The sequence below is a fragment of the Hyla sarda genome, chromosome 8, assembly GCF_029499605.1.
Source record: "Hyla sarda isolate aHylSar1 chromosome 8, aHylSar1.hap1, whole genome shotgun sequence".
NCBI classification, from domain to species: Eukaryota; Metazoa; Chordata; class Amphibia; order Anura; family Hylidae; genus Hyla; species Hyla sarda.
In genome coordinates, this window is record NC_079196.1 from 226,692,302 (window position 1) to 226,749,608 (window position 57,307).

Below are 57,307 nucleotides of genomic sequence, written 5' to 3' on the forward strand. Positions count from 1 at the left end.
GCTGCTGTATCTCAGTCTCTTATGTGTGATACCGTCTGCTTAGCTGCTGTATCTCAGTCTATTGGTCAATACTGTCAGCTGATATATAATGTATCATACACTAACTACTAATCACCCCCCAATAATTAGTTAACCAGGGTGTGAATGTTGGGTAGAGTTCCTCTATACACCTGGGTCGGCGCCCCCTGCTGGCTCAGATCTGTCAATGAAGGAGACATCAGGCAAATGTTTCAGCTTCAGGTTTTATTTTGGAAGTGATTCACACAGATTAAGAGATTGTAGAACAGGGTTCATGGTGCCGACTCTGCCCGGGGCATCGGGGGAACAGAGTCAGGAAACCAGGTGTAATGCTCTGCAGCCAGTGTGATGCTCTGACTCATTACTTGGCACAGTGTACACAGTTACTGCTGGCGTAGTCCCAGTGAAAGCTGATGGCATCGATCACAGATCCGGAGCTGCCGCTGATGTATCGCAGCACAGTGTTGGGGTACAGGGGGGCGGCATTAAAACTGATCCCATAATCCTTTCCGATGGTGAATTGACGGTTTTTATTTGTGGAAAACACCAACTTCCTGACGTAAGAGGAATATTTCCCCGATACCATGGTAAAGGTCTCCCCCGGGTGCAAGAAGATCTCCTCCAAGTCACCTGAGGAGCCCCCCTTATACTCCGACCAAGTGGTCCCATAACGGACCTGTATCCTGGGAACAAAATACATGAAAAAAGAGATTTACAAACGTATACATAGCAGGCGGTATTATAGCATCGTATTACAGCATACTAAGGCAATTGGTTCCAGGCGGACCATCATATGTTGAAACCATCGTATGTTGAGAGACATAGATACTCAATGGTACTTACATGTCCCCGCCGCTCCGGCCCGTCAGTTCGCCGCTCCTCTGCTGCCCTATCACTACGTCACCGCTGCCCTGCACACTCACTCTCCGTCGCCGTCATCACGTCGCTGCTAAAGCCGCTGCTATTGGACAATGGGGCGGCGTAAACGACGACCTGATGACGGTCACTGAGAGCGAAGACGCAGGGCAGCAGCGACATAGTGATACGGCAGCAGAGGAGCGGCGAACTGACGGGCCGGAGCGGCGGGGTCATGTGAGTATTATTGAGCGAAGCACATGGGGCACATTAAACAGCTATCCAGAGGCAGCGGAAGCATTCAACTCTACCGGATAGGCGCTCTTGTGATGGCCGACACACAGAAGCATCGTATGTTGAAATGATCATACAATATGTCGGGGGTCCACTGTATTATAGTAGTTCTATTCTTGTATATAGGGGCAGTATTATAGTAGTTATATTCTTGTATATAGGAGCAGTATTATAGTAGTTATATTCTTGTATATAGGAGCAGTATTATAGTAGTTATATTCTTGTATATAGGGAGCAGTATTATAGTAGTTATATTCTTGTATATAGGAGCGGTATTATAGTAGTTATATTTTTGTATATAGGAGCAGTATTATAGTAGTTATATTCTTGTATATAGGGGACAGTATTATAGTAGTTATATTCTTGTATATAGGAGCAGTATTATAGTAGTTATATTCTTGTATATAGGGGCAGTATTATAGTAGTTATATTCTTGTATATAGGAGGCAGTATTATAGTAGTTATATTCTTGTATATAGGAGGCAGTATTATAGTAGTTATATTCTTGTATATAGGAGGCAGTATTATGGTAGTTATATTCTTGTATATAGGAGCAGTATTATAGCAGTTCTATTCTTGTATATAGGAGGAGTATTATAGTAGTTATATTCTTGTATATAGGGAGCAGTATTATAGCAGTTATATTCTTGTATATAGGAGGAGTATTATAGTAGTTATATTCTTGTATATAGGAGCAGTATTATAGTAGTTATATTCTTGTATATAGGAACAGTATTATAGTAGTTATATTCTTGTATATAGGAGCAGTATTATAGTAGTTATATTCTTGTATATAGGAGCAGTGTTATAGTAGATATATTCTTGCATATAGGAGCAGTATTATAGTAGTTATATTCTTGTATATAGGAGCAGTATTATAGTAGTTATATTCTTGTATATAGGAGCAGTATTATAGTAGTTATATTCTTGTATATAAGAGCAGTATTATAGTAGATATATTCTTGTATATAGGAGAAGTATTATAGTAGTTATATTCTTGTATATAGGAGCAGTATTATAGTAGTTATATTCTTGTATATAGGAGCAGTATTGTAGTAGTTATATTCTTGTATATAGGAGCAGTATTATAGTAGTTATATTCTTGTATATAGGAGCAGTGTTATAGTAGTTATATTCTTGTATATAGGAGCAGTATTATAGTAGTTATATTCTTGTATATAGGAGCAGTATTATAGTAGTTATATTCTTGTATATAGGAGCAGTATTATAGTAGTTATATTCTTGTATATAGGAGCAGTATTATAGTAGTTATATTCTTGTATATAGGAGCAGTATTATAGTAGTAATATTCTTGTATATATGTGGCAGTATTATAGTAGTTATATTCTTGTATATAGGAGCAGTATTATAGTAGTTATATTATTGTATATAGGGGCAGTAGTATAGTAGTTATATTCTTGTATATAGGGGCAGTAGTATAGTAGTTATATTCTTGTATATAGGGGCAGTAGTATAGTAGTTATATTCTTGTATATAGGAGCAGTATTATAGTAGTTATATTCTTGTATATAGGAGCAGTATTATAGTAGTTATATTCTTGTATATAGGAGCAGTATTATAGTAGTTATATTCTTGTATATATGTGGCAGTATTATAGTAGTTATATTCTTGTATATAGGAGCAGTATTATAGTAGTTATATTCTTGTATATGTGTGGCAGAAGTATAGTAGTTATATTCTTGTATATAGGAGCAGTATTATAGTAGTTATATTCTTGTATATAGGAGCAGTATTATAGTAGTTATATTCTTGTATATAGGAGCAGTATTATAGTAGTTATATTCTTGTATATAGGAGCAGTATTATAGTAGTTATATTCTTGTATATAGGAGGCAGTATTATAGTAGTTATATTCTTGTATATAGGAGCAGTATTATAGTAGTTATATTCTTGTATATAGGAGCAGTATTATAGTAGTTATATTCTTGTATATATGTGGCAGTATTATAGTAGTTATATTCTTGTATATAGGGGCAGTATTATAGTAGTTATATTCTTGTATATAGGAGCAGTATTATAGTAGTTATATTCTTGTATATAGGAGCAGTATTATAGAAGTTATATTCTTGTACATAGGAGCAGTATTATAGTAGTTATATTCTTGTATATGTGTGGCAGAAGTATAGTAGTTATATTCTTGTATATAGGAGCAGTATTATAGTAGTTATATTCTTGTATATAGGAGCAGTATTATAGTAGTTATATTCTTGTATATAGGAGCAGTATTATAGTAGTTATATTCTTGTATATAGGAGCAGTATTATAGTAGTTATATTCTTGTATATAGGAGGCAGTATTATAGTAGTTATATTCTTGTATATAGGAGGCAGTATTATAGTAGTTATATTCTTGTATATAGGAGCAGTATTATAGTAGTTATATTCTTGTATATAGGAGCAGTATTATAGTAGTTATATTCTTGTATATATGTGGCAGTATTATAGTAGTTATATTCTTGTATATAGGGGCAGTATTATAGTAGTTATATTCTTGTATATAGGAGCAGTATTATAGTAGTTATATTCTTGTATATAGGAGCAGTATTATAGAAGTTATATTCTTGTACATAGGAGCAGTATTATAGTAGTTATATTCTTGTATATATGTGGCAGAAGTATAGTAGTAGTGTTTTCTTACCCTGTGATGTAGTTCCTGTTTGCACGAACCCTCACGGCCGTGATTGGTCCATCCAGCTGGTTTCCAGAGTGTGAAAAGCGTTTACCGCCACCACCGCCATATTCTCCAGAGTAAGAGGAGCTGCGCTGCTGAGCTGGAAGAAGAATAGAGTTTACTACAATTATCTGTATACAGGGGTCTCCCCATTATCTGTATACAGCGGTCTCCCCATTATCTGTATACAGGGGTCTCACCATTATCTGTATACAGGGGTCTCCTCATTATCTGTATACAGGGGTCTCCCCATTATCTGTATAGATCGGTCTCCCCATTATCTGTATAGATCGGTCTCCCCATTATCTGTATACAGGGGTCTCCCCATTATCTTTATACAGGGGTCTCCCCATTATCTATATACAGTGGTCTCCTCATTATCTGTATACAGAGGTCTCCCCTTTATCTTTTCCTTATGCCAGCTTCTCATACCCTAGTATGGGGGGGGGGGGGGGTAATGTGTTACCTGCAGCGATACAGAAGATCCCGAGAAAGATCCAGAGCAACATTCTGCAAAGAGATGGGAAAGACTCCATGTTAGGATCTGCAGCACATCCCACCTCACAGTGTTGTTCTATAGAAGGACCCCGATATCTCACCCATCGTTTCTTCATACAAAATGTATAATCTCTTTATATCCTTACATTTTATGGAAGGTTAGACCTGGTCATACATCACCATTGCCCCCCACATCACCATTGCCCCCCCACATCATCAGTGCCCCCCCCCCCCACATCCTCATTGCCCCCCACATCCTCATTGCCCCCCACATCCTCATTGCCCCCCACATCCTCATTGTCCTCCACATCCATTTCCTCATTGCCCCCTCACATCCTCATTTCCTCATTGCCCCCCACATCCTCATTGCCCCCCACATCACCATTGCCCCCCCCACATCATTAGTGCCCTCCCCCACATCACCATTGCCCCCCACATCACCATTGCCCCCCCCACATCATCAGTGCCCCCCCACATCCTCATTGCCCCCACATCCTCATTGCCCCCACATCCTCATTGCCCCCACATCCTCATTGCCCCCCACATCCTCATTGTCCCCCTCCATCCTCATTGCCCCCCACATCCTCATTGCCCCCCACATCCTCATTGTCCCCCTCCATGCTCATTGCCCCCCACATCCTCATTGCCCCCCACATCCATTTCCTCATTACCCCCACATCCTCACTCACCTGTCGAGTACCAGGTCTCTGGGATGAGCTCAGGATTTTGGGTCCTATATATATGGGGCAGGTTTGGTTTGTGGGAAGGGATCCACCTTCTGAATAAACACCATGGACGGGGCAGGACAGCTGGGGGGCAGGAGGGTGGGGCAGATAACCGGGATCTCCTGGGGTCATGGGCAATTCTCTCCGCCATCACGGCAGAGCTTCTTATCTGTGTTTGTTTTCTCTAAATATAGAAAAGAACCTACAGAGTGTCAGCTCTGCAGCCAAGAGATAACAAGCTCTGGCACCATCACCAAATACTGCCCCGAGGTCAGTGGGAGAGACATAAAGATACCGTATGAGGGTACATGGATCGGTACTGCGCCGAGCAATGAGGGTCCTGCACCTGGTACGTGCCCCCCAATCCTGGGAAAGAGGTTCTGCAGTTCCTCCTACTTATCCCAGTGAGAGGCTGTAACTATAAACCCAAATGATACCTGTGGTCATGTGACATTCTGTATTATCAGACAGATCCATGCTGGACTATTGAAAGCAGACAACGAAACAACAAAAAGGTTCTAACCAATGAAATGACATATAGGTTACTGATCTGTACTGATCCTTATATCCTGTAGATACAGTATCATAACAATAATACAAACAACATACACCTGTACAATAGATACAAAAATAGCCTCATCCTCACCAAACACCTCTATAATAACAACCCCACACGTGTAAAGCAAACAATACTTATCATAACATTATAATAATCATCATAACAACAACAATGAAAATCATAATGTTAATCTTAAAGGGGCACTCCACTGACCCAGCGTTCGGAACAGGCTGCGGGGGTCGTGATATCACGGCCATGCCCTCGTTTTCTGTCTGACCACAGTGCTCTCTGCTGACACCTCTGTCCATGTCAGGAACTGTCCAGAGTAGGAGAGGTTTTCTATGGGGATTTGCTCCTGCTCTGGACAGTTCCTGACATGGACAGAGGTGTCAGCAGAGAGCACTGTGGTCAGACAGAGAGGAAATTCAAAAAGAAAAGAACTTCCTCTGGAGCATACAGCAGCTGATAAGTACTGGAAGAATTAAGATTTTTAAACAGAAGTAATTTACAAATTTGTTTAACTTTCTGGCACCAGTTGATTTAAAAAAATAAAATAGTTTTTCACCGGAGTACCCCTTTAAGAAAGGAATTCACTAAGAATACCACAAGGTTGACCATACACAACCCCCCTTGTCTCCTCGTACGGTAAGTAACCTCCCTCTTCACTAGGTTCAGTCTGTTCCCCCATAACATTTGGAAGAACACACTGTAGACCCGGGTCCAAAGAGGTTCCCACAACATATAGATATATCAGCAAAGGGAGCAGGAATGTTTTGATCAGGTTAACCCTTTCCCAGAGGGTCAAAGACCAACCCTTCCACTGATCCACCTTCTGAGCGGCGATCTTAAGCCTGCTGTCCCAGTTTTGTTTGGGGTAATCCCCTTGACCAAATTCGATGCCGAGGACTTTTGCAGATTCCTGGGGCTCTGGGAGGGCGTCCGGGAGATCAAAACTAGGATCTCCCCCTCCCAGCCAGAGACTCTCACACTTATCCTGATTGATCTTGGACCCGGATGCCTCCGAGTAGCGGTCCACCTCTGACATCACCCATTGGCCTTCCTCTTGTGAGGAGACAAACACGGTGACATCATCAGCGTACGCTACCGCCCTCAGAGCCAAATCCGGCACCGCCAGGTCCATTCTAACCCCCACCTAGGGTCCACAATTAATCCTCCTAAGGAAAGGATCGATTGCAAACACGTACAGCAAAGGGCTCAAAGGACAACCCTGACGGACGCCAGACCCAACCTCAAAGGAGCGGCCAATCCAACCATTCACAAGCGGGAAACTCTCTGCCCCTACATACAAGGTCTTAAGCCAATCAATAAAACCCTCTTTCTCCTCCAATTTGAGCCAATTTGAGCTTCCAATAGCCTCTGCCCATCCGGGGGGTCTCTTTAACATTCAGAGAAAACAAAATTAAACAGTGATCGGAGAATTCCACCTCAACAACAGACACTGCAGAAGAGACGGCCTCCTCCTTCAAATAAAACCTGTCTATCCTAGACCTACAACTACCCCTATGATAGGTGAATCCCGCGTGGCCTGGGGTGTGCCGGATGTGGACATCCACCAGACGAGCCTCACTCGCTACGCATTTAAGGGCGACGCTATCATAGGTCTGCTTGTCTCTGGGGCCTCGTAACTAGTGATGAGCGACAGGGGCCATATATGAATTTGTGATATTTCGCAAATATATATGGACGAATATTTGTCCTATGTTCGCGAAATTCACATATTCGCTATGTTCGTTCACTTTTCTTTTTCCGTGCGAAAATCGTAATGAAATTCATATAGTGCGCATGCGTCATTATATCTTTCAACTAACACTACACCCTACACTAGAACTTACCTGCTACACTAACCTACCCTATCTAAAGCTAAAAGAAGGGAGGGATCAGTAAATAATAATGGAGCCTTCTTTGGACCACAAGCTGGAAGCAGGGGGGGGGGGGGGGGAGAGATCACTTTTTTTTTTACATAGTCCACATCATCATCATCATTGTTGTGAAGAAATAAACAACTAATATGCGTCATTGCGAATCATTAGCACATTATTCTAGATATTCACAAAACCGTGAAGTGCCAATATTTGCATTTCGAATATTCATGCTCAACACTACTCGTAACAGACGTCCCCTCCAAAGACCATTGAGGGTGATTGAAGTCGATGGTTTTCCTCTTCCCACCCCCCTTCTCGTCCTTTCCCTTCTGAAGAATAGGAAGAGATGTCATTGGGACTTGGAATCAATTGAAAAGAGAAGAGAGTCAGATTCGTCTTCCTTCGCATATGGCCCAGGGTGGAAGAAGATCTTAAGGCTCCCTTTTTGTACTTGTACCCCACCCTCTTTTGCCCTCCTTCCCCCACCATCCTCATCCACCCTCTCACAATAGGAGGACTCGGAGGAGATGACACCTACCTCATTCCCGATATTCCTGACCTCATTCAACTTGTCATCCCTTAGGGCCTCAGCAGCTCGGTTAGCCTCTAGGCCAGGATCAGAGGTTGTCTCGGTAACTTTCCGCATCACCCTATCCCTTTGGTGTTTATTGGCATTCAGCCACCAGCAAACATACCACCTACCTTCCCACCTAGCAAATGTACCAACAGGCTAATCACCTAGCAAATGTACCACCGGGCTACCCACCTAACAAATGTACCACCTAGGTAACCACCTAAGAAACATTCCAGCAGGCTACCCACCTACCAAACATACCACCAGGCTTTCCACCTAGTAAACTTACCATGTAGTTACCCACCCAGCAAACATACCAGCTAGCTAACCACGAGGCTACCCACATAGAAAATGTACCACCAGGCTACCCACTTAGTAAACATACCACCTAACTAACCAACTAGCAAACGTACCACAAGGCTATCCACTTAGTATACCTACCACCTAGAAACATACCACAAGGCTATCCACCTAGTAAACTTACCATGTAGCTACCCACCTAGTAAAAGTACCATCTAGCTACCCACCTAGCAAACATACCAGCTAGCTAACCACGAGGCTACCCACATAGCAAATGTACCATCAGGCTACCCACCTAGTAAACGTACCACCTAACTAACCAACTAGAAAATGTACCACAAGGCTATCCACTTAGTATACCTACCACCTAGCAAACATTCCACCAGGCTACCCACCTAATATACATACCACCTAGCTACCCACCTAGTAAACATACCACCAGGCTACCCACCTAGTAAACATACCACCAGGCTACCCACCTAGTAAACATACCACCAGGCTAACCACCTAGCAAACATCACCAGGCTACCCACCTAGTAAACATATCACCAGGCTACCCACCTAGTAAACATATCACCAGCCTATCCACCTAGTAAACATACCACCAGGCTACCCACCTAGTAAACATACCACCAGGCTAACCACCTAGCAAACATATCACCAGGCTACCCACCTAGTAAACATATCACCAGGCTACCCACCTAGTAAACATACCACCAGGCTACCCACCTAGTAAACATATCACCAGGCTACCCACCTAGTAAACATACCACAAGGCTACCCACCTAGTAAACATACCACCAGGCTACCCACCTAGTAAACATACCACCAGACTAACCACCTAGCAAACATACCACCAGGCTAACCACCTAGTAAACATACCACCAGGCTACCCACCTAGTAAACATATCACCAGGCTACCCACCTAGTAAACATACCACAAGGCTACCCACCTAGTAAACATACCACCAGGCTACCCACCTAGTAAACATACCACCAGACTAACCACCTAGCAAACATACCACCAGGCTAACCACCTAGCAAACATATCACCAGGCTACCCACCTAGTAAACATACCACCAGGCTACCCACCTAATGTACATATCACCAGGCTACCCTCCTAGCAAACATACCACCAGGCTACCCACCTAGTAAAGATACCACCAGGCTACCCACCTAGTAAACATACCACCAGGCTACCCACCTAATATACATATCACCAGGCTACCCATCTAGCAAACATACCACCAGGCTATACACCTAGTAAACATACCACCGGGATACCCACCTAGCAAACATACCACAAGGCTACCCACCTAGTAAACATACCACCAGGCTACCCACCTAATATACATACCACCAGGCTACCCACCTAATATACATACCACCAGGCTACCCACCTAATATACATACCACCAGGCTACCCACCTAATATACATACCACCAGGCTACCCACCTAGTAAACATACCACCAGGCTACCCACCTAATATACATACCACCAGGCTACCCACCTAATATACATACCACCAGGCTACCCACCTAATATACATACCACCAGGCTACCCACCTAGTAAACATACCACCAGGCTACCCACCTAATATACATATCAACAGGCTACCCACCTAGCAAACATACCACCAGGCTACCCACCTAGCAAACATTCCACCAGGCTACCCACCTAATATACATACCACCAGGCTACCCACCTAGTAAACATTCCACCAGGCTACCCACCTAATATACATACCACCAGGCTACCCACCTAGTAAACATACCACCAGGCTACCCACCTAATATACATACCACCAGGCTACCCACCTAATATACATACCACCAGGCTACCCACCTAATATACATACCACCAGGCTACCCACCTAGTAAACATACCACAAGGCTACCCACCTAGTAAACATACCACCAGGCTACCCACCTAATATACATATCACCAGGCTACCCACCTAGCAAACATACCACCAGGCTACCCACCTAATATACATACCACCAGGCTACCCACCTAATATACATACCACCAGGCTACCCACCTAGTAAACATACCACCAGGCTACCCACCTAGTAAACATTCCATCAGGCTACCCACCTAATATACATACCACCAGGCTACCCACCTAATATACATACCATCAGGCTACCCACCTAATATACATACCACCAGGCTACCCACCTAATATACATACCACCAGGCTACCCACCTAGTATACATACCACCAGGCTACCCACCTAGTAAACATACCACCAGGCTACCCACTTAATATACATATCACCAGGCTACCCACCTAGTAAACATACCACCAGGCTACCCACCTAATATACATACCACCAGGCTACCCACCTAGAATACATACCACCAGGTTACCCACCTAGTAAACATACCACCAGGCTACCCACCTAATATACATACCACCAGGCTACCCACCTAGTAAACATACCACCAGGCTACCCACCTAATATACATATCACCAGGCTACCCACCTAGCAAACATACCACCAGGCTACCCACCTAATATACATACCACCAGGCTACCCACCTAGTAAACATACCACCAGGCTACCCACCTAGTAAACATTCCACCAGGCTACCCACCAAATATACATACCACCAGGCTACCCACCTAGTAAACATACCACCAGGCTACCCACCTAGTAAATATACCACCAGGCTACCCACCTAATATACATACCACCAGGCTACCCACCTAATATACATACCACCAGGCTACCCACCTAGCAAACATACCACTAGGCTACCCACATAGTAAACATTCCACCAGGCTACCCACCTAATATACATACCACCAGGCTACCCACCTAGTAAACATACCACCAGGCTACCCACCTAGTAAATATACCACCAGGCTACCCACCTAATATACATACCACCAGGCTACCCACCTAATATACATACCACCAGGCTACCCACCTAATATACATACCACCAGGCATCCCACCTAATATACATATCACCAGGCTACCCACCTAATATACATACCACCAGGCTACCCACCTAGCAAACATACCACCAGGCTACCCACCTAGTAAACATTCCACCAGGCTACCCACCTAATATACATACCACCAGGCTACCCACCCAGTAAACATACCACCAGGCTACCCACCTAGTAAATATACCACCAGGCTACCCACCTAATATACATACCACCAGGCTACCCACCTAATATACATATCACCAGGCTACCCACCTAATATACATACCACCAGGCTACCCACCTAGCAAACATACCACCAGGCTACCCACCTAATATACATACCACCAGGCTACCCACCTAATATACATACCACCAGGCTACCCACCTAAAATACATACCACCAGGCTACCCACCTAGTAAACATACCACCAGGCTACCCACCTAGTAAACATACCACCAGGCTACCCACCTAGTAAACATGCCACCAGGCTACCCACCTAGTAAACATACCACCAGGCTACCCACCTAGTAAACATACCACCAGGCTACCCACCTAGTAAACATGCCACCAGGCTACCCACCTAATATACATACCACCAGGCTACCCACCTAATATACATACCACCAGGCTACCCACCTAGTAAACATACCACCAGGCTACCCACCTAGTAAACATACCACCAGGCTACCCACCTAATATACATACCACCAGGCTACCCACCTAATATACATACCACCAGGCTACCCACCTAGTAAACATTCCACCAGGCTACCCACCTAGTAAACATACCACCAGGCTACCCACCTAGTAAACATACCACCAGGCTACCCACCTAATATACATACCACCAGGCTACCCACCTAATATACATACCACCAGGCTACCCACCTAATATACATACCACCAGGCTGCCCACCTAATATACATACCACCAGGCTACCCACCTAGTAAACAGACCACCAGGCTACCCACCTAGTAAACATACCACCAGGCTACCCACCTAATATACATACCACCAGGCTACCCACCTAGTAAACAGACCACCAGGCTACCCACCTAGTAAACATACCACCAGGCTACCCACCTAATATACATACCACCAGGCTACCCACCTAATATACATACCACCAGGCTACCCACCTAATATACATACCACCAGGCTACCCACCTAGTAAACATTCCACCAGGCTACCCACCTAGTAAACATACCACCAGGCTACCCACCTAGTAAACATACCACCAGGCTACCCACCTAATATACATACCACCAGGCTACCCACCTAATATACATACCACCAGGCTACCCACCTAATATACATACCACCAGGCTGCCCACCTAATATACATACCACCAGGCTACCCACCTAGTAAACAGACCACCAGGCTACCCACCTAGTAAACATACCACCAGGCTACCCACCTAATATACATACCACCAGGCTACCCACGTAGTAAACATACCACCAGGCTACCCACCTAGTAAACATACCACCAGGCTGCCCACCTAATATACATACCACCAGGCTACCCACCTAATATACATATCACCAGGCTACCCACCTAATATACATACCACCAGGCTACCCACCTAATATACATATCACCAGGCTACCCACCTAATATACATACCACCAGGCTACCCACCTAATATACATACCACCAGGCTACCCACCTAGTAAACATACCACCAGGCTACCCACCTAATATACATATCACCAGGCTACCCACCTAATATACATACCACCAGGCTACCCACCTAATATACATACCACCAGGCTACCCACCTAGTAAACATACCACCAGGCTACCCACCTAATATACATACCACCAGGCTACCCACCTAGTAAACATACCACCAGGCTACCCACCTAATATACATATCACCAGGCTACCCACCTAGCAAACATACCACCAGGCTACCCACCTAATATACATACCACCAGGCTACCCACCTAATATACATACCAACAGGCTACCCACCTAGTAAACATACCACCAGGCTACCCACCTAGTAAACATTCCATCAGGCTACCCACCTAATATACATACCACCAGGCTACCCACCTAATATACATACCATCAGGCTACCCACCTAATATACATACCACCAGGCTACCCACCTAATATACATACCACCAGGCTACCCACCTAGTATACATACCACCAGGCTACCCACCTAGTAAACATACCACCAGGCTACCCACTTAATATACATATCACCAGGCTACCCACCTAGTAAACATACCACCAGGCTACCCACCTAATATACATACCACCAGGCTACCCACCTAGTAAACATACCACCAGGCTACCCACCTAATATACATACCACCAGGCTACCCACCTAGTAAACATACCACCAGGCTACCCACCTAATATACATATCACCAGGCTACCCACCTAGCAAACATACCACCAGGCTACCCACCTAATATACATACCACCAGGCTACCCACCTAGTAAACATACCACCAGGCTACCCACCTAGTAAACATTCCACCAGGCTACCCACCTAATATACATACCACCAGGCTACCCACCTAGTAAACATACGCCCAGGCTACCCACCTAGTAAATATACCACCAGGCTACCCACCTAATATACATACCACCAGGCTACCCACCTAATATACATACCACCAGGCTACCCACCTAGCAAACATACCACCAGGCTACCCACATAGTAAACATTCCACCAGGCTACCCACCTAATATACATACCACCAGGCTACCCACCTAATATACATACCACCAGGCTACCCACCTAGTAAATATACCACCAGGCTACCCACCTAATATACATACCACCAGGCTACCCACCTAATATACATACCACCAGGCTACCCACCTAATATACATACCACCAGGCATCCCACCTAATATACATATCACCAGGCTACCCACCTAGCAAACATACCACCAGGCTACCCACCTAATATACATACCACCAGGCTACCCACCTAATATACATACCACCAGGCTACCCACCTAGTAAACATACCACCAGGCTACCCACCTAATATACATATCACCAGGCTACCCACCTAGCAAACATACCACCAGGCTACCCACCTAATATACATACCACCAGGCTACCCACCTAATATACATACCACCAGGCTACCCACCTAATATACATACCATCAGGCTACCCACCTAATATACATACCACCAGGCTACCCACCTAATATACATACCACCAGGCTACCCACCTAGTATACATACCACCAGGCTACCCACCTAGTAAACATACCACCAGGCTACCCACTTAATATACATATCACCAGGCTACCCACCTAGTAAACATACCACCAGGCTACCCACCTAATATACATACCACCAGGCTACCCACCTAGAATACATACCACCAGGCTACCCACCTAGTAAACATACCACCAGGCTACCCACCTAATATACATACCACCAGGCTACCCACCTAGTAAACATACCACCAGGCTACCCACCTAATATACATATCACCAGGCTATCCACCTAGCAAACATACCACCAGGCTACCCACCTAGAATACATACCACCAGGCTACCCACCTAGTAAACATACCACCAGGCTACCCACCTAATATACATACCACCAGGCTACCCACCTAGTAAACATACCACCAGGCTACCCACCTAATATACATATCACCAGGCTATCCACCTAGCAAACATACCACCAGGCTACCCACCTAATATACATACCACCAGGCTACCCACCTAGTAAACATACCACCAGGCTACCCACCTAGTAAACATACCACCAGGCTACCCACCTAATATACATACCACCAGGCTACCCACCTAGTAAACATACGCCCAGGCTACCCACCTAGTAAATATACCACCAGGCTACCCACCTAATATACATACCACCAGGCTACCCACCTAATATACATACCACCAGGCTACCCACCTAATATACATACCACCAGGCTACCCACCTAATATACATACCATCAGGCTACCCACCTAATATACATACCACCAGGCTACCCACCTAATATACATACCACCAGGCTACCCACCTAGTATACATACCACCAGGCTACCCACCTAGTAAACATACCACCAGGCTACCCACTTAATATACATATCACCAGGCTACCCACCTAGTAAACATACCACCAGGCTACCCACCTAATATACATACCACCAGGCTACCCACCTAGAATACATACCACCAGGCTACCCACCTAGTAAACATACCACCAGGCTACCCACCTAATATACATACCACCAGGCTACCCACCTAGTAAACATACCACCAGGCTACCCACCTAATATACATATCACCAGGCTATCCACCTAGCAAACATACCACCAGGCTACCCACCTAATATACATACCACCAGGCTACCCACCTAGTAAACATACCACCAGGCTACCCACCTAGTAAACATACCACCAGGCTACCCACCTAATATACATACCACCAGGCTACCCACCTAGTAAACATACGCCCAGGCTACCCACCTAGTAAATATACCACCAGGCTACCCACCTAATATACATACCACCAGGCTACCCACCTAATATACATACCACCAGGCTACCCACCTAGCAAACATACCACCAGGCTACCCACATAGTAAACATTCCACCAGGCTACCCACCTAATATACATACCACCAGGCTACCCACCTAGTAAACATACCACCAGGCTACCCACCTAGTAAATATACCACCAGGCTACCCACCTAATATACATACCACCAGGCTACCCACCTAATATACATACCACCAGGCATCCCACCTAATATACATATCACCAGGCTAGCCACCTAATATACATACCACCAGGCTACCCACCTAGCAAACATACCACCAGGCTACCCACCTAGTAAACATACCACCAGGCTACCCACCTAATATACATACCACCAGGCTACCCACCTAATATACATACCACCAGGCATCCCACCTAATATACATATCACCAGGCTACCCACCTAATATACATACCACCAGGCTACCCACCTAGCAAACATACCACCAGGCTACCCACCTAGTAAACATTCCACCAGGCTACCCACCTAATATACATACCACCAGGCTACCCACCTAGTAAACATACCACCAGGCTACCCACCTAGTAAATATACCACCAGGCTACCCACCTAATATACATACCACCAGGCTACCCACCTAATATACATATCACCAGGCTACCCACCTAATATACATACCACCAGGCTACCCACCTAGCAAACATACCACCAGGCTACCCACCTAATATACATACCACCAGGCTACCCACCTAATATACATACCACCAGGCTACCCACCTAATATACATACCACCAGGCTACCCACCTAGTAAACATGCCACCAGGCTACCCACCTAGTAAACATACCACCAGGCTACCCACCTAGTAAACATACCACCAGGCTACCCACCTAGTAAACATGCCACCAGGCTACCCACCTAGTAAACATACCACCAGGCTACCCACCTAGTAAACATACCACCAGGCTACCCACCTAGTAAACATGCCACCAGGCTACCCACCTAATATACATACCACCAGGCTACCCACCTAATATACATACCACCAGGCTACCCACCTAGTAAACATACCACCAGGCTACCCACCTAGTAAACATACCACCAGGCTACCCACCTAATATACATACCACCAGGCTACCCACCTAATATACATACCACCAGGCTACCCACCTAGTAAACATTCCACCAGGCTACCCACCTAGTAAACATACCACCAGGCTACCCACCTAGTAAACATACCACCAGGCTACCCACCTAATATACATACCACCAGGCTACCCACCTAATATACATACCACCAGGCTACCCACCTAATATACATACCACCAGGCTGCCCACCTAATATACATACCACCAGGCTACCCACCTAGTAAACAGACCACCAGGCTACCCACCTAGTAAACATACCACCAGGCTACCCACCTAATATACATACCACCAGGCTACCCACCTAGTAAACAGACCACCAGGCTACCCACCTAGTAAACATACCACCAGGCTACCCACCTAATATACATACCACCAGGCTACCCACCTAATATACATACCACCAGGCTACCCACCTAATATACATACCACCAGGCTACCCACCTAGTAAACATTCCACCAGGCTACCCACCTAGTAAACATACCACCAGGCTACCCACCTAGTAAACATACCACCAGGCTACCCACCTAATATACATACCACCAGGCTACCCACCTAATATACATACCACCAGGCTACCCACCTAGTAAACATACCACCAGGCTACCCACCTAGTAAACATACCACCAGGCTACCCATCTAATATACATACCACCAGGCTACCCACCTAATATACATACCACCAGGCTGCCCACCTAATATACATACCACCAGGCTACCCACCTAGTAAACAGACCACCAGGCTACCCACCTAGTAAACATACCACCAGGCTACCCACCTAATATACATATCACCAGGCTACCCACCTAGTAAACATACCACCAGGCTACCCACCTAATATACATACCACCAGGCTACCCACCTAATATACATACCACCAGGCTACCCACCTAGTAAACATACCACCAGGCTACCCACCTAGTAAACATACCACCAGGCTGCCCACCTAATATACATACCACCAGGCTACCCACCTAATATACATATCACCAGGCTACCCACCTAATATACATACCACCAGGCTACCCACCTAATATACATATCACCAGGCTACCCACCTAATATACATACCACCAGGCTACCCACCTAATATACATACCACCAGGCTACCCATCTAGTAAACATACCACCAGGCTACCCACCTAATATACATATCACCAGGCTACCCACCTAATATACATACCACCAGGCTACCCACCTAATATACATATCACCAGGCTACCCACCTAATATACATACCACCAGGCTACCCACCTAATATACATATCACCAGGCTACCCACCTAATATACATACCACCAGGCTACCCACCTAATATACATACCACCAGGCTACCCATCTAGTAAACATACCACCAGGCTACCCACCTAATATACATATCACCAGGCTACCCACCTAATATACATACCACCAGGCTACCCACCTAATATACATACCATCAGGCTACCCACCTAATATACATACCACCAGGCTACCCACCTAATATACATATCACCAGGCTACCCACCTAGTAAACATACCACCAGGCTACCCACCTAGTAAACATACCACCAGGCTACCCACCTAATATACATATCACCAGGCTACCCACCTAGTAAACATACCACCAGGCTACCCACCTAATATACATATCACCAGGCTACCCACCTAGTAAACATACCACCAGGCTACCCACCTAGTAAACATACCACCAGGCTACCCACCTAATATACATATCACCAGGCTACCCACCTAGTAAACATACCACCAGGCTACCCACCTAGTAAACATACCACCAGGCTACCCACCTAATATACATACCACCAGGCTACCCACCTAATATACATACCACCAGGCTACCCACCTAGTAAACATACCACCAGGCTACCCACCTAGTAAACATACCACCAGGCTACCCACCCAAGGACAACACGTTTTCGTGGAGGAAGAAAGAATGAAAACCTCCTTTAAAACATGTCCGACATTCATTCTTTAAACAGTTTGTCAGCAGGTCGCAACGATAAAGCTTGTTTGTTGCATCCGAATACCAGACAACGCGTTGCAATGGAGGATTTACTTATTTCTTCCTCCTCCGAAACGCCTTGCCCGCTATTCCTTTTCTCCATTTTACGCCCACGTCTTGATTCTCGCACTATACGGGCCAAAATAGTTCTGGGTGAGGATGCGGACCCCCTGGATTGCGTCGTTGTTACGTTATTTTATTTTTGCGCTCTAGTGCCAGCTATCCGGTCGACGCTTACGTTTTGCGGTAGGATTTTGGAAAAATCAGGACTGCGAAGTGTTTGGTTTCTGCGGTCACCTGACTGTAGTATATGGCGGCACACGGCTGCTCACCCCTCACACACAACCGTATACCAGGATACAGTGAGTCACAGGATGATAATGACACACGGGTCGGCCGGCCAGCTGTGCGCGCGGCAGGGCGGGGGCTTTATGGGATCAGATCACTGGACACACAACGCGCCCGATGGTCGGCGCCAAACTTTACAACCCCGTCATAAATACCGAGAGATGACGGCGCAGCCCTGCAGCTGTTGTGTGACTACAGATCCCAGCATGCCCTGACAGCAACAGTTAAGGGACTACTAGATTATTCCTACATTCTGCATCTCTCGAGCTGTTGCAAAACTACAACTCCCAGCATGCCCGGACAGCCAACGGCTGTCCGGGCATGCTGGGAGTTGTAGTTTTGCAACAGCTGGAGGCACCCTGGGAGGGAAACACTCCCCCCCCCCCATAGCTTATCATAGTGTACACACAGTGCAGCATAGACTATTAGAGAATAATGTAGAGGTTCTTGTGTATGCCTTGTGCTAACCTGTTTCAGCTGATGTGGCAGGCGTGGGTTGTCAGCCATACTGATTGCAATTCTGTCACTGAAATGATTTTCTTATGCAGCCTACGTTTCTGTCCGGGCATGCTGAGAGTTGTAGTTTTGCAACAGCTGGAGGTTGGGAAACACTGGTTTAGATACAAGCAGCAGAGAAATGTTATAGAATTCGGATGAAAATGTCAGCGGTGCGTGAAGCGACGGCGGCGCGGAGATGGCGGGTGATGAATGGCGGGTGGCGTGGAGCGGAGATGGCGATGATGTGATACATATTTAATCCCGACAGCCAGATATAGAAACACAGATAAAAAATGGATAGAAGGGGGCGCAACGTGGGCAGAGAGGCGCTGAAAAAATGTATAACCGGCAGAAACGTGTGCAAACAGCGCCCCCTGGTGGTGATGTACGGAAGTGAGCGAAACAGGATGGGGACTAGTCACTGACTACTCTGCAGAACATCGCTCTCGCCTCTCCACCTCCTGACAGATACATAGATATCCTGCAGATTATTACACCACTGACCACTGTAGACATCTGCAGGCTCCTGACAGATACAGAGTGATATATCCTGCAGATTATTACACCGCTGACCTCTACAGATCTGCAGAACATCGCTCTTTCCACTCCACCTCCTGACAGATACAGAGTGATATATCCTGCAGGTTATTACACCACTGATCTCTGTATAGATCTGCAGAACATCGCTCTGTCCACTCCACCTCCTGACAGATACATAGTGATATGTTCTGCAGATTATTACACCACTGACCTCTGTACAGATATGCAGAACATCGCTCTGTCCTCTACCTACCTCCTGACACATCCATAGTGATATATCCTGCAGATTATTACACCACTGACCTCTTTAGAGAACTGCAGAACATCGCTCTGTCCTCTCTACAGATCTGCAGAACATCGCTCTGTCCTCTCTACCTCCTGATACATAGTGATATATCCTGCAGATTATTACACCACTAACCTCTGTAGAGATCTGCAGGACATCGCTCTGTCCTCTCTGCCTCCTGACAGATATAGAGTGATATATCCTGCAGATTATTACACCGCTGACCTCTACAGATCTGCAGAACATCGTTCTGTCCACTTCACCTCCTGACAGATACATAGTGATATATCCTGCAGATTATTACACCACTGACCTCTGTAGAGAACTGCAGAACATCGCTATGTCATCTCTACAGATCTGCAGAACATTACTCTCTCCTCGCTACCTCCTGACAATACATAGTGATATATCCTGCAGAATATTACCCCACTGACCTCTGTAGAGAATTGCAGAACATCGCTCTGTCCTCTCTACTTCCTGACAGATACATAGTGATATATCCTGCAGATTATTACACCACTGACCTTTCTATAGATCTGCAGAACATCGCTCTGTCCTCTCTACAGATCTGCAGAACATCGCTCTCTCCTCTCTACCTCCTGACACATACATAGTCATATATCCTGCAGATTATTACACCTCTGACCTCTCTACAGATCTGCAGAACATTGCTCTGTCATCTCTACCTCCTGATACATAGTGATATATCCTGCAGATTATTACACCACTGACCTCTGTAGAGAATTGCAGAACATCGCTGTCCTCTCTACCTCCTGATACATAGTGATATATCCTGCAGATTATTACACCACTGACCTCTGTAGAGATCTGCAGAACATCGCTCTCTCCTCTCTACTTCTTGACAGATACATAGTGATATATCCTGCAGATTATTACACCACTGAACTTTCTATAGATCTGCTGAACATCGCTCTGTCCTCTCTACAGATCTACAGAACATCGCTCTGTCCTCTTTACCTCCTGACAGATCCATAGTGATATATCCTGCAGATTATAACACCGCTGACCTCTCTACAGATCTGCAGAACATCGCTCTGTCCTCTCTACAGATCTACAGAACATCGCTCTGTCCTCTTTACCTCCTGACAGATCCATAGTGATATATCCTGCAGATTATAACACCGCTGACCTCTCTACAGATCTGCAGAACATCGCTTTGTCCTCTCTACCTCCTGACAGATCCATAGTGATATATCCTGCAGATTATAACACCGCTGACCTCTCTACAGATCTGCAGAACATCGCTTTGTCCTCTCTACCTCCTGACAGATCCATAGTGATATATCCTGCAGATTATAACACCGCTGACCTCTCTACAGATCTGCAGAACATCGCTTTGTCCTCTCTACCTCCTGACAGATCCATAGTGATATATCCTGCAGATTATTACAACAATGACCTTTCTATAGATCTGCAGAACATCGCTCTGTCCTCTCTACAGATCTGCAGAACATCGCTCTGTCCTCTCTACCTCCTGACAGATCCATAGTGAGATATCCTGCAGATTATTACACCATAGATCTGCTGTTCGAACCTTCTCTTGGTTGCTATGGGTTACACTGCGCCATTTCCCTAAATAACCTGCAGCTTTAGCACTGTCTGTTCATTAGTTTCTCTTTATCTCACTTTAACCCTTCAAATCCTGGTTGTGCAGGAAAACCTTTCCGATCACATGTCTCTATGGCAACCAAGTACTCGGGCAAGAAGACAGAGCGGTCATGTGACTGCAGGAAGCCATAGTAATGAAATAATATTATGAGAGTCGATGTAATGATCCCAGAGCTCAACATTAACTGAGAATCAATGGGGGAGATTTATTAGAACCTGTGCAGAGGAAAAGCCCAGTTGCCCATAGCAACCAATCAGATCGCTACTTTCATTTTTAACAAGGTCTGTGCAAAGTGAAAGCAGCGATCTGATTGGTTGCTATGGGCAACTGGGAAACTTTTCCTTTGCACAGGTTTTGATAGATCCCCCAACATCTATCACCGGGGCAAAAAGTGACCAAACTAATGGAAGCACCAGGAGAGGAGGATGAGAATGACCGGGGACAGAGACAAGGGGATAATATGGCGCCAAAGTATTGAACACATCACTACTTTCTCACTATATATAGATATATACATTTCCAGGTGATATTGACATGAAATTTTCCCAAGATTTAGCCCGCATCGAGCATTCGGAAAAAAAATGTTCAGAACGCTGGGGCAGTGGAGTACCGCTTTAATTTATGTGTAATAACGTGAAATGACACAGGGAAAAAGTATTAAACACATAAGGAAAGGGAGAAGCAAAAAGGCCTGAAAAACCAAGACAATAGCTAAAATCTATCGGTAATTAAAAAGCGATCCAGCCCTTTGTCAGTGCAAATTACTATCAGCGGGTTCAGTCTCGAGTCCCAACTGATGGCTACAAAAAGGTGTAATTGCCCAGAAGTCCCACAAGACACATCTCATGATGGGGGAAAAGCAAAGAGCTGTCTCCAGACCTTCACAACCTGATTGTAAAACACAACAATGGCGTTGGTTACAGGCGCAATTTTAAGCTTCCAAAGGATAGGGGATAAGATGTCTAAATGTGGGGGTCCCGCTGCTGGGGCCCCCGGCAATCTCCCGCAGCACCTGGCGCTCTAAACAATGGTTTCTGCAACAGTGGTCGTGACATCACGGCCACGCCCCTTGTATGTCACACCATGCCCCCTCCATTCATGTCTATGGCAGGGAGTATGTCGGCTGACATGCCCCTCCCATAAACATGAATGGAGGGGGCATGGAGTAACGTCCCGTTTGGGTGTGGCTTGATCTGGTGGTCCTCCATCCACATGGTCATGACAGGGTCTTGATCTGATGTCCTCTATCCACATGGCCAGGACAGGGTCTTGATCTGGTGTTCTCCATCCACATGGTCATGACGGGGTCTTGATCTGGTGGTCCTCCATCCACATTGCCATGACAGGGTCTTGGCAATGGCGTATGCATGGCGTAACGTCATGGTTGGGTTTGGCTTGATCTGGTGTCCTCCATCCACATGGTCATGACAGGGTCTTGATCTAATGTCCTCTATCCACATGGCCAGGACAGGGTCTTGATCTGGTGTTCTCCATCCACATGGCCATGACGGGGTCTTGATTTGGTGGTCCTCCATCCACATTGCCATGACAGGGTCTTGATCTGATGTCCTCTATCCACATGGCCAGGACAGGGTCTTGATCTGGTGTCCTCCATCCACATAGCCATGACAGGGTCTTGATCTGGTTGTCCTCCATCCAGATAGCCATGACAGGGTCTTGATCTGTTGTCCTCCATCCACGTGGCCATGACAGGGTCTTGATCTGGTGGTCCTCCATCCACATGGCCATGACAGGGTCTTGATCTGGTGGTCCTCCATCCACATGGCCATGACATGGTCTTGATCTGGAGTCCTCCATCCACATGGTCAAGACAGGGTCTTGATCTGGTGTCCTCCATCCACATGGTCATGACAGGGTCTTGACCGGGTTTTGATCTGGTGGTCCTCCATCCACTTAGGCATGACAGAGTCTTGATCTGGTGGTCCTCCATCCACATGGCCATGACAGGGTCTTGATCTGGTGTCCTCCATCCACATGGCCATGACAGGGTCTTGATCTGGTGTCCTCCATCCACATGGCCATGACAGAGTCTTCATCTGGTGGTCCTCCATCCAGAAAGCCATGACAGGGTCTTGATCTGGTGTACTCCATCCACATAGCCATGACAGGGTCTTGATCTGGTGTCCTCCATCCACATGGCCATGACAGGGTCTTGATCTGGTGGTCCTCCATCCACATGGCCATGACAGGGTCTTGATCTGATGTCCTTCATCCACATGGCCATGACAGGGCCTTGATCTGGTGTCCTCCATCCACATGGTCATGACAGGATCTTGATTTGGTGTCCTCCATCAACATGGCCATGACTGGGTCTTGATCTGGTGTACTCCATACACATGGCCATGACAGGGTCTTGATCTGGTGTCCTCCAGCCACATGGCAATGACAGTCTTGATCTGATGTCCTCTATCCACATGGCCATGACAGGGTCTTGATCTGGTGTCCTCCATCCACGTGGCCATTACAGGGTTTTGATCTGGTGTCCTCCATCCACGTGGCCGTGACAGTCTTGATCTGATGTCCTCTATCCACATGGCCATGACAGGGTCTTGATCTGGTCTCCTCTAGTGTTGAGCGGCATAGGCCATATTCGAATTCGCGAATATTCGCGAATATATGGACGAATATTCGTCATATATTCGTGAATATTCGCATATTCGTTATATTCCCGTTTTATTTTCGCATATGCAAACAATTCGCGTATGCGAAAATTAACATATGTGAAAATTAGCATATACAAAATTATCATACACGAATATTCGCATATACGAAAATTAGCATATGCTAATTTTCGCATATGCGAATTGTTGCACGCCAGTCTCACCACAGTAGTATTACAACCTTCTTTACACCACACAAGCTGGAAGCAGAGAGGGGTGATCACTGTGATGTGTACTGTGAAGAAAAAAAAAATAAAAAAAAAATAAAAACGAAATTCGCGAATTCGCGAATATGCGATATTCGCGAATAATATTCGAATTGCGAATATTCGTGAGCAACACTAGTCTCCTCCATCCATAGGGCCATGACAGGGTCTTGATCTGATGTCCTCTATCCACATGGCCATGACAGGGTCTTGATCTGGTGTCCTCCATCCAGATGGCCATGACAGGGTCTTGATCTGGTGGTCCTCCATCCACATGGCCATGACAGGGTCTTGATCTGGTGTCCTCCATCCACCTGGCCATGACAGGGTCTTGATCCGGTTGTCCTCCATCCAGATAGCCATGACAGGGTCTTGATCTGGTGTCCTCCATCCACGTGGCCATGATAGGGTCTTGATCTGGTGTCCTCTATCCACATGGCCATGTCAGGGTCTTGATCTGGTGTTCCTCCATCCACATGGCCATAACAAAGTCTTGATCTGGTGTCCTCCACCCACGTGGCCATGATAGGGTCTTGATCTGGTGGTCCTCTATCCACATGGCCATGTCAGGGTCTTGATCTGGTGTTCCTCCATCCACATGGCCATGACAGGGTCTTGATCTGGTGTCCTCCATCCACATGGTCATGACAGGGTCTTGATCTGGTGTCCTCCATCCACATGGTCATGACAGGGTCTTGACCGGGTTTTGATCTGGTGGTCCTCCATCCACTTAGGCATGACAGGGTCTTGATCTGGTGGTCCCACATCCACATGGTCATGACAGGATCTTGATCTGGTGTCCTCCATCCACATGGTCATGACAGGGTCTTGACCGGGTTTTGATCTGGTGGTCCTCCATCCACTTAGGCATGACAGGGCCTTGATCTGGTGTCCTCCATCCACATGGTCATGACAGGATCTTGATCTGGTGTCCTCCATCCACATGGCCATGACAGGGTCTTGATCTGGTGTCCTCCATACAGACGGCCATGACAGGGTCTTCATCTGGTGTCCTCCATCCACATGGTCGTGACAGGGTCTTGATCTGGTGTCCTCCATCCACATGGTCATGACAGGGTCTTGATATGGTGTCCTCCATCCACATGGCCATGACAGGGTCTTGATCTCGTGTCCTTCATCCACATGGCCATAACAGGGTCTTGATATGGTGTCCTCCATCCACATGGCCATGACAGGGTCTTGAACTGGTGTCCTCCATCCACATAGCCATGACAGGGTCTTGATCTGGTTGTCCTCCATCCAGATAGCCATGACAGGGTCTTGATCTGTTGTCCTCCATCCACGTGGCCATGACAGGGTCTTGATCTGGTGGTCCTCCATCCACATGGCCATGACAGGGTCTTGATCTGGTGGTCCTCCATCCACATGGCCATGACAGGGTCTTGATCTGGAGTCCTCCATCCACATGGTCAAGACAGGGTCTTGATCTGGTGTCCTCCATCCACATTGTCATGACAGGGTCTTGACCAGGTTTTGATCTGGTGGTCCTCCATCCACTTAGGCATGACAGAGTCTTGATCTGATGGTCCTCCATCCACATGGTCATGGCAGGGTCTTGATCTGGTGTCCTCCATCCACATGGCCATGACAGGGTCTTGATCTGGTGTCCTCCATCCACATGGCCATGACAGAGTCTTCATCTGGTGGTCCTCCATCCACATAGCCATGACAGGGTCTTGATCTGGTGTCCTCCATCCACATGGCCATGACAGGGTCTTGATCTGGTGGTCCTCCATCCACATGGCCATGACAGGGCCTTGATCTGGTCTCCTCTATCCACATGGCCATGTCAGGGTCTTGATCTGGTGTTCCTCCATCCACATGGCCATAACAGGGTCTTGATCTGGTGTCCTCCACCCACGTGGCCATGATAGGGTCTTGATCTGGTGGTCCTCTATCCACATGGCCATGTCAGGGTCTTGATCTGGTGTTCCTCCATCCACATGGCCATGACAGGGTCTTGATCTGGTGTCCTCCATCCACATGGTCATGACAGGGTCTTGATCTGGTGTCCTCCATCCACATGGTCATGACAGGGTCTTGACCGGGTTTTGATCTGGTGGTCCTCCATCCACTTAGGCATGACAGGGTCTTGATCTGGTGGTCCCACATCCACATGGCCATGACAGGGCCTTGATCTGGTGTCCTCCATCCACATGGTCATGACAGGATCTTGATCTGGTGTCCTCCATCCACATGGCCATGACAGGGTCTTGATCTGGTGTCCTCCATACACACGGCCATGACAGGGTCTTCATCTGGTGTCCTCCATCCACATGGTCGTGACAGGGTCTTCATCTGGTGTCCTCCATCCACATGGTCATGACAGGGTCTTGATATGGTGTCCTCCATCCACATGGCCATGACAGGGTCTTGATCTCGTGTCCTTCATCCACATGGCCATAATAGGGTCTTGATATGGTGTCCTCCATCCACATGGCCATGACAGGGTCTTGAACTGGTGTCCTCCATCCACATAGCCATGACAGGGTCTTGATCTGGTTGTCCTCCATCCAGATAGCCATGACAGGGTCTTGATCTGTTGTCCTCCATCCACGTGGCCATGACAGGGTCTTGATCTGGTGGTCCTCCATCCACATGGCCATGACAGGGTCTTGATCTGGTGGTCCTACATCCACATGGCCATGACAGGGTCTTGATCTGGAGTCCTCCATCCACATGGTCAAGACAGGGTCTTGATCTGGTGTCCTCCATCCACATTGTCATGACAGGGTCTTGACCGGGTTTTGATCTGGTGGTCCTCCATCCACTTAGGCATGACAGAGTCTTGATCTGATGGTCCTCCATCCACATGGTCATGGCAGGGTCTTGATCTGGTGTCCTCCATCCACATGGCCATGACAGGGTCTTGATCTGGTGTCCTCCATTCACATGGCCATGACAGAGTCTTCATCTGGTGGTTCTCCATCCACATAGCCATGACAGGGTCTTGATCTGGTGTCCTCCATCCACATGGCCATGACAGGGTCTTGATCTGGTGGTCCTCCATCCACATGGCCATGACAGGGCCTTGATCTGGTGTCCTCCATCCACATGGTCATGACAGGATCTTGATCTGGTGTCCTCCATCCACATGGTCATGACAGGGTTTTGATCTGGTGTCCTCCATCCACATGGTCATGACAGGGTCTTGATCTGGTGTCCTCCATCCACATGGCCATGACAGGGTCTTGATCTGGTGTCCTTCATCCACATGGCCATAACAGGGTCTTGATCTGGTGTCCTCCATCCAAATGGCCATGACAGGGTCTTGAACTGGTGTCCTCCATCCACATAGCCATGCCAGGGTCTTGATCTGGTTGTCCTCCATCCAGATAGCCATGACAGGGTCTTGATCTGTTGTCCTCCATCCACATGGCCATGACAGGGTCCTGATCTGGTGGTCCTCCATCCACATGGCCATGACAGGGTCTTGAACTGGTCTCCTCCATCCACATAGACATGCCAGGGTCTTGATCTGGTTGTCCTCCATCCAGATAGCCATGACAGGGTCTTGATCTGTTGTCCTCCATCCACGTGGCCATGACAGGGTCTTGATCTGGTGGTCCTCCATCCACATGGCCATGACAGGGTCTTGATCTGGTGGTCCTCCATCCACATGGCCATGACAGGGTCTTGATCTGGAGTCCTCCATCCACATGGTCAAGACAGGGTCTTGATCTGGTGTCCTCCATCCACATGGTCATGACAGGGTCTTGACCGGGTTTTGATCTGGTGGTCCTCCATCCACTTAGGCATGACAGAGTCTTGATCTGATGGTCCTCCATCCACCTGGCCATGACAGAGTCTTCATCTGGTGGTCCTCCCTTCAGATAGCCATGACAGGGTCTTGATCTGGTGTCCTCCATCCACGTGGCCATGATAGGGTCTTGATCTGGTGTCCTCCATCCACATAGCCATGACAGGGTCTTGATCTGGTGTCCTCCATCCACATGGCCATGACAGGGTCTTGATCTGGTGGTCCTCCATCCACATGGCCATGACAGGGCCATGATCTGGTGTCCTCCATCCACATGGTCATGACAGGGTCTTGACCGGGTTTTGATCTGGTTGTCCTCCATCCACTTAGGCATGACAGGGTCTTGATCTGGTGTCCTCCATCCACATGGCCATGACAGGGTCTTGATCTGGTGGTCCTCCATCCACATGGCCATGACAGGGCCTTGATCTGGTGTCCTCCATCCACATGGTCATGACAGGATCTTGATCTGGTGTCCTCCATCCACATGGCCATGACAGGGTCTTGATCTGGTGTCCTCCATACACATGGCCATGACAGGGTCTTCATCTGGTGTCCTCCATACACATGGTCATGACAGGGTCTTGATCTGGTGTCCTCCATCCACATGGTCATGACAGGGTCTTGATCTGGTGTCCTCCATCCACATGGCCATGACAGGGTCTTGATCTGGTGTCCTTCATCCACATGGCCATAACAGGGTCTTGATCTGGTGTCCTCCATCCACATGGCCATGACAGGGTCTTGAACTGGTGTCCTCCATCCACATAGCCATGCCAGGATCTTGATCTGGTTGTCCTCCATCCAGATAGCCATGACAGGGTCTTGATCTGTTGTCCTCCATCCACGTGGCCATGACAGGGTCTTGATCTGGTGGTCCTCCATCCACATGGTCATGACAGGATGGCCATGACTGGGTCTTGATCTGGTGTCCTCCATACACATGGCCATGACAGGGTCTTGATCTGGTGTCCTCCAGCCACATGGCAATGACAGTCTTGATCTGATGTCCTCTATCCACATGGCCATGACAGGGTCTTGATCTGGTGTCCTCTATCCATAGGGCCATGAAAGGGTCTTGATCTGGTGTCCTCCATCCACGTGGCCATTACAGGGTTTTGATCTGGTGTCCTCCATCCATGTGGCCGTGACAGTCTTGATCTGATGTCCTCTATCCACATGGCCATGACAGGGTCTTGATCTGGTCTCCTCTAGTGTTGAGCGGCATAGGCCATATTCGAATTCGCGAATATTCGCGAATATATGGACGAATATTCGTCATATATTCGCGTATATTCGCATATTCGTTATATTACCGTTTTATTTTCGCATATGCAAACAATTCACGTATGCGAAACTTAACATATGCGAAAATTAGCATATACAAAATTAACATACACGAATATTCGCATATACGAAAATTAGCATATGCTAATTTTCGCATATGCGAATTGTTGCACGCCAGTCTCACCACAGTAGTATTACAACCTTCTTTACACCACACAAGCTGGAAGCAGAGAGGGGTGATCACTGTGATGTGTACTGTGAAGAAAAAAAAAATTTAAAAAAAATAAAAACGAATATTCGTAATTACGAATATATAGCGCTATATTCGCGAAATTCGCGAATTCGCGAATATGCGATATTCGTGAATAATATTCGAATTGCGAATATTCGTGAGCAACACTAGTCTCCTCCATCCATAGGGCCATGACAGGGTCTTGATCTGATGTCCTCTATCCACATGGCCATGACAGGGTCTTGATCTGGTGTCCTCCATCCAGATGGCCATGACAGGGTCTTGATCTGGTGGTCCTCCATCCACATGGCCATGACAGGGTCTTGATCTGGTGTCCTCCATCCACCTGGCCATGACAGGGTCTTGATCCGGTTGTCCTCCATCCAGATAGCCATGACAGGGTCTTGATCTGGTGTCCTCCATCCACGTGGCCATGATAGGGTCTTGATCTGGTGTCCTCTATCCACATGGCCATGTCAGGGTCTTGATCTGGTGTTCCTCCATCCACATGGCCATAACAGGGTCTTGATCTGGTGTCCTCCACCCACGTGGCCATGATAGGGTCTTGATCTGGTGGTCCTCTATCCACATGGCCATGTCAGGGTCTTGATCTGGTGTTCCTCCATCCACATGGCCATGACAGGGTCTTGATCTGGTGTCCTCCATCCACATGGTCATGACAGGGTCTTGATCTGGTGTCCTCCATCCACATGGTCATGACAGGGTCTTGACCGGGTTTTGATCTGGTGGTCCTCCATCCACTTAGGCATGACAGGGTCTTGATCTGGTGGTCCCACATCCACATGGCCATGACAGGGCCTTGATCTGGTGTCCTCCATCCACATGGTCATGACAGGATCTTGATCTGGTGTCCTCCATCCACATGGCCATGACAGGGTCTTGATCTGGTGTCCTCCATACACACGGCCATGACAGGGTCTTCATCTGGTGTCCTCCATCCACATGGTCGTGACAGGGTCTTCATCTGGTGTCCTCCATCCACATGGTCATGACAGGGTCTTGATATGGTGTCCTCCATCCACATGGCCATGACAGGGTCTTGATCTCGTGTCCTTCATCCACATGGCCATAACAGGGTCTTGATATGGTGTCCTCCATCCACATGGCCATGACAGGGTCTTGAACTGGTGTCCTCCATCCACATAGCCATGACAGGGTCTTGATCTGGTTGTCCTCCATCCAGATAGCCATGACAGGGTCTTGATCTGTTGTCCTCCATCCACGTGGCCATGACAGGGTCTTGATCTGGTGGTCCTCCATCCACATGGCCATGACAGGGTCTTGATCTGGTGGTCCTCCATCCACATGGCCATGACAGGGTCTTGATCTGGAGTCCTCCATCCACATGGTCAAGACAGGGTCTTGATCTGGTGTCCTCCATCCACATTGTCATGACAGGGTCTTGACCGGGTTTTGATCTGGTGGTCCTCCATCCACTTAGGCATGACAGAGTCTTGATCTGATGGTCCTCCATCCACATGGTCATGGCAGGGTCTTGATCTGGTGTCCTCCATCCACATGGCCATGACAGGGTCTTGATCTGGTGTCCTCCATCCACATGGCCATGACAGAGTCTTCATCTGGTGGTCCTCCATCCACATAGCCATGACAGGGTCTTGATCTGGTGTCCTCCATCCACATGGCCATGACAGGGTCTTGATCTGGTGGTCCTCCATCCACATGGCCATGACAGGGCCTTGATCTGGTCTCCTCTATCCACATGGCCATGTCAGGGTCTTGATCTGGTGTTCCTCCATCCACATGGCCATAACAGGGTCTTGATCTGGTGTCCTCCACCCACGTGGCCATGATAGGGTCTTGATCTGGTGGTCCTCTATCCACATGGCCATGTCAGGGTCTTGATCTGGTGTTCCTCCATCCACATGGCCATGACAGGGTCTTGATCTGGTGTCCTCCATCCACATGGTCATGACAGGGTCTTGATCTGGTGTCCTCCATCCACATGGTCATGACAGGGTCTTGACCGGGTTTTGATCTGGTGGTCCTCCATCCACTTAGGCATGACAGGGTCTTGATCTGGTGGTCCCACATCCACATGGCCATGACAGGGCCTTGATCTGGTGTCCTCCATCCACATGGTCATGACAGGATCTTGATCTGGTGTCCTCCATCCACATGGCCATGACAGGGTCTTGATCTGGTGTCCTCCATACACACGGCCATGACAGGGTCTTCATCTGGTGTCCTCCATCCACATGGTCGTGACAGGGTCTTCATCTGGTGTCCTCCATCCACATGGTCATGACAGGGTCTTGATATGGTGTCCTCCATCCACATGGCCATGACAGGGTCTTGATCTCGTGTCCTTCATCCACATGGCCATAACAGGGTCTTGATATGGTGTCCTCCATCCACATGGCCATGACAGGGTCTTGAACTGGTGTCCTCCATCCACATAGCCATGACAGGGTCTTGATCTGGTTGTCCTCCATCCAGATAGCCATGACAGGGTCTTGATCTGTTGTCCTCCATCCACGTGGCCATGACAGGGTCTTGATCTGGTGGTCCTCCATCCACATGGCCATGACAGGGTCTTGATCTGGTGGTCCTCCATCCACATGGCCATGACAGGGTCTTGATCTGGAGTCCTCCATCCACATGGCCAAGACAGGGTCTTGATCTGGTGTCCTCCATCCACATTGTCATGACAGGGTCTTGACCGGGTTTTGATCTGGTGGTCCTCCATCCACTTAGGCATGACAGAGTCTTGATCTGATGGTCCTCCATCCACATGGTCATGGCAGGGTCTTGATCTGGTGTCCTCCATCCACATGGCCATGACAGGGTCTTGATCTGGTGTCCTCCATCCACATGGCCATGACAGAGTCTTCATCTGGTGGTCCTCCATCCACATAGCCATGACAGGGTCTTGATCTGGTGTCCTCCATCCACATGGCCATGACAGGGTCTTGATCTGGTGGTCCTCCATCCACATGGCCATGACAGGGCCTTGATCTGGTGTCCTCCATCCACATGGTCATGACAGGATCTTGATCTGGTGTCCTCCATCCACATGGTCATGACAGGGTCTTGATCTGGTGTCCTCCATCCACATGGTCATGACAGGGTCTTGATCTGGTGTCCTCCATCCACATGGCCATGACAGGGTCTTGATCTAGTGTCCTTCATCCACATGGCCATAACAGGGTCTTGATCTGGTGTCCTCCATCCACATGGCCATGACAGGGTCTTGAACTGGTGTCCTCCATCCACATAGCCATGACAGGGTCTTGATCTGGTTGTCCTCCATCCAGATAGCCATGACAGGGTCTTGATCTGTTGTCCTCCATCCACATGGCCATGACAGGGTCCTGATCTGGTGGTCCTCCATCCACATGGCCATGACAGGGTCTTGAACTGGTCTCCTCCATCTACGTAGACATGCCAGGGTCTTGATCTGGTTGTCCTCCATCCAGATAGCCATGACAGGGTCTTGATCTGTTGTCCTCCATCCACGTGGCCATGACAGGGTCTTGATCTGGTGGTCCTCCATCCACATGGCCATGACAGGGTCTTGATCTGGTGGTCCTCCATCCACATGGCCATGACAGGGTCTTGATCTGGAGTCCTCCATCCACATGGTCAAGACAGGGTCTTGATCTGGTGTCCTCCATCCACATGGTCATGACAGGGTCTTGACCGGGTTTTGATCTGGTGGTCCTCCATCCACTTAGGCATGACAGAGTCTTGATCTGATGGTCCTCCATCCACATGGCCATGACAGGGTCTTGATCTGGTGTCCTCCATCCACATGGCCATGACAGGGTCTTGATCTGGTGTCCTCCATTCACATGGCCATGACAGAGTCTTCATCTGGTGGTCCTCCATTCAGATAGCCATGACAGGGTCTTGATCTGGTGTCCTCCATCCACGTGGCCATGATAGGGTCTTGATCTGGTGTCCTCCATCCACATAGCCATGACAGGGTCTTGATCTGGTGTCCTCCATCCACATGGCCATGACAGGGTCTTGATCTGGTGGTCCTCCATCCACATGGCCATGACAGGGCCATGATCTGGTGTCCTCCATCCACATGGTCATGACAGGGTCTTGACCGGGTTTTGATCTGGTTGTCCTCCATCCACTTAGGCATGACAGGGTCTTGATCTGGTGTCCTCCATCCACATGGCCATGACAGGGTCTTGATCTGGTGGTCCTCCATCCACATGGCCATGACAGGGCCTTGATCTGGTGTCCTCCATCCACATGGTCATGACAGGATCTTGATCTGGTGTCCTCCATCCACATGGCCATGACAGGGTCTTGATCTGGTGTCCTCCATACACATGGCCATGACAGGGTCTTCATCTGGTGTCCTCCATCCACATGGTCATGACAGGGTCTTGATCTGGTGTCCTCCATCCACATGGTCATGACAGGGTCTTGATCTGGTGTCCTCCATCCACATGGCCATGACAGGGTCTTGATCTGGTGTCCTTCATCCACATGGCCATAACAGGGTCTTGATCTGGTGTCCTCCATCCACATGGCCATGACAGGGTCTTGAACTGGTGTCCTCCATCCACATAGCCATGCCAGGGTCTTGATCTGGTTGTCCTCCATCCAGATAGCCATGACAGGGTCTTGATCTGTTGTCCTCCATCCACGTGGCCATGACAGGGTCTTGATCTGGTGGTCCTCCATCCACATGGTCATGACAGGATCTTGATCTGGTGTCCTCCATCCACATGGCCATGACTGGGTCTTGATCTGGTGTCCTCCATACACATGGCCATGACAGGGTCTTGATCTGGTGTCCTCCAGCCACATGGCAATGACAGTCTTGATCTGATGTCCTCTATCCACATGGCCATGACAGGGTCTTGATCTGGTGTCCTCTATCCATAGGGCCATGAAAGGGTCTTGATCTGGTGTCCTCCATCCACGTGGCCATTACAGGGTTTTGATCTGGTGTCCTCCATCCACGTGGCCGTGACAGTCTTGATCTGATGTCCTCTATCCACATGGCCATGACAGGGTCTTGATCTGGTCTCCTCTAGTGTTGAGCGGCATAGGCCATATTCAAATTCGCAAATATTCGCGAATATATGGACGAATATTCGTCATATATTCGCGAATATTCGCATATTCGTTATATTCCCGTTTTATTTTCGCATATGCAAAACATTCGCGTATGCGAAAATTAACATATGCGAAAATTAGCATATACAAAATTAACATACACGAATATTCGCATATACGAAAATTAGCATATGCTAATTTCGCATATGCGAATTGTTGCACGCCAGTCTCACCACAGTAGTATTACAACCTTCTTTACACCACACAAGCTGGAAGCAGAGAGGGGTGATCACTGTGATGTGTACTGTGAAGAAAAAAAAAAATTTAAAAAAAATAAAAACGAATATTCGTAATTACGAATATATAGCGCTATATTCGCGAAATTCGCGAATTCGCGAATATGCGATATTCGTGAATAATATTCGAATTGCGAATATTCGTGAGCAACACTAGTCTCCTCCATCCATAGGGCCATGACAGGGTCTTGATCTGATGTCCTCTATCCATAGGGCCATGACAGGGTCTTGATCTGATGTCCTCTATCCACATGGCCATGACAGGGTCTTGATCTGGTGTCCTCCCTCCAGATGGCCATGACAGGGTCTTGATCTGGTGGTCCTCCATCCACATGGCCATGACAGGGTCTTGATCTGGTGTCCTCCATCCACCTGGCCATGACAGGGTCTTGATCTGGTTGTCCTCCATCCAGATAGCCATGACAGGGTCTTGATCTGGTGTCCTCCATCCACGTGGCCATGATAGGGTCTTGATCTGGTGTCCTCTATCCACATGGCCATGTCAGGGTCTTGATCTGGTGTTCCTCCATCCACATGGCCATAACAGGGTCTTGATCTGGTGTCCTCCACCCACGTGGCCATGATAGGGTCTTGATCTGGTGGTCCTCTATCCACATGGCCATGTCAGGGTCTTGATCTGGTGTTCCTCCATCCACATGGCCATGACAGGGTCTTGATCTGGTGTCCTCCATCCACATGGTCATGACAGGGTCTTGATCTGGTGTCCTCCATCCACATGGTCATGACAGGGTCTTGACCGGGTTTTGATCTGGTGGTCCTCCATCCACTTAGGCATGACAGGGTCTTGATCTGGTGGTCCCACATCCACATGACCATGACAGGGCCTTGATCTGGTGTCCTCCATCCACATGGTCATGACAGGATCTTGATCTGGTGTCCTCCATCCACATGGCCATGACAGGGTCTTGATCTGGTGTCCTCCATACACACGGCCATGACAGGGTCTTCATCTGGTGTCCTCCATCCACATGGTCGTGACAGGGTCTTGATCTGGTGTCCTCCATCCACATGGTCATGACAGGGTCTTGATCTCGTGTCCTTCATCCACATGGCCATAACAGGGTCTTGATCTGGTGGTCCTCCATCCACATGGCCATGACAGGGTCTTGAACTGGTGTCCTCCATCCACATAGCCATGACAGGGTCTTGATCTGGTTGTCCTCCATCCAGATAGCCATGACAGGGTCTTGATCTGTTGTCCTCCATCCACGTGGCCATGACAGGGTCTTGATCTGGTGGTCCTCCATCCACATGGCCATGACAGGGTCTTGATCTGGTGGTCCTCCATCCACATGGCCATGACAGGGTCTTGATCTGGAGTCCTCCATCCACATGGTCAAGACAGGGTCTTGATCTGGTGTCCTCCATCCACATTGTCATGACAGGGTCTTGACCGGGTTTTGATCTGGTGGTCCTCCATCCACTTAGGCATGACAGAGTCTTGATCTGATGGTCCTCCATCCACATGGTCATGGCAGGGTCTTGATCTGGTGTCCTCCATCCACATGGCCATGACAGGGTCTTGATCTGGTGTCCTCCATCCACATGGCCATGACAGAGTCTTCATCTGGTGGTCCTCCATCCACATAGCCATGACAGGGTCTTGATCTGGTGTCCTCCATCCACATGGCCATTACAGTGTCTTGATCTGGTGGTCCTCCATCCACATGGCCATGACAGGGCCTTGATCTGGTGTCCTCTATCCACATGGCCATGTCAGGGTCTTGATCTGGTGTTCCTCCATCCACATGGCCATAACAGGGTCTTGATCTGGTGTCCTCCACCCACGTGGCCATGATAGGGTCTTGATCTGGTGGTCCTCTATCCACATGGCCATGTCAGGGTCTTGATCTGGTGTTCCTCCATCCACATGGCCATGACAGGGTCTTGATCTGGTGTCCTCCATCCACATGGTCATGACAGGGTCTTGATCTGGTGTCCTCCATCCACATGGTCATGACAGGGTCTTGACCGGGTTTGGATCTGGTGGTCCTCCATCCACTTAGGCATGACAGGGTCTTGATCTGGTGGTCCCACATCCACATGGCCATGACAGGGCCTTGATCTGGTGTCCTCCATCCACATGGTCATGACAGGATCTTGATCTGGTGTCCTCCATCCACATGGCCATGACAGGGTCTTGATCTGGTGTCCTCCATACACAAGGCCATGACAGGGTCTTCATCTGGTGTCCTCCATCCACATGGTCGTGACAGGGTCTTGATCTGGTGTCCTCCATCCACATGGTCATGACAGGGTCTTGATATGGTGTCCTCCATCCACATGGCCATGACAGGGTCTTGATCTCGTGTCCTTCATCCACATGGCCATAACAGGGTCTTGATATGGTGTCCTCCATCCACATGGCCATGACAGGGTCTTGAACTGGTGTCCTCCATCCACATAGCCATGCCAGGGTCTTGATCTGGTTGTCCTCCATCCAGATAGCCATGACAGGGTCTTGATCTGTTGTCCTCCATCCACGTGGCCATGACAGGGTCTTGATCTGGTGGTCCTCCATCCACATGGTCATGACAGGATCTTGATCTGGTGTCCTCCATCCACATGGCCATGACTGGGTCTTGATCTGGTGTCCTCCATACACATGGCCATGACAGGGTCTTGATCTGGTGTCCTCCAGCCACATGGCAATGACAGTCTTGATCTGATGTCCTCTATCCACATGGCCATGACAGGGTCTTGATCTGGTGTCCTCTATCCATAGGGCCATGAAAGGGTCTTGATCTGGTGTCCTCCATCCACGTGGCCATTACAGGGTTTTGATCTGGTGTCCTCCATCCACGTGGCCGTGACAGTCTTGATCTGATGTCCTCTATCCACATGGCCATGACAGGGTCTTGATCTGGTCTCCTCTAGTGTTGAGCGGCATAGGCCATATTCAAATTCGCAAATATTCGCGAATATATGGACGAATATTCGTCATATATTCGCGAATATTCGCATATTCGTTATATTCCCGTTTTATTTTCGCATATGCAAAACATTCGCGTATGCGAAAATTAACATATGCGAAAATTAGCATATACAAAATTAACATACACGAATATTCGCATATACGAAAATTAGCATATGCTAATTTCGCATATGCGAATTGTTGCACGCCAGTCTCACCACAGTAGTATTACAACCTTCTTTACACCACACAAGCTGGAAGCAGAGAGGGGTGATCACTGTGATGTGTACTGTGAAGAAAAAAAAAAATTTAAAAAAAATAAAAACGAATATTCGTAATTACGAATATGTAGCGCTATATTCGCGAAATTCGCGAATTCGCGAATATGCGATATTCGTGAATAATATTCGAATTGCGAATATTCGTGAGCAACACTAGTCTCCTCCATCCATAGGGCCATGACAGGGTCTTGATCTGATGTCCTCTATCCATAGGGCCATGACAGGGTCTTGATCTGATGTCCTCTATCCACATGGCCATGACAGGGTCTTGATCTGGTGTCCTCCCTCCAGATGGCCATGACAGGGTCTTGATCTGGTGGTCCTCCATCCACATGGCCATGACAGGGTCTTGATCTGGTGTCCTCCATCCACCTGGCCATGACAGGGTCTTGATCTGGTTGTCCTCCATCCAGATAGCCATGACAGGGTCTTGATCTGGTGTCCTCCATCCACGTGGCCATGATAGGGTCTTGATCTGGTGTCCTCTATCCACATGGCCATGTCAGGGTCTTGATCTGGTGTTCCTCCATCCACATGGCCATAACAGGGTCTTGATCTGGTGTCCTCCACCCACGTGGCCATGATAGGGTCTTGATCTGGTGGTCCTCTATCCACATGGCCATGTCAGGGTCTTGATCTGGTGTTCCTCCATCCACATGGCCATGACAGGGTCTTGATCTGGTGTCCTCCATCCACATGGTCATGACAGGGTCTTGATCTGGTGTCCTCCATCCACATGGTCATGACAGGGTCTTGACCGGGTTTTGATCTGGTGGTCCTCCATCCACTTAGGCATGACAGGGTCTTGATCTGGTGGTCCCACATCCACATGACCATGACAGGGCCTTGATCTGGTGTCCTCCATCCACATGGTCATGACAGGATCTTGATCTGGTGTCCTCCATCCACATGGCCATGACAGGGTCTTGATCTGGTGTCCTCCATACACACGGCCATGACAGGGTCTTCATCTGGTGTCCTCCATCCACATGGTCGTGACAGGGTCTTGATCTGGTGTCCTCCATCCACATGGTCATGACAGGGTCTTGATCTCGTGTCCTTCATCCACATGGCCATAACAGGGTCTTGATCTGGTGGTCCTCCATCCACATGGCCATGACAGGGTCTTGAACTGGTGTCCTCCATCCACATAGCCATGACAGGGTCTTGATCTGGTTGTCCTCCATCCAGATAGCCATGACAGGGTCTTGATCTGTTGTCCTCCATCCACGTGGCCATGACAGGGTCTTGATCTGGTGGTCCTCCATCCACATGGCCATGACAGGGTCTTGATCTGGTGGTCCTCCATCCACATGGCCATGACAGGGTCTTGATCTGGAGTCCTCCATCCACATGGTCAAGACAGGGTCTTGATCTGGTGTCCTCCATCCACATTGTCATGACAGGGTCTTGACCGGGTTTTGATCTGGTGGTCCTCCATCCACTTAGGCATGACAGAGTCTTGATCTGATGGTCCTCCATCCACATGGTCATGGCAGGGTCTTGATCTGGTGTCCTCCATCCACATGGCCATGACAGGGTCTTGATCTGGTGTCCTCCATCCACATGGCCATGACAGAGTCTTCATCTGGTGGTCCTCCATCCACATAGCCATGACAGGGTCTTGATCTGGTGTCCTCCATCCACATGGCCATTACAGTGTCTTGATCTGGTGGTCCTCCATCCACATGGCCATGACAGGGCCTTGATCTGGTGTCCTCTATCCACATGGCCATGTCAGGGTCTTAATCTGGTGTTCCTCCATCCACATGGCCATAACAGGGTCTTGATCTGGTGTCCTCCACCCACGTGGCCATGATAGGGTTTTGATCTGGTGGTCCTCTATCCACATGGCCATGTCAGGGTCTTGATCTGGTGTTCCTCCATCCACATGGCGATGACAGGGTCTTGATCTGGTGTCCTCCATCCACATGGTCATGACAGGGTCTTGATCTGGTGTCCTCCATCCACATGGTCATGACAGGGTCTTGACCGGGTTTGGATCTGGTGGTCCTCCATCCACTTAGGCATGACAGGGTCTTGATCTGGTGGTCCCACATCCACATGGCCATGACAGGGCCTTGATCTGGTGTCCTCCATCCACATGGTCATGACAGGATCTTGATCTGGTGTCCTCCATCCACATGGCCATGACAGGGTCTTGATCTGGTGTCCTCCATACACAAGGCCATGACAGGGTCTTCATCTGGTGTCCTCTATCCGCATGGTCGTGACAGGGTCTTGATCTGGTGTCCTCCATCCACATGGTCATGACAGGGTCTTGATATGGTGTCCTCCATCCACATGGCCATGACAGGGTCTTGATCTCGTGTCCTTCATCCACATGGCCATAACAGGGTCTTGATATGGTGTCCTCCATCCACATGGCCATGACAGGGTCTTGAACTGGTGTCCTCCATCCACATAGCCATGCCAGGGTCTTGATCTGGTTGTCCTCCATCCAGATAGCCATGACAGGGTCTTGATCTGTTGTCCTCCATCCACGTGGCCATGACAGGGTCTTGATCTGGTGGTCCTCCATCCACATGGCCATGACAGGGTCTTGATCTGGTGGTCCTCCATCCACATGGCCATGACAGGGTCTTGATCTGGAGTCCTCCATCCGCATGGTCAAGACAGGGTCTTTATCTGGTGTCCTCCATCCACATTGTCATGACAGGGTCTTGACCGGGTTTTGATCTGGTGGTCCTCCATCCTCTTAGGCATGACAGAGTCTTGATCTGATGGTCCTCCATCCACATGGTCATGGCAGGGTCTTGATCTGGTGTCCTCCATCCACATGGCCATGACAGGGTCTTGATCTGGTGTCCTCCATCCACATGGCCATGACAGAGTCTTCATCTGGTGGTCCTCCATCCACATAGCCATGACAGGGTCTTGATCTGGTGTCCTCCATCCACATGGCCATGACAGGGTCTTGATCTGGTGGTCCTCCATCCACATGGCCATGACAGGGCCTTGATCTGGTGTCCTCCATCCACATGGTCATGACAGGATCTTGATCTGGTGTCCTCCATCCACATGGCCATGACAGGGTCTTGATCTGGTGTCCTCCATACACATGGCCATGACAGGGTCTTCATCTGGTGTCCTCCATCCACATGGTCGTGACAGGGTCTTGATCTGGTGTCCTCCATCCACATGGTCATGACAGGGTCTTGATCTGGTGTCCTCCATCCACATGGCCATGACAGGGTCTTGATCTGGTGTCCTTCATCCACATGGCCATAACAGGGTCTTGATCTGGTGTCCTCCATCCACATGGCCATGACAGGGTCTTGAACTGGTGTCCTCCATCCACATAGCCATGCCAGGGTCTTGATCTGGTTGTCCTCCATCCACATGGCCATGACAGGGTCTTGATCTGTTGTCCTCCATCCACATGGCCATGACAGGGTCCTGATCTGGTGGTCCTCCATCCACATGGCCATGACAGGGTCTTGAACTGGTCTCCTCCATCCACATAGACATGCCAGGGTCTTGATCTGGTTGTCCTCCATCCAGATAGCCATGACAGGGTCTTGATCTGTTGTCCTCCATCCACGTGGCCATGACAGGGTCTTGATCTGGTGGTCCTCCATCCACATGGCCATGACAGGGTCTTGATCTGGTGGTCCTCCATCCACATGGCCATGACAGGGTCTTGATCTGGAGTCCTCCATCCACATGGTCAAGACAGGGTCTTGATCTGGTGTCCTCCATCCACATGGTCATGACAGGGTCTTGACCGGGTTTTGATCTGGTGGTCCTCCATCCACTTAGGCATGACAGAGTCTTGATCTGATGGTCCTCCATCCACATGGCCATGACAGGGTCTTGATCTGGTGTCCTCCATCCACATGGCCATGACAGGGTCTTGATCTGGTGTCCTCCATTCACATGGCCATGACAGAGTCTTCATCTGGTGGTCCTCCATTCAGATAGCCATGACAGGGTCTTGATCTGGTGTCCTCCATCCACGTGGCCATGACAGGGTCTTGATCTGGTGTCCTCCATCCACATGGCCATGACAGGGTCTTGATCTGGTGTCCTCCATTCACATGGCCATGACAGAGTCTTCATCTGGTGGTCCTCCATTCAGATAGCCATGACAGGGTCTTGATCTGGTGTCCTCCATCCACGTGGCCATGATAGGGTCTTGATATGGTGTCCTCCATCCACATAGCCATGACAGGGTCTTGATCTGGTGTCCTTCATCCACATGGCCATGACAGGGTCTTGATCTGGTGGTCCTCCATCCACATGGCCATGACAGGGCCATGATCTGGTGTCCTCCATCCACATGGTCATGACAGGGTCTTGACCGGGTTTTGATCTGGTTGTCCTCCATCCACTTAGGCATGACAGGGTCTTGATCTGGTGTCCTCCATCCACATGGCCATGACAGGGTCTTGATCTGGTGGTCCTCCATCCACATGGCCATGACAGGGCCTTGATCTGGTGTCCTCCATCCACATGGTCATGACAGGATCTTGATCTGGTGTCCTCCATCCACATGGCCATGACAGGGTCTTGATCTGGTGTCCTCCATACACATGGCCATGACAGGGTCTTCATCTGGTGTCCTCCATCCACATGGTCATGACAGGGTCTTGATCTGGTGTCCTCCATCCACATGGTCATGACAGGGTCTTGATCTGGTGTCCTCCATCCACATGGCCATGACAGGGTCTTGATCTGGTGTCCTTCATCCACATGGCCATAACAGGGTCTTGATCTGGTGTCCTCCATCCACATGGCCATGACAGGGTCTTGAACTGGTGTCCTCCATCCCCATAGCCATGCCAGGGTCTTGATCTGGTTGTCCTCCATCCAGATAGCCATGACAGGGTCTTGATCTGTTGTCCTCCATCCACATGGCCATGACAGGGTTCTGATCTGGTGGTCCTCCATCCACATGGCCATGACAGGGTCTTGAACTGGTGTCCTCCATCCACATAGACATGCCAGGGTCTTCATCTGGTTGTCCTCCATCCAGATAGCCATGACAGGGTCTTTATCTGTTGTCCTCCATCCACGTGGCCATGACAGGGTCTTGATCTGGTGGTCCTCCATCTACATGGCCATGACAGGGTCTTGATCTGGTGGTCCTCCATCCACATGGCCATGACAGGGTCTTGATCTGGAGTCCTCCATCCACATGGTCAAGACAGGGTCTTGATCTGGTGTCCTCCATCCACATGGTCATGACAGGGTCTTGACCGGGTTTTGATCTGGTGGTCCTCCATCCACTTAGGCATGACAGAGTCTTGATCTGATGGTCCTCCATCCACATGGCCATGACAGGGTCTTGATCTGGTGTCCTCCATCCACATGGCCATGACAGGGTCTTGATCTGGTGTCCTCCATTCACATGGCCATGACAGAGTCTTCATCTGGTGGTCCTCCATTCAGATAGCCATGACAGGGTCTTGATCTGGTGTCCTCCATCCACGTGGCCATGATAGGGTCTTGATCTGGTGTCCTCCATCCACATAGCCATGACAGGGTCTTGATCTGGTGTCCTCCATCCACATGGCCATGACAGGGTCTTGATCTGGTGGTCCTCCATCCACATGGCCATGACAGGGCCATGATCTGGTGTCCTCCATCCACATGGTCATGACAGGGTCTTGATCTGGTGTCCTCCATCCACATGGCCATGACAGGGTCTTGATCTGGTGTCCTCCATCCATGTGGCCATGACAGGGTCTTGATCTGGTGTCCTCCATCCACATGGTCATGACAGGATCTTGATCTGGTGTCCTCCATCCACATGGCCACGACAGGGTCTTGATCTGGTGTTCCTCCAGCCACATGGCCATGACAGGGTCTTGATCTGGTGTCCTCCATCCACGTGGCCATGACAGGGTCTTGATCTGGTGTCCTCCATCCACATGGCCATGACAGGGTCTTGATCTGTTGTCCTCCATCCACATGGCCATGACAGGGTCTTGATCTGGTGTCCTCCATCCACATGGCCATGACAGGGTCTTGATCTGGTGTCCTCCATCCACATAGCCATGACAGGGTCTTGATCTGGTGTCCTCCATCCACATGGCCATGACAGGGTCTTGATCTGTTGTCCTCCATCCACATGGCCATGACAGGGTCTTGATCTGGTGTCCTCCATCCACATGGCCATGACAGGGTCTTGATCTGTTGTCCTCCATCCACATAGCCATGACAGGGTCTTGATCTGGTGTCCTCCATCCACATAGCCCTGACAGGGTCTTGATCTGGTGTCCTCCATCCACATAGCCCTGACAGGGTCTTGATCTGTTGTTCTCCATCCACATGGCCATGACAGGGACTTGATCTGGAGTCCTCCATCCACATAGCCATGACAGGGTCTTGATCTGGTGTCCTCCATCCACATAGCCCTGACAGGGTCTTGATCTGGTGTCCTCCATCCACATGGCCACGACAGGGTCTTGATCTGGTGTCCTCCATCCACATGGCCATGACAGGGACTTGATCTGGTGTCCTCCATCCACACCTTGCAATATCTCGCTGTGTGGTATGGAGCATCATCATGCTGGAAAAAACAATTCTCAGAGTTGGAGAACATTGTTAGAGCAGAAGGAAGCCATGTTCTTCCAGGACAACCTTCTACTTGGCTTTATTTATGAGTCCTTCACAAAGACAAATCTGCCCAACTCCAGTCTTTCTGAAGCTTCTCCAGATCATCACAGATCCTCCAGCTGAGGCACCAGTATAGTATATATATTATACAGAGGGGACAGTACAGTATATAGAGGCATCAGTATAGTGTATATATAGAGGCTGCAGTATAGTATATATAGAGGCAGCAGTATAGTATCCAGTATATAAAGGCAGCGGTATAGTATATATAGAGGCAGCAGTATAGCATATATAGAGGCAGCAGTATAGTATACAGTATATAGAGGCAACAGTGTAGTATACAGTATATAGAGGCAGCAGTATAGTATATATAGAGGCAGCAGTATAGCATATATAGAGGCAGCAGTATAGTATACAGTATATAGAGGGTAGCAGTGTAGTATACAGTATATAGAGGAAGCAGTATAGTATATATAGAGGCAGCAGTATAGCATATATAGAGGCAGCAGTATAGTATACAGTATATAGAGGCAGCAGTATAGTATATATAGAGGCAGCAGTATAGCATATATAGAGGCAGCAGTATAGTATACAGTATATAGAGGGTAGCAGTGTAGTATACAGTATATAGAGGCAGCAGTATAGTATACAGTATATAGAGGCAGCAGTATGGTGTGTGTATATAGAGGGTAGCAATATAGTATACAGTATATAGAGGCCGCAGTATAGTATACAGTATATAGAGGCAGCAGTATAGTATATATAGAGGCAGCAGTATAGTATACAGTATATAGAGGGTAGCAGTATAGTATACAGTATATAGAGGCCGCAGTATAGTATACAGTATATAGAGGCAGCAGTATAGTATATATAGAGGCAGCAGTATAGTACAGTATATAGAGGCAGCAGTATAGTATACAGTATATAGAGGCAGCAGTATAGTATACAGTATATAGAGGCAGCAGTATAGTATACAGTATATAGAGGCAGCAGTATAGTATACAGTATATAGAGGCAGCAGTATAGTATACAGTATATAGAGGCTGCAGTATAGTTCAGTATATAGAGGCAGCAGTATAGTATACAGTATATAGAGGCAGCAGTATAGTATACAGTATATAGAGGCAGCAGTATAGTATACAGTATATAGAGGCTGCAATATAGTATACAGTATATAGAGGCAGCAGTATAGTATACAGTATATATAGGCAGCAGTATAGTATACAGTATATAGAGGCAGCAGTGTAGTATACAGTATATAGAGGCAGCAGTATAGTATACAGTATATAGAGGCAGCAGTGTAGTACAGTATATAGAGGCAGCAGTATAGTATACAGTATATAGAGGCAGCAGTATAGTATACAGTATATAGAGGCAGCAGTGTAGTATACAGTATATAGAGGCAGCAGTATAGTATACAGTATATAGAGGCAGCAGTATAGTATACAGTATATAGAGGCAGCAGTATAGTATACAGTATATAGAGGCAGCAGTATAGTATACAGTATATAGAGGCAGCAGTGTAGTATACCGTATATAGAGGCAGCAGTATAGTATACAGTATATAGAGGCAGCAGTATAGTATACAGTATATAGAGGCAGCAGTATGGTACAGTATATAGAGGCTGCAGTGTAGTATACAGTATATAGAGGCTGCAGTATAGTTCAGTATATAGAGGCTGCAGTGTAGTATACAGTATATAGAGGCTGCAGTATAGTATACAGTATATAGAGGCAGCAGTATAGTATACAGTATATAGAGGCAGCAGTATAGTATACAGTATATAGAGGCAGCAGTATAGTATACAGTATATAGAGGCAGCAGTATGGTATACAGTATATAGAGGCAGCAGTATAGTATATATAGAGGCAGCAGTATAGTATACAGTATATAGAGGCAGCAGTGTAGTATACAGTATATAGAGGCAGCAGTATAGTATACAGTATATAGAGGCCGCAGTATAGTATACAGTATATAGAGGCAGCAGTATAGTATATATAGAGGCAGCAGTATAGTATACAGTATATAGAGGCAGCAGTATAGTATACAGTATATAGAGGCAGCAGTATAGTATACAGTATATAGAGGCAGCAGTATAGTATACAGTATATAGAGGCAGCAGTTTAGTATACAGTATATAGAGGAAGCAGTATAGTATACAGTATATAGAGGCAGCAGTATAGTATACAGTATATAGATGCAGCAGTATAGTATACAGTATATAGAGGCTGCAGTATAGTATACAGTATATAGATGCAGCAGTATAGTATACAGTATATAGAGGCAGCAGTATAGTATACAGTATATAGAGGCAGCAGTATAGTATACAGTATATAGAGGCAGCAGTATAGTATACAGTATATAGAGGCAGCAGTATAGTATACAGTATATAGAGGCAGCAGTATAGTATACAGTATATAGAGGCTGCAGTGTAGTATACAGTATATAGAGGCAGCAGTATAGTATACAGTATATAGAGGCAGCAGTATAGTATACAGTATATAGAGGCAGCAGTATGGTATACAGTATATAGAGGCAGCAGTATAGTATACAGTATATAGAGGCAGCAGTATAGTATACAGTATATAGAGGCAGCAGTATAGTATACAGTATATAGAGGCAGCAGTATAGTATACAGTATATAGAGGCAGCAGTATAGTATACAGTATATAGAGGCTGCAGTGTAGTATACAGTATATAGAGGCTGCAGTGTAGTATACAGTATATAGAGGCTACAGTATAGTATATATAGAGGCAGCAGTATAGTATACAGTATATAGAGGCAGCAGTATAGTATATATAGAGGCAGCAGTATAGTATACAGTATATAGAGGCTGCAGTGTAGTATACAGTATATAGAGGCAGCAGTATAGTATATATAGAGGCAGCAGTATAGTATACAGTATATAGAGGCAGCAGTATAGTATATATAGAGGCAGCAGTATAGTATACAGTATATAGAGGCAGCAGTATAGTATACAGTATATAGAGGCAGCAGTATAGTATACAGTATATAGAGGCAGCAGTGTAGTATACAGTATATAGAGGCAGCAGTATAGTATACAGTATATAGAGGCAGCAGTATAGTATATATAGAGGCAGCAGTATAGTATACAGTATATAGAGGCAGCAGTATAGTATATATAGAGGCAGCAGTATAGTATACAGTATATAGAGGCTGCAGTGTAGTATACAGTATATAGAGGCAGCAGTATAGTATACAGTATATAGAGGCAGCAGTCTAGTATACAGTATATAGAGGCAGCAGTATAGTATACAGTATATAGAGGCTGCAGTATAGTACAGTATATAGAGGCTGCAGTATAGTACAGTATATAGAGGCAGCAGTATAGTATACCGTATATAGAGGCAGCAGTATAGTATATATAGAGGCTGCAGTATAGTATATATAGATGCAGCAGTATAGTATACAGTATATAGAGGCAGCAGTATAGTATATATAGAGGCTGCAGTATAGTATACAGTATATAGAGGCAGCAGTATAGTACAGTATATAGAGGCAGCAGTATAGTATACAGTATATAGAGGCAGCAGTATAGTATACAGTATATAGAGGCAGCAGTATAGTATATATAGAGGCAGCAGTATAAAATACCGTATATAGAGGCAGCAGTATAGTATATATAGAGGCTGCAGTATAGTATATATAGATGCAGCAGTATAGTATACAGTATATAGAGGCAGCAGTATAGTATACAGTATATAGAGGCAGCAGTATAGTATATATAGAGGCAGCAGTATAAAATACCGTATATAGAGGCAGCAGTATAGTATATATAGAGGCTGCAGTATAGTATATATAGATGCAGCAGTATAGTATACAGTATATAGAGGCAGCAGTATAGTATACAGTATATAGATAGTATAAACAATAATGATGAAGCACTCACCCCAGAGCTGTTCTACTACTTTATCCTGGTACGAACTGAACTGAAATGTTCTTTTATTGTAATTAGACTTTTCCTTTTGGTTTTGCCCCCATAATGGTCCCATGAGGCAATAGACTATGTAGTAGTTGGACATGTTATCAGTTCCATGACTCCTATTAGGCACTCACCTAGTAATAATAGGTTTAGTAGTAGTGAAATCTCTGTCCTCCTCTAATGTGAACCGGTTCTTCCTAATTCCACCACCAATAATTTAATTCATGGGCGAGTTGATAAACAATAAGTTAAACCTATTATCATTGTCCCTCCCATTATGTCTCGGACTGTTATTATTGCTTTTACCCAATAAATCATTTCTCATTTCTGTCTGGATCTGGTCACATATTACCCCTCCCTGATCAGTGACCAGACCCAGTGTGTATAACGGGGTGACTGATTGTGTGGGGTCATGTGACATTGGTGTTTGGCTGGGGGTCAGCATGATGTGTGTTACGCCGAGCGCTCCGGGTCCCCGCTCCTCCCCGGAGCGCTCGCAACATCCTCGCTACTGCACCGCCCCGGTCAGATCTACTGACCGGGTGCGCTGCGATACCGCCCCCAGCCGGGATGCGATTCGCGATGCGGGTGGCGCCCGCTCGCGATGCGCACCCCGGCTCCCGTACCTGACTCGCTCTCCGTCGGTCCTGTCCCGGCGCGCGCGGCCCCGCTCCCTAGGGCGCGCGCGCGCCGGGTCTCTGCGATTTAAAGGGCCACTGCGCCACTGATTGGCGCAGTTGGTCTAATTAGTGTGTTCACCTGTGCACTTCCCTACTTATACCTCACTTCCCCTGCACTCCCTCGCCGGATCTTGTTGCCATTGTGCCAGTGAAAGCGTTCCCTTGTGTATTCCTAGCCTGTGTTCCAGACCTCCTGCCGTTGCCCCTGACTACGATCCTTGCTGCCTGCCCCGACCTTCTGCTACGTCCGACCTTGCTCTTGTCTACTCCCTTGTACCGCGCCTATCTTCAGCAGTCAGAGAGGTTGAGCCGTTGCTAGTGGATACGACCTGGTTACTACCGCCGCTGCAAGACCATCCCGCTTTGCGGCGGGCTCTGGTGAATACCAGTAGTAACTTAGAACCGGTCCACTAGCACGGTCCACGCCAATCCCTCTCTGGCACAGAGGATCCACCTCCTGCCAGCCGGCATCGTGACAGTAGATCCGGCCATGGATCCCGCTGAAGTTCCACTGCCAGTTGTCGCCGACCTCACCACGGTGGTCGCCCAGCAGTCGCAACAGATAGCGCAACAAGGCCACCAGCTGTCTCAACTGACCGTGATGCTACAGCAGCTACTACCACAGCTTCAGCAATCATCTCCTCCGCCAGCTCCTGCACCTCCTCCGCAGCGAGTGGCCGCTTCCGGCCTACGACTATCCTTGCCGGATAAATTTGATGGGGACTCTAAGTTTTGCCGTGGCTTTCTTTCGCAATGTTCCCTGCACTTGGAGATGATGTCGGACCAGTTTCCTACTGAAAGGTTTAAGGTGGCTTTCGTAGTCAGCCTTCTGTCTGGGAAAGCTCTGTCATGGGCCACACCGCTCTGGGACGGCAATGACCCCGTCACTGCCTCTGTTCACTCCTTCTTCTCGGAAATTCGAAGTGTCTTTGAGGAACCTGCCCGAGCCTCTTCTGCTGAGACTGCCCTGCTGAACCTGGTCCAGGGTAATTCTTCCGTTGGTGAGTACGCCATCCAATTCCGTACTCTTGCTTCCGAATTATCCTGGAATAATGAGGCCCTCTGCGCGACCTTTAAAAAAGGCCTATCCAGCAACATTAAAGATGTTCTGGCCACACGAGAAATTCCTGCTAACCTGCATGAACTCATTCATCTAGCCACTCGCATTGACATGCGTTTTTCCGAAAGGCGTCAGGAGCTCCGCCAGGATATGGACTTTGTTCGCACGAGGCGTTTTTTCTCCCCGGCTCCTCTCTCCTCTGGTCCTCTGCAATCCGTTCCTGTGCCTCCCGCCGTGGAGGCTATGCAAGTTGACCGGTCTCGCTTGACACCTCAAGAGAGGACACGACGCCGCATGGAGAATCTGTGCCTGTACTGTGCCGGTACCGAACACTTCCTGAAGGATTGTCCTATCCGTCCTCCCCGCCTGGAAAGACGTACGCTGACTCCGCACAAAGGTGAGACAGTTCTTGATGTCAACTCTGCTTCTCCACGCCTTACTGTGCCTGTGCGGATATCTGCCTCTACCTTCTCCTTCTCTACTATGGCCTTCTTGGATTCCGGATCTGCAGGAAATTTTATTTTGGCCTCTCTCATCAACAGGTTCAACATCCCGGTGACCAGTCTCGCCAGACCCCTCTACATCAATTGTGTTAACAATGAAAGATTGGACTGTACCGTGCGTTACCGCACGGAGCCCCTCCTAATGTGCATCGGACCTCATCACGAAAAAATTGAGTTTTTGGTCCTCTCCAATTGCACTTCCGAAATTCTCCTTGGACTACCGTGGCTTCAACGCCATTCCCCAACCCTTGATTGGTCCACAGGAGAGATCAAGAGCTGGGGTACTTCTTGTTTCAAGGACTGTCTTAAACCGGTTCCCAGTACTCCCTGCCGTGACCCTGTGGGTCCCCCTGTAACCGGTCTCCCTAAGGCTTATATGGACTATGCTGACGTATTTTGCAAAAAACAAGCTGAGACTTTACCTCCTCACAGGCCTTATGACTGTCCTATTGACCTCCTCCCGGGCACTACTCCACCCCGGGGCAGAATTTATCCTCTGTCCGCCCCAGAGACTCTTGCTATGTCTGAATACATCCAGGAAAATTTAAAAAAGGGGTTTATCCGCAAATCCTCCTCTCCTGCCGGAGCTGGATTTTTCTTTGTGCCCAAAAAAGATGGCTCCCTACGTCCTTGCATTGATTACCGCGGACTTAATAAAATCACGGTAAAGAACCGCTACCCCCTACCTCTTATCTCAGAACTCTTTGATCGCCTTCAAGGTGCCCACATCTTTACCAAACTGGACTTAAGAGGTGCTTATAATCTCATCCGCATCAGGGAGGGGGACGAATGGAAGACTGCATTTAACACTAGAGATGGACACTTTGAGTATCTGGTCATGCCCTTTGGCCTGTGCAACGCCCCTGCCGTCTTCCAAGACTTTGTTAATGAAATTTTTCGTGATCTCTTATATTCCTGTGTTGTTGTGTATCTGGACGATATTCTGATTTTTTCTGCCAACTTAGAAGAACATCGCCAGCATGTCCGCATGGTTCTTCAGAGACTTCGAGACAATCAACTTTATGCCAAAATGGAGAAATGTCTGTTTGAATGTCAATCTCTTCCTTTCCTAGGATACTTGGTCTCTGGCCAGGGACTACAAATGGACCCAGATAAACTCTCTGCCGTCTTAGATTGGCCACGCCCCTCCGGACTCCGTGCTATCCAACGTTTTTTGGGGTTCGCCAATTATTACAGACAATTTATTCCACATTTTTCCACTATTGTGGCTCCTATCGTGGCTTTAACCAAGAAGAATGCCAATCCTAAGTCCTGGTCTCCCCAAGCGGAAGACGCATTTAAACATCTCAAGTCTGCCTTTTCTTCTGCTCCCGTGCTCTCCAGACCTGACCCATCTAAACCCTTCCTATTGGAGGTTGATGCCTCCTCAGTGGGAGCTGGAGCGGTCCTTCTACAAAAAAATTCTTCCGGGCATGCTGTTACTTGTGGGTTTTTTTCTAGGACCTTCTCTCCGGCGGAGAGGAACTACTCCATCGGGGATCGAGAACTACTGGCCATTAAATTGGCACTTGAGGAATGGAGGCATCTGCTGGAGGGATCAAAATTTCCAGTTATCATTTACACCGATCACAAGAATCTCTCCTATCTCCAGTCTGCCCAACGGCTGAATCCTCGCCAGGCCAGGTGGTCGTTGTTCTTTGCCCGTTTTAACTTTGAAATTCATTTTCGCCCTGCCGACAAGAACATTAGGGCCGATGCTCTCTCTCGTTCCTCGGATGCCTCGGAAGTAGAGGTCTCTCCGCAACACATCATTCCTCCTGACTGTCTGATCTCCACTTCTCCAGCCTCCATCAGGCAAACTCCTCCAGGGAAGACCTTCGTTTCTCCACGCCAACGTCTCGGGATTCTTAAATGGGGTCACTCCTCCCACCTCGCAGGCCATGCGGGCATCAAAAAGTCCTTGCAACTCATCTCTCGTTTCTATTGGTGGCCGACTCTGGAGACGGATGTTGTTGATTTTGTGCGGGCCTGTACTGTCTGTGCCCGGGATAAGACTCCTCGCCAGAAGCCTGCTGGTCTCCTTCATCCTCTGCCTGTCCCCGAACAGCCTTGGTCTCTGATTGGTATGGACTTTATTACAGACCTACCCCCATCCCGTGGCAACACTGTTGTTTGGGTGGTCGTTGATCGATTTTCCAAGATGGCACATTTTATTCCTCTTCCTGGTCTTCCTTCAGCGCCTCAGTTGGCAAAACAATTTTTTGTACACATTTTTCATCTTCACGGTTTGCCCACGCAGATCGTCTCGGATAGAGGCGTCCAATTCGTGTCAAAATTCTGGAGGGCTCTCTGTAAACAACTCAAGATTAAATTAAACTTCTCTTCTGCTTATCATCCTCAATCCAATGGGCAAGTAGAAAGAATTAACCAGGTCCTGGGTGACTATTTACGGCATTTTGTTTCCTCCCACCAGGATGACTGGGCAGATCTTCTACCATGGGCCGAATTCTCGTACAACTTCAGAGTCTCTGAATCTTCTGCTAAATCCCCATTTTTCGTGGTGTACGGCCGTCACCCTCTTCCCCCCCTCCCTACTCCCTTGCCCTCTGGTTTGCCCGCTGTGGATGAAGTGACTCGTGATCTTTCCACCATATGGAAAGAGACCCAAAATTCTCTTTTACAGGCTTCATCTCGCATGAAAAAGTTTGCCGATAAGAAAAGAAGAGCTCCCCCCATTTTTGCTCCCGGAGACAAGGTATGGTTCTCCGCTAAATATGTCCGCTTTCGTGTCCCCAGTTACAAACTGGGACCACGCTATCTTGGTCCTTTCAAAGTCTTGTGCCAAATTAATCCTGTCTCTTACAAACTCCTTCTTCCTCCTTCTCTTCGTATTCCCAATGCCTTTCATGTCTCTCTCCTTAAACCACTCATCATCAACCGTTTCTCTCCCAAACTTGTTTCTCCCACTCCTGTTTCCGGTTCTTCTGACATCTTCTCCGTAAAGGAGATACTGGCCTCCAAGACGGTCAGAGGGAAAAAATTATTTTTGGTTGATTGGGAGGGCTGTGGACCTGAAGAGAGATCCTGGGAACCTGAGGACAACATCCTAGACAAAAGTCTGGTCCTCAGGTTCTCAGGCTCCAAGAAGAGGGGGAGACCCAAGGGGGGGGTACTGTTACGCCGAGCGCTCCGGGTCCCCGCTCCTCCCCGGAGCGCTCGCAACATCCTCGCTACTGCAGCGCCCCGGTCAGATCTACTGACCGGGTGCGCTGCGATACCGCCCCCAGCCAGGATGCGATTCGCGATGCGGGTGGCGCCCGCTCGCGATGCGCACCCCGGCTCCCGTACCTGACTCGCTCTCCGTCGGTCCTGTCCCGGCGCGCGCGGCCCCGCTCCCTAGGGCGCGCGTGCGCCGGGTATCTGCGATTTAAAGGGCCACTGCGCCGCTGATTGGCGCAGTTGGTCTAATTAGTGTGTTCACCTGTGCACTCCCTATGTATACCTCACTTCCCCTGCACTCCCTCGCCGGATCTTGTTGCCATCGTGCCAGTGAAAGCGTTCCCTTGTGTGTTCCTAGCCTGTGTTCCAGACCTCCTGCCGTTGCCCCTGACTACGATCCTTGCTGCCTGCCACGACCTTCTGCTACGTTCGACCTTGCTCTTGTCTACTCCCTTGTACCGCGCCTATCTTCAGCAGTCAGAGAGGTTGAGCCGTTGCTAGTGGATACGACCTGGTTACTACCGCCGCTGCAAGACCATCCCGCTTTGCGGCGGGCTCTGGTGAAAACCAGTAGTAACTTAGAACCGGTCCACTAGCACGGTCCACGCCAATCCCTCTCTGGCACAGAGGATCCACCTCCTGCCAGCCGAATCGTGACAATGTCCAACTACCCACATAGTCTATTGCCTCATATGTCCGGGTGACCACTACATGGGCAAAACTAATAATAAACTTCTAATTCCAATTAGAATTTATCTTCTAATTACAATTTCTGTGGTATCATGGGTGGTGTAGGGCAATACCTTTATCACGTCGTGACGCCAGGACACCGTTATCCTATACACGGTCTGAGGTTGGAGACTGCTTCTCCTGGGCCAGGCACAGGGAGTAAAGGAACACATCGACATCCATGTGGTTACCACAATGTGGGCAAAACCAAAAGGAAACTTCTAATTCCAATTAGAGAACATTTCCGTTCGGTTCATATCGGGATGTGTCTACTGTCAGATTGAAATACTATGGAGAGGAGGAGACAGGCACCAGATTAGAGAGAGAAGCTCCTGGATCATTATGACTTAAGGGTGACCAATGGGAGACTCTCCCATAAAAGCCCTGGGAGGAGTCTCTTCTCTCTCTTTCTGCTACGCTGAGGTCCAGTGCAGTCGAGTCTAGGAGTCTATCTGGAGTCATAGGAGCCTCAAGTCAAGTCTGCGGCCACAAGCTACAAGTAACTACAGTCACAGCATTGTCAGTCAAGTCATCTGTCAAGTCAGTGTGGCCTGCACTAAATTGTCCCATTCTACAACAAGTCCCAGCAGGCCCTTAAGGTCTCTGAAGTCAATGGTCATCTCCATGGGCCCGGCTACACTAGACTTTACCATCTGTCACTCAGTAAAGCTACTGTTGTCCGTAATGTCGGAGTCATTATTGCCCCCTTGCCTAGCCCAGGATCCAGTGGTATACCTTCAGGTGGTATTGAGGATAAACCACGCCCTGACATTATGAATACAAGGGGTTAATGCCATCTGCCCCTAGGGTAATTCCATCTGCCCTGCATCACACCCCATACCACAACTTTTGGCGTCCTACACACAGAATATGGGTGTTCGCCTTAGGCTACAGGTCCTCCCCCAGTCTCAACTGTGTCCAGAATTGTCAGAAAATCAAATGCCGATGCGAATAAAATTTGCGCCAGAAAGTGTATGGGACTTTACCAGTGGAATGTGTTTTACCCGAAGCGCTTGTGAAATAGAGGGGGAGGTGAAGAAAAGTTTATTGCCTGCTATTTGGAACAGTGCTGAAGTCATGAATACCATGGGCAAAATTCGTGACGAAGCAATGTTGTGTGCCAAAATGTCTGCCGCCATACCTGAAAGGGTTAATCTGTTGGAGGAAAAGAACACAAAAGGATTCCGCCAAAGCCAGCATCCCACCTATGGGCGTGGAAGCCAAGTCGCAGTTCCCAGTCCTAAGTGGAACTTTAACCTGTTCAGGACCCATGACGTATGCATACGTCATGGCGTTTTCCGGTCTCTGCCGCTCGCCGGGCAGAGATCGGAACTGGATGCCTGCTGAAATCCTTCAGCAGGCATCCAGGGCAAACGCCGAGGGGGGCCATGTAGGCCCCCCATGTCGGCGATCGCCGCAAATCGCAAGGGAAATCGCCCTTGCGATCTGCGGCGATACCGGGCTGATCGGGTCTCTGGGACCCGACCGCCCGGTAATTTCGCATGATCCCGGCTGTCACAGACAGCCAGGACCATGCTGGAGTATCGGAGCGAGGTGGC

General features: G+C 48.1%; 1 protein-coding gene across 13 annotated transcripts; it reads right to left on the reverse strand.

Moving 5' to 3' along the window:
• Positions 1 to 228: 228 nt before the first annotated feature.
• Positions 229 to 49,751, reverse strand: LOC130284621 (zymogen granule membrane protein 16-like). 13 transcript variants are annotated; one of them, XM_056535133.1, is made up of 5 exons: positions 22,321 to 22,459; positions 5,046 to 5,265; positions 4,325 to 4,368; positions 3,826 to 3,958; positions 229 to 701 (listed from the first exon to the last, which is right to left on the reverse strand). In XM_056535133.1, exons 3-5 carry the CDS (start codon positions 4,365 to 4,367, stop codon positions 380 to 382), a joined length of 498 nt encoding a protein of 165 aa, XP_056391108.1. In that variant the 5' UTR covers position 4,368; positions 5,046 to 5,265; positions 22,321 to 22,459; the 3' UTR covers positions 229 to 379. The 13 variants fall into 13 exon arrangements, with proteins under 13 accessions (XP_056391108.1, XP_056391109.1, XP_056391115.1 ...); XM_056535134.1 differs by lacking the exon at positions 22,321 to 22,459 and adding an exon at positions 19,818 to 20,151; XM_056535140.1 differs by lacking the exons at positions 5,046 to 5,265; positions 22,321 to 22,459 and adding an exon at positions 49,731 to 49,751.
• Between the last annotated feature and the right edge of the window lie 7,556 nt (positions 49,752 to 57,307).

Bases quoted from the DNA above. Each gene is read 5' to 3' on its own strand.
- LOC130284621 (XM_056535127.1), bottom strand. From the start codon at position 22,484: ATGTTGAGCTCTGGGATCATTACATCGACTCTCATAATATTATTTCAT. The intron at 4,369-22,320 runs GTGAGATAAAGA...ATCTCTTTGCAG, and splicing joins CCAGGATTTGAAGGGTTAAA to AATGTTGCTCTGGATCTTTC. The intron at 3,959-4,324 runs GTAACACATTAC...TTCTTCTTCCAG, and splicing joins GATCTTCTGTATCGCTGCAG to CTCAGCAGCGCAGCTCCTCT.